This window comes from Meleagris gallopavo, chromosome 28, assembly GCF_905368555.1.
Source record: "Meleagris gallopavo chromosome 28, MGAL_WU_HG_1.1, whole genome shotgun sequence".
NCBI lineage: Eukaryota > Metazoa > Chordata > Aves > Galliformes > Phasianidae > Meleagris > Meleagris gallopavo.
This window is the reverse complement of record NC_139431.1, coordinates 3,039,419-3,096,296: the sequence shown is the minus strand read 5'-3', so window position 1 is coordinate 3,096,296 and position 56,878 is coordinate 3,039,419. Positions and strand designations below refer to the sequence as shown.

The following is a 56,878-nucleotide window of genomic DNA, read 5'->3' as shown; positions in this document are numbered from 1 at the left end:
AAAACACAGCTCGCCATTAAAGGCAAATCCACATCAAACCGCCCCACTGATTCAAAAGCAGTGCTGTAACTCGGCGCTCCTCGACGAACCACTTGCAAGATAACATTTATCAATATGAACATTTTGGATTCCTATGGTAGTTCTGAAGTGAAAATGCCAGGCGGCAGCTTTCTATGAATTGCTCAGGATCACACGCGGGGCATCGGACCAACAGCCCGACGCTCGTAGGTCCTCCGGGATCCTCCCTCCCATTCCGAGCCACCATTCATTCAAAAAACACAGCCAGGTCAGCCAGCACACCACCTGCTCTGCTGCACGGATCCGCCAGGGAATGGTTATGAAGAAATAAGATTTCGCTTACCCAAGTCAGCAGGAACAAAGCCAGTCGGACCCTGGCGCTGCCGCTCTGCTCCACAGCTCTGGGGGGGATTAGGGCTGCTGGTGGCAGCAGGCAGAGGCTGCGGGAGGAGAAGAGATGGCTCCGCCGTGCCGGTAGCTAGGCAGCACTTACAGGGAGTCAATTGACACGAGAATAAGCAGCTTGTGGGTGTGCATGTGTGCACACGTCGCCGTGCATCGCAGCCGTGGTACCTGGTGCGGGGAGCGGGATGGAGCGCGCTGCCCGGCTGGACGGCCGGGTGCTGGGCTGCTCCACTGCCCTCCAGCAGCCGGCGTGGAATTGAAACAGTGCTGGGGGGGGGAATGCAAATGCGATTAGCTTTCATCAAACGGATGACTTCTCGGGATTAAAAATATCCCGTTTGCTTCTCGTGATGCTGAAGGGCTGCAGGGCTGGGCAGGGCGCACTGTGAGCAGTTCCAACTGAGCGAGTTGGGGTGCTGCTCTCCACCATCCTTATATGGCACAAAACCCCAGAGAAAAATGACACTCGTTAATCTAATTAATCTCCATCAACAGCGTTTTAGGCTATTTCGAACCAATCATTGCCTCTGCACTGACTTCCAGAACCTGTCTGCCACCTTCCTAAGAAGTGCAGCACACGAGTACAGGAAATATTCGCTACTCTTCAAATCTTTCCCATCGTGTGGAATTTTTAGGGAGGACAAAACCAACTTTGCTGACTGCACTCTGTTGATTCACACTGTCATCTAAAATGATGCACAATAGATGTCTATGTTGTCAAGTTCAGTTTGTTATCAGGAACAATCAGCTTTCGGGCAACATTAGATCACATTACTTTTCTTAAGATTTGATTGTTTCATTAGCTTAATTACAAAGAGAAGGCAATTTGGAACTCTCTTTGCTGGTCAGACTCCATCAGTGTGAAGTCCAGAGTCAGGATTGGGTCAGAACTTCAGGGTGTGGAGTAGCGCCTGAATGTTTCCTTCAGCTCCAGGTTTTGGAGGAATTTGCATTGTTCTGATCTTGAAATCCTCATAAAGCTTCACCTATTCATGCTCTTAATGTCTGTCACACAGGACAGCTGGGGATGGCACTGCTGTGAATCGATGCTTGTGCTGTGCTGGGATTACGTGACCTGTCGTCCTTTTAATGTTGGTGAGATGAAGGCAAAAAATGGCAAAAAGAAGGAGAAAAATACCATGGGTTGGCTCCTCCTCTAGGAAGGCCAAAGCTCCTTACTGTGTGCTGAGGATGACAGTGGAAGGCAAGGGCAGAGCTGAGAGCAATGGACAACTGATGCAACTGCACCTGAGGACATAGCAAGGTGGTGGGTGGACACAAACAGAGGAGGAAAGCAGCACATCCCTTGCTGCAATCACTCTGTTAAGGCCATAATTCAGGATAAAGTGCCCGTACTGAGGATGAATCACCGTCTGTGCATAAGCATCCATTTCCCCTGGGGTGCTGGGGTTCCTGCCCCATCCCTGGGCTGTTTGCTGGGTGATGTGAGTGCAATGGGCACCGCACAGCTGGTCACAGTGTGATGAAGGGGAAGTGAAATTAAAGGCGACGTTATGCAGCATAATGAGATTGCCTCGAGAGAAGTTTAAGGCAGAGATAATGAGAACAAAAGGGAAGCATTTACTGCACTCCAGTCGATGGAGTTTGGGTGCTGCTATGAGCTGTACTGAAATGAGACAGCTGTGATAAACCCACTTGGAGTGGGTGAGGACTCCTTGTTCTGCTCCTGCAGCACTTGCTGCCAATGTCTTCCAGATCCTACAGAAGGAGGACAACCATAGCAGGACAATGCCAGGAGCAGTCAAAGTAGGAAGAAACTTGCCTGAGAAAATGGAAAGCAGAGCAGTGGGTGCACTGCAAAGTCAGCACTCAGGGTTTGGCCTTCAGAACCACTGAGAAAAACACCAACAACCAGAGGGAGGGAGAGGGAACACGTCCCTGTGTGTGCTCTGCAAAGAAATCCATTGAGATGGTGAATCCTGACCTTGCCTGGTGGAAATCTGGGACACAAATCGGGGCCTCGTGCTGAGCTCTCCGTGGGCTCGTGTTAAAATAGCAGTTATTAACCAAAGATGCTCCGGCTCAGCACCAATCTTGGGTTTAATGGCGTGAATCAGAAATTAGGAGGTGGAATGCAGCAGTGCAATGTGGCAGGAGGGGTTGGGAGGGCATCGTCAGCCCCAGCCCTGCACTGAGCACAGGCAGCGCATGGAGGGGCCAGGAGGAACAGCGGGATCCTGGGCAGGGCATCACATCCGCTGTGATTTCAGTGCTGGGCTGTTCATTGGGTGCTGTCACAGAGGTTTGGCTCGGGAAAAATGAGCTGGTGGGGCCCGGCTCAGGTGTCCTCCGCTGGTATCTGTGAAGAAGTGAGAAAATGAATGTCTCAGAATATTGTCATCGAGAGGGCAAACAGGAGGCATCAGCACAGTGGTTTTCAGACAGAGAGACAGACGGAGACGTGACACCCTAATGGTAAATACAAGCTCAGAAAGCAAATACAGCTCAGCTGTGACATGGCAGGAAATCCCCGGCTGGTGCCAGCAGAGAGCACTGCAGCACAGCCAATGATTTGGAGCAAAAACACAGAAACAGTTGTGCAAACAACGCAGCCAGGACTCCCCGGCAGCGGTCAGGGAGAGCTGTTATTCCATACGAGCTCCTTGCAGCACTGCACAAACCAATTCTGTGCTCCTCGCAAGTGGCATCCGCGAGCGTTATTTGCTTTCTTTTACAGCTTTACGAGTAAAGCACAGCGCTGGCCGTGCAGCAGGGAGGTTCATTCACTTCCAGGTGGCTGGGAACGAGCAGGGCAGCAACTTGGTGCTGCTTTCATCTGCACTGGCTCAGTTGGAAGGAGCTGATTTTTTTTCTACGGATGGTTCGGTTGGTGGCGGCTTTTCTTTTTGCTTTTTGTAAACGAAGCGGTTAAATTATTAGCTGAAATACCCAGAGAATTTAGCAGCAGGTTTTGCACTTTCTTCTTGCTTGCTAATTGAGGTCCTGTGAACTCACCATTCGTTTTGAAATGGTAGAGAATCACGTGACGTGCTGTTAATTAAGCTCTTCAGCGCGAATGAACCGCCCCCACATTTGCAGCAAAGCCGTGACCTGCAGATCCAGCGCGGCGGGTTTGGGTTGGTGGCTGAATACTTTCGTGTTAGGAATGGATGCTTTCCAACCCAAAGCAGTTGGTATCGCATTGCTACGATCCCCATTGGATGCCCATCGCTGTGCTCCCAGCGCCCGTCCTGCCCGTGTGCTTTTAGGTATTTCCCAGCCGCGCAGATCCTGTGATAAGGTGGCTGTTGATAACTCGGGCTGAGAGCTGACTAAAAGTGCTTTCCGTTAACTTTTTCAAAAGATAAAGCACTCGTGACGCAGGTTTGAAGAGCTAATTACTGGGGGTGGTTAATTACTCAGGGAACGGCGGCTCCGCGGAGTAGCGCCAGCTCTGAGCGCCCCCTGGCGGTCACCGCCGGAACTGCAGCGGCGGTCCGCGCCCGGAACTCCGGCCGTGTAACCGCGTGGGGACGTTCCTGTTTCCGTGGTCGCAGGAAAAAAAAATCGATAGGATCGATTCCAGCAAAAATCTTTTTTTTTTTTTTTCCTCTGTTTTTGTTGCTGCTGTTGTTGCTGTTTTGTTTTATTTTATTTTTTACTTCTAAGATGCTGAAGTCTGGCCGAAGGGCTTCACCATGAGCAATTTTTCCTTGTCTGCTTGCTGTTGTGTGTGGTAAATAATCAAGAAGATAACAGTATTGAAGAATTTAGCTTAAGAAGGAGTCTAATTCGAATGCTTTGGGACTTTTCCCCCCTGGGATTTCTGCTTAGCTTTCTTTCCTGTCCTGGGCCAGAGAGCAGCTTCACATCACTTTCTCTGTTTTATCTACAATTGTAAGCACGGGAAAAGAAGGAAAACCCCACAGTGCTGCCCCTCTGCAGCAACTCCCAGCAGCCTTCATTCTGCTTTCCTGACCCAGAGCTTGAGGTCAGCTCCACGTGCTCACACAGTATCCTAATGGGAGGAACTCAATCCCAGTGCCTCGGGGTCACTCCTTGAAGGCATTGTGCACAAAGTGGTTCTTTATGACCTCCTGGGTCACTTTTCTCTCTCAGGTGCAGCGTGGTTCCGTGTGAGCTGGCTTTTAAATGGGGAATGTCATCACATCACTACCACGTGCTTTCCTTGGCTGGCTGTTGCTGCCCCATAATGTGATGCTGGGGCACCAGCAAAGCATCCCAGCACGGAGTGGGACACAGCAGGGGCTGCTTCCTGCACTGTTTGTTTTGGTTGCTGAGTGATGACAAGCGAGCAAACAAGATCTGCGTTTCACATCTGCTCCCAAGACTCCTCTTACTCTCTGTAAGTAGCCAAAACATATCAGGAGCTGGTAAGACAACATGCCTGATGGATTTATGCTTTTTTTTTTTCATCAGCTTGCTGATAAGTTGAAGCTAGATGACAAAACATTTCATAAGCAATCACAGAGTCCATCCCTCGGTGTGTGGGAGTGCTGATCTGAGCAGCTCTGCTCATGGGGAGCTGCTCCCTGCCTTGAGCTGCTGCTCTGCAACCTGTCCCCGTGCCCCTGGCAGTGCCTTTGCTTTTCTCACCTATATATAAACTGACCATAGACACACATCAGTGTATTTTCTCAAGTCTTTCCCTTGCTTCTTGTGATGTTTGGAGAAGTGTTTGTCTTCCCAGCTCCTGCTAGATGTAATTACTCAGAATATCTGTTTTCTGGCCACTTGGTAATAGCTCTGGGATGCCTGTTGGCAGCTAACAAGGTCTGCTGTGACACAGGGAATACGTCCAAGCCTATTTAAATACTCCTTTCTCTGTTGTGTTTGAGTAGATGGCACTTATCCTTACGGGCACACAGACTGCCCTGAAGGTACTCTGTCATCTTCAGACAAACAAAGCTCCTCAGTAGCACCAAATGCTTTCCCACGAGCTCCCATCACAGCTGGCAGTGTGCAGGACAGGTGACAGCAGAGCAGCCTCTGAGCTGGGAATTGAGGCAGTGACATATAATCATGTAACATTCTTTTTTTTCTTTTTTTTCTTCCTTTTTTCTTTTTTTCCTCTGTGATTTCTTTAAGCAGAAACAGCTGATTCCATGCATATCTGTGCATTTGCTGAATTTTCTTTAGCAAAACAGGCAGCATCCGAGCTGTTCCCCCCAGTGGCGCAGTATGGCTCAGGGAACAGCAGTGAACACAAAGAAGTTGGGGTGGTACAAGTTGGTCTTTAAAGCAGTCCTTTGCTGAAGGCTTTTCCTCTAAGAGCAGAATCACAACAGTGCTTTACAGTGCTTTACTGAAAAGTGCCACAACTCCTAAGCAGCTGAGATTTACATTGATGGGTTTTATTCCAGAGCCACCTCCCTCCTCATAAAGCTGCACATCGGTTTTGAGATGCCTGACAAGAGACCACCTGCCTTTCTCCTGATTTATTACTGGAGTCATCTGGTGCCATTTGATTTCCTCCCAGTGTGAAACCATTCATTATTTATACTGCCAACTACCAGAAATAGCTGTCAGGTGTCCATTCTCAGGTTGGCAACCGCAGGGAGGAAAGCAGAGCGTTGTGAGCATCCCTACCCGAGAGCAAGGGGTAAAATACAAACTGCCCGTGGGGCTGCCTTGGAAGGAGCAAAACCAGAGTGAAGTGCTGTTTCTAAGAAGCAGCTCCAGTCCCCCAGGGCTGCGTGCAGAGAAGCAGTTTGCTGTGGGAATGGCAGAACCCTGCCCGTCTGCTCACCAGCAGCCCCAGGAGCTCTCTTGGTGCTTGAATTCAACTCAAACCTGTCTGTGCGTTCAGGGCTCCGCTGATCTCTGTCTGTCAGGCTCTCCTGTCTTTAAACAGCTGGTTTATTTTGCTTCCCAAATATGTTTCTTGGCCGTGATCCTCCTTTTGCATCTTAAAGCTTCAGTCTTCTGGTTTGTAATGAGCTCACAGGTTGAGATGCAGGCGCTCAGCATCTCTTGTGAGGCCACTTGTGAACATTACCAAAAAGAGGTGGTGGCAGCAAACGAGCTAATTCTGCACAAAGGAGAGGGAGATTTAATAGGAAAACTTCACAGTCGCAGGGTCAGATTGCCTGTTTCTTGTGTGCACCTGTGTGCTTCGATCAGTGCTGCCTTCTGCATAAAACCAGGTTTGGAGAAGAGGAAAGGCAAAAGGCCAGAGCTGCAGGAGGTGCAGGGATCAGGGCCAGGAAAGCTGAGCGTGTAAGGAAAGGTGGTCCTTATGGCAGAGGAAGGCCTGCAGAGATGCAAATGAGGCCCTGAAACCATTCCCACGTGGTGTTTTTCTGAATTAAAATGCTAATATTTTCTCTGGATAGCTGAAAAAATGACGCCTGCACTTTATCGGATGCTTCTTTTTAATTTTCTTTTCCATTGTCTTCCTCCTCTGGCTAAAAATAATAGTAGTAGATGGGATGATGGGTGATAGGTTGGTGCAGATGGCTGCCAGCACCAAGAGCTGAGCGGGTATCCTGCAGGAGCTGATGGCAGCAGAACGTGCCAGGGGGAGACCACTGCCAGAACCCACTTCTGAGTTTGCAGACATATCCCCAAATGCTCCGTCCGGGCATCTCCCTGCTATGAGAGGTATTTATTCATCGTGGCTTTGCTTCAGCACAAAGACCAGCCCACCTACTGTACTGGCTGCAGGAGGGCAGTTTTGAGCAGCAGCCAGCAGCACCAAATCCTCTCCTCTCTCTGTGCATTAAGCATTTTTACGTTCCAGAAGCGTTCATTATTTGTCACCCATCATTTGTCTGCTCTTCATAAAACTACGGCCAGCAGTGCAGGCTCCCACTGCCTCTCCCATGGAAGAGGACTTTCACAAGCACTGTGTGTTCTGCTGCAGCAATGCTGTGCACTGCAGCCCGTTGGCATGCTGTCAGTTTGCAAAATACTCCTCGAGCAAAGGTTTTCCCTTGGAAAGGCTTTTGCTGTCAGGAGATGGAGGATGGTGTCATGGGGTGCTGTGCTGCTCGCTGGGAGCAGGCTGGGCTGGCACTGCTTGGATCAGCCCATGCTTCCCATCCTGCCCATGAAACTGTTTATCAGCTGTGGTTCATTCCAACATTATTAAACACGGAGGTTCAATATTTGTTTGCTTCCCTTCCAGTGCTGCAGCAGCCCGTGCTCAGTGCTCACTTCTCTCCCTTAGGAAAAATAAATTAAAAAAAAAAACTTTTTTTGTGCAAAGGAAGGAAGAGAAAATCAGACTCTTTTCCCGAGGCCACAGAATTTCTCAGATATCCATTTCAAGGTGTTTATTGCAGCCTTTCATCCCGTCCCCTGACTGCTAAGACTTAAATTCCCTGCCTGGCAACAGATGGGATGCCAGTGTATTTTTAGCAGTTTGTTTGCTTTGATTGAACTCTTAAACACCATCCTGCTTTTAAGTCCTTCAGTTGCCCTGGGGGCTGACGAGAGAGGCTGAACTGCGCACAAAGACATGCAGGAGCAAAGCTGCCTGTGCAGAGCAGCTCTCCCAGCATTGCACTGCTCTGCAAGGAGACCTGTGGTGTGCTGTAGCCATCAGCTGGCATGCTGAGCAATGAGTTCCTCCTGCTTTGGCAGAAAGAAAGCATCGAGTCCACACCTCTGCCACACGAAGGGCTGGGTGAGTGTGTCAGCTTTCCTTCAGCCTTCGTTCCCAGTGGCTCTGACAAAGGACACATGGATGGGCTGGCACTGGGACACGCACACTGCCTAGCACCTGTGCTTTTATTCCAGGAGAGCTGCAGTTATGTTACAAATGTCTTTTCTTCTGTCTGAAGCAGGACTCGCCAAGAACTTCCTTGCAATTTATAAGGGAAATAAAAGAGAGGGATAAATGAATCCATCCTGCTCACATCCCTGTGCCTGCGTGCTGCCACAAGCAAAGCCCCTTTCTGTGGAGATGCAGCCACTGAAATACAATCTTGCATTAAAATTAGAATATCTCACTGTGTGGGAATCTATTACGTATTTGGAGCAATTTACTCCTGTTCAACATACATCAGAATAAAGCAAGATTGTTCTCTGCTGCTTGGGAAGTTGTGAAAAGCTGCAGCAGAGGAGCACACAGAGCTGTGCATACAACACCAGAGCTCTGCACTGGGGTCTGGCTGAGAAATGAACCACTTCTATTAAAATTTTTTTAATTCTGTCCTCCTTCCATCCACTTGTTCAGCTCTTTGCTTAAGTTTACCTTTGAGTCACAGAGACTTCTTTCAGACCCCTCATTTATGCTTTTTCCCCCCTTAAATTGCTTTTAATAAGCGTAATGGGGAAGCTTTAATTGGATTCCTCACTCAGAGGGTTAATTAGGTATATCTAAATAAGTTACAGAATGCATTCCTTTGGTCTCCAGTCCATTTCCTCCCTCCAAACTAAAATGTTCTGCTCTCCGGAGAGTTCTTGTTTGAGAATTGACTGAAGGTAATTATTGCAGATAATTAAGATCACTAAGCAAAGTAATTTAATTTTCTTCTCCACCTCTTCTTCCCTCCAAGAAATGTAAATGTCCATGTAACATTTATCAATAAGAAGCCTTTTAGGAGGCAGTGTTGGCCAAGCATGCTACGAAGCTAGAAGAACTGAGTGCAACCAAATAGAAACACTTTGAAAAGTAATGACTTGTTGCACTGAATGAAGAGTCCCTTGTTCCCAGATGTTGGTTTTGAATTTTGTTGCTCTTTAATTCTGCTTCCACTATAAGGGCAGATCATGGACAGCAAGGACAAAGGTACAGCCCAATTAGCTGAAGTGCAATCAGCTGTGCTGGGCAGGACACAGCTGAAGGCCCTGAAATGATGAGCTTCCATCAGTGCCACCTGTGGAAGCTCTGCTTAACAAAGGTGGTGTGGAGAAGGAAGGCTGAAACAGTTCAGAGCCTTGGAGGGCTGGAAGAGCTGAACAAGAGAAGGTATTGTGGGTTTTTGCTTTGTTTTCCTCCTTTGTTGCTGTGATTTTTGCGTCTCTGGGTGTTTGTGTGCTGCGTAGGAGGTAGAAAAGCCTGAAAGAAAGCTGTTCTGACTCTTGTTGGAGTGGGTAGTCAAAGATTAAGAGAGCACTACTGCTCTGTATATCACAGTGTTTTTCATGTCTGCTCGCTGTTCTGTTTAAAGCTGGAGAAGGGATGGAGCCAGAAATCCTTTGGTGTTTGGTCTGGAAGCTGTGGGACAGGAGCCTGCCTATCAAACTTCATTTATGTAACCAAAGGAACTGCAAAGCAAGGGGATTTCTATTTGTTCAGTGAGGCCCTGAGTTACTCCAGCTCCCCTCAGTCAGATTTTGCTGCTGTTGTTCCTTTGCCTTCATTGCAAACCTTTCTTCTCCTGCTGGCTGTATCCTCTGCCTCTGGGGCAGGTTATGGAGAGCCTTGCTGCTGCTTGTACAGAAAGCATCTTCTGTAGTTCCTGTTCTGTGTCCCCTGTTACATCTCAAACTGTGAGTTCAGGGAACGCTTGGTCTCCTCCATACAGAACGAGTGGGTACAGAGAAGTGGAAAAACAGCAGTGCTGTGACTTAAGAAGCTTTAATTCAATCCTACATCTGGGGCTTTAAGCTCCAGCTGAGTCGGAGCCCACTGGTTGCTGTGCTGCCTGGATTCTGAGTCCTTATCTTTAGGTGGGAGCTGGGCACTGCAGCACGGGGGGATCCCTGGCTGGGATGGAGGAATCCTTCATTGCTGGGAAACAAACTAGGCACTAAAAACACGTCGGGAGGCATATGTGCATCTTTTGTACTGCCCCAAATCACTTTAGCTCAGAGGATGTGGATTTGGTCCTCACGTTTACCTTCAGCTGCTTTGACTTCTCTTCTGGGAGTCTCCTGGGAGATGTTGCTGCTTGTAAGGTCCCTGATGACATCAGGGATGTCCTGGGGAAGTGAAAGGTCTGGGACCAGTTCAACGTTCTTTTGTAGGTAGGACAGAGTGCTCAGATCTCAGAGGAGCAGGGGCTGCTTTCCAGAGCAGGGAGCATCCCGCCTGCTCACTCCCACATCCTAGCAAGGGCTTTTCTGTTGTCTTTTTTTTCCTTTGGTTTTAGCCATTTTTATAATGACTGCATGCTTCTTCATTAGAGCTTCCTGTGGAGTGCTCATTATAACTTCTGTTTTACAAGGGCCACTCACTGAAATGCACAAACACTTCAGCAACCTGTCAGTGCTCGGCTTTGAAGCTGATGCAGAGCTGAATACCATAGATCTGCTATCTTAATTAGTACAAGAGGTTACCAAGATGTTAATACCTGATCTTGCAAGGCTGACAGCGTGGATTAAAGGTTGTGGAAGCAGATAATGTGTATGACAGAAGGGTTGTGGGCACTGTTGTTCCTACTCAGCTCAAGGCAGTAGGTTGGGGTGTGTGTGCTTGTTGGCACTGGTGTGAGCTTGTGGCTTTGGGAACAGGCAGGATGGTAACCTGTAACTTGATGGTGTCAAATTGTCCTGAAATACTTGAAATGACACCTAAACCTCGTGGCTGTGAAATAGGAGCTTTCAATGGGGTTGTTTCCTTAGTGGCCCTGCTGCTGTGGGTGCAGGTGTGTGGCATGCATCTGTACCTCTTCCTGCAGGCTTGCCAGGATGGGAGCACTGCCCCAGCACCTGTGCAAGGCTCACCAGATAGCAAGCAGAAATACGCTTCTCCCTTTGCTTTGGGACAGCTAGAAACACATGTTTTTGTAGTACTGATGCTCTGAGCAGCTTGGATGGACAAGATGTGCTTTTACAGACCTGTTCTCCCTGACTTTGCTTGATCTATTCTTGTAGTTCATGTGATGGAATTCCTGAGATGTGAGCAGTCCTCTGTAACAGCTGGAAGCCTTGCCTCAAGTCCCAAAGCAGACACTGTGTGGACATGGGATAACAGCTTTTGTGTGGCTCTCAGGCTTCTGGTTGCAGTACGGCACTTGAGCCCTTTGCCCACATTGCTCCTATGAATGGTCAGTCCCTACACTGAATGTTCACACTTCAGACCCTGATTTTGCAGTAAGGTGGGGTTTTAGCTGAGTCTCTCAAGGTGTCTGAATGTGCTGAGTGATGCTCAGCTTGTCTAAAGGGGTAAAAATCTGGCAGTAATTAACTTAGTGTATTTTATGGTGTTTTGTGTGTATTCCCTGGCATGTAGTGGAGGATCTCGGGTCTTTGATCCAGAGGTGGTGATTTATTGGGCAATTGCTTATCTACACACCATCAGTCATGCTGGGAAGAAGCACTGTGATCTCATCAGTCTGGGAGAATGAGACATGGAAGGACTTCTATCAGATGAAGAGGGGCTGATAGATGGAGAAGTCATGGAGGTATTGATTCAAGCCAATAAATTATCTTTTACATTAATATTGTGCAGACAGTGGCAAATAGAGACTCTGCACTAGTGTTAGTATTCTCTTCCCATGATGAAGAATTGCCCTTCTGTGAAGTTCCATTTCAGTGAGGAATGGAGTTCTGGGATATGAAGTGATTTCATATGGAAATGTTAGTCCTTCCATTACACAAAGAACCAGATAAAAGTGCACAACTGGTAACGGAGGAAATGGTGAGAGGTGATGACTTAACAATTTGCATGTCCTGGGGTGGGTATGGAGCTACCAGAGTCCATCACAACTTGTCCCCTGTGACAGAGGTTTCTCCCCTGCTGCTATTTCTTTTTAATTTGAAGGTTGTTCCTCTGTTGAGAGCTGCTCTCCATTACACCTCGGGTATATTAATGTGTTAGTAGAATTGTTCTCCTGTTTGTTAGGCCCAGGTGGTGAGGAGAAGAGCTCTGCTTGCAGTGTTACCTTCTCTTTCCCCCTTGACTCCCCACCAGGGCAAGGCAGGGATGGGGCTGATCTTAGACCAGAAGCATTTCTGTTGATGTCTGCCTCCAAGAGTCATGAGCGAGACAGCCAAATAACGAGGCTAATGGAAGAGACCTTGATTTGTGTTGACAGAGGAGAGTGGACCACCGTGAAGCTTTCCTGTTTTTCTTGGGACCGGGCAGCTCTGTACAGAGTAAGGCACAGCCTTAATGTGACAGCTGCTGATGGAGGCAATCTCTGTTCTGTAGACCACAAACTGGCATTGAAAAACCCATTCCCACTGAACGAGCTTGAGGGGTTGGTGTGCTTTTGTGGCCACCTCATGGCTCGCGTTTGCTGATATACTCAAAGCTTGGGGGGGGGAGAGACTGCAGTGACAGAACCCATGTGCACGAGCATTCCAAACACCTGGGATATCTGAGAATAGCTCTGGTGCTGCGCTCTGCTCGTGCATCCGAGTGCAAATGTCGCTGCTGGAGGCTGTGGGAGTGCATTTCTGCTGTGCAGAGCAGAAATTGTATTTTCCTCCGGTGCCCACTGGAGGTCACTGGAACATTGTTTACCATTGTCTGTCAGAACAAAGGAATTGCAAATCTGATCTTCCAGGAAATTAATGTTTTTTTTTATAAAAATGCATAGATTTTTCATATGCAAAATTGATAAAAATAAATCTCCAAATTACTCATAATCCCTGTGTATAACATATTTTAGAAATACTTCTCGTGTCCCAAGGAGATTTGGTCCCATTCTTTATTTTACAACATTGTGAATTAACTGATAGGAAGCCAAAGGCGGGCTCCTGCGATGAGCCCTGTGCTTCATCATCACCTGATGGATGTGTCCAAAATGCAAAAACAAAGCTGGTGAGGCAGTCAGTATTCACCAGCAAGAAACCCAAACATTGCAATTTGCCAATCACTTCATTGCATGTATGTTGTTATGTGTGCAGGAGAGATGAGGAGCAAATCAGTGTTGTGCAAGGGTCATCTAATTAAACTCTGCTCCTTCTGGGGAGGTGAGGAGCAGCTGATTCCTTCTGGAACCCACACAGTTTTGTGCTGCTTGCTCCAATAGTGCCCTGCCCTGGCTGTAGTGCACAGAACATCCCCTGCACTCCCTGCTGGAAGGAAAGCAGATGCTAGGCTAACAGGACCTAATTATCAGTAATAAGAAAAGTTTGGCAACTAGGCACAGAATGGGCAATAAAATAAAGCTTCTCAACCCATCCATCCAAGTGTGTGTGGTTGCTGTTATTATTCAGCCTGACGTTTACTATTACCAGTAAGCATCCTTGTATGCTTCTTTTTGGGGTACCCAAAGCCAAGAAATACAGACTGACATCTGGGTGAGGTCCAGATTTGAGACAGCGTAGGGATTTATATTCTAGTGTTTGTATGGGAAGTGTATTTGTGGAATTGATTAGCTTAGGGCAAGCTGCATGCTGTCTGGAGCAATGTGAGCAGTGCTTGGTCAGCTCAGGGTCCTGCAGTGCCCACGGGGGTCTCTCCTGTTACACTAACTTCAGAGAAGTGACGCTTGATTGTGTTTAGTGAGTAATTTTCTGGACCTAAATAATAGGTTCATCTTGAATTGATGATGAATGCAGGGAGTTCAGGCCTGGAACAGGGAGGTTTGATTAATGCATTAAAATGATGAGGTACCCTCTCGGGATGAGAATGTATTTCCCTATCAGCTCTCAGTAATGTCTTGTTTGGGAGATCTGTGCTGAGTTTTTGCCAGTGCAGCTTCTCTTGTGGGTTCAGTTGGGCCAGGTTTGCTGCTGGGCCTGGAAGTGGGGGTTTCACCCACGTTAAGCAGAGCCATGTTGGGTGCTGCCAGGCTCAGCTCTGGCCTTGCACTTATTCTGCAGGAGATGGACTGCAGCAGAAGGAGGTTTTTCCCCCAGAGGGTGGTGATGCACTGGAACAGGTTGCCCAAGGAGGTTGTAGATGCCTCATCTCTGGAGGTATTCAAAGCCAGGATGTGGCTCTGGGCAGCCTGGGCTGCTGGTTAGGGACCCTGCACATAGCAGGGGGTTGGAACTGGATGAGCATTGTGGTCCTTTGCAACCCAGGCTGTTCTAGGATTATATGGTAAAAGCAGGGACAGTGTGATTTGGCCCTATTAGAGGAATCTAGGTTGTTTGTTTGTAACATTTATCAGCACTAAGATGTTCAGAGTGGCCCAGTGGGATGTATGGTATCCAGGCAAGTCACACATTCACACTACAGCACCCGAATCTGAACCTATGCTGCTCCAGAACCAGCAATTCTGCCTTTGCTTTGTTGAAAAGCTATCTTTAAATGCTTGCTTGAAAACCCTAGAGCCACATAACTCGACTGTTTTCCCAGGAAAGCAATTAAGAATCTGTGTTAATAAGAAAAAAAAGTTGTTTGCAAATTTTAATGGTTTAAAAGATGCCCTGGGGAAATCACCAACAAATGGGACACTATGATACGGCCCTTTGCTAGTCAAGCAGCTCTACCTGTTACAGATGTGATCAATTAAAAACTACCAGGAGGAAAGAACATACTCTTTTAAAGTAATGTGCATAGCCAGAAGGATTTTCTGACATGATTGGAGACTGGAAGTAGCGTGTCCTTTATCCCCTCTGTGCTGCAGGAAAGGAGGAAACATTCTGCCTTGCTCTGCTTTGCAACATGAGAAGCAAATGAAGGTGCACAGGGGTGGAGGGAGTTGCACGAATGTGGCATTTAATGAGCCAAAAATGAGTCTGGATGTGCTGGTGACCAAACAGTGCAAACTGCACTCGCTTGGCTGTCAGGATGTGTCTGTAGTGTGTGTTTGTAAAATATTTACTGGTAGCCTGACAGCACCTCAAACACTGATGGAAAACATCCAAGATGAGATGAATCAAGTGGACATCAGCAGTGATTGAAGTCTGTGCTAGGTTCTCTCTGCAGCCAAAGGAGAGACTGATGTCTCCAGCAGGGCAGCAGATGTAAGTTTTAAAACATAATGAATTGTTCTCTGGAGGTGCTGCTTTTTGTCCATTGATTTCTCCTCCCTGATTGTTTTCGACAGACAGTTGACATCTCCTTGCAGGTGAGGTTAACCCACACAGAGCTTCGCTTTGGGAAACTTGTTATTGCATGAGCTGGTCAGGGTGCTGTGCTGGGTTTGTGTGTCCTCGTGCTGCTTTATGAGCTGAAGCAATGGAGCGTTGTCTCTCTTGTGCTGCTGGCACACTGCAGGGAGCTGGGATGGTGTGGTTCTGTAGCGCTGTGCATTTGTGCACAGGGTCTGCTTGGCTTTATGCCTCTGTTCCAGGTAGGGTTTGCTCCTGCGGTAGTTCATGTCTGCTCTTCCTGATGCTGGTGTACTGAAAGGTGGCACAGGGTAGTTCTGCATCTATGGCAAACATGAAGTGAATATGTTTAGAAGGAAAAAAAAAAAAAAAGCTTTAAAACATAGCTTATTTCTAGCTTCAATTCCATGATTGCACAGACAGCTCATTGTTGCAAGCCTCAACTTATGCTTTAAATAACCTAAGGGTTGGCACCTCCACTTCTACTGTGGCTTGGGAATAATGCAGTGAAGAAGTCCTCTTAATTACTGAAGGTGCTAATGTCTGACATATGCAACGAGCAAGAGCTGAAGTTTTCATACTGCCAAGGAAAATATTAATGTGACAGGAAAAAAACAAGCAGAAGGTTGTGTCTGAGGCAGGTAGAAAAAGGAGAACTGATGAAGTGCCATCAGTGTTCACTGTAATCCATAAATGCAGTGGGTATGTGGTCTCCATAGGGCTGGGTTCTTGTAGTCTATAAGAAATTCATGGACCTATGCTTAGTTTTCTGTAATGTATGTCTACATATACATGATAATCAACAGAATATTTCATTGCTGCTGTGACAGGTTCTGTCCAACTTGTTTGCTCCTGTGATTATTGCAGTTTGTTTCTCCTGGAGTCTCTATAAGGCATGACAAGGCACCAAAGTTAGGGTGAGTTACACAAAGGGCTCCTTTGCATATTAAAGACTTTGCATTGTCACTTGACTAAATTTGGGACAGCATCTACCACTGGGAATGTCATCAGGGAGATGAATTCTGCTGCTCATTACTGGGGTGCTGTGACAAATTGGTGGAGGAAGGACTCTGAAGCGGTGGTGTGCTTTTTTTTTTTTCCCCCAAGCCTTGTCGATGCTCATTTTACTCCCCTCCATCCCTAGCAGCCTCAATCCCTTGATAATAAATGCAGCTCGCATGCAAGCAACCCCCCAGACTGATTTCTATCCACTGGAAGGAGTGATTTAAAAGAACAAGAAAAGACATTGAATGTGTTCATTATTGATAATCTTAAAGATTTACTGCGGGCTTTCAGAAAAGCTCCAGCTTTAAAGCAAGCTGCTTTTATCTCCTTTTTTTGTTTGTCTAGTTGGCTTTTGTGGGTTTTGTGGCTGTTTTTTTTTTTTTTTTTTTTTCTTCCCCACTCAGTAGCTCATGTAGGTTGGGGCTTGAATTATTTTCTTTCTGAGGGAAATCTGTATGACTCTGCTATCAGTAGGGACTTGCAGGAGGAAAGGTTTAGCTGGTGTAGCAGTGCACGGGGTGTCAGAGCCACGAGCTGTGGGAAGGGGCTGTGATTGTGCCTATTGGGCATGGGCGACTTCACAGCATCCTGAATTGTAGATATTTGTACCAAAAACCCTGGGGGGAAAAAATGGTGGGGACTGAAACTGTTTCCAGTTGGTCCTTCTGAGCACACTTGGTGATGCGTGGTCGTGGAATTGGGAGTAGTTTGGAAGGGACTTTTGAGATCATGTAGTCCCAACCCCCTGCCATAGGCAGGGACGTTTCCATAGCCCAGGTTGCTCACAGCCCCGTCCAGCCTGGTCTTCCATGGAGGGAACATCCGCATCCTCACTGGGCAACCTGTTCCAGTGTCTCATCACCCTCACAGCAAAGAGTTCTTATTAATATCTAGTCTAAATCTTCTCTCTTCCAGTTTAAAACAATTTTCCCTCATCCTATTGCTACCTGCTCTAATAAAAAGTCCCTCCCCAGCCTTCTTGTAGGCCCCTTCAGATCCTGGAATGCCACTATAAGGTCCCCCCCCAGAGCCTTCTCTTTTTTCAAGCCCCAACTCTTGCAATGATCTCCTACTTGCTTGCATTTCCCAATGCTATTTCAGAGCATCTGTTTTGGTCTTAGGGTTTAAAATGGTCTTCATGTGGCACATGATTGTGTTGGTGTGCAAGTACTCAAAAGAAGGATCAGTTCAGTCCCAATGAATCCCTGACTGATGCTCAGGCTAACTGAGCTCAAGATGTTGGCAAGGTAATGATCACAGTGATTTGTTTTGTCGCTCCCAGCTTTGAGGGAGCAGAAGCAGTTGGAGTGGTGCAGGAGATGCAGATGGCAGTCAGGTGCTTGGTGACTAAACCAGAAGGTAGAAAACCAGGGGAATGGGAATCTGTACCAGCCAGAGAACAATGGATGTCTCCATTGGGTTCTGTCCTTTCTCAGCCTGCATCAAAGCGCAGCGTTAGTCACCCTGTGCTCAGAGCTGTTAGATGTTAGAGATGTTAAAGTACGAGATACCAAGCCGGGAGGCACAGACCAGATGTGCTCATTCACCTCTACGCCCTTCAGCCTTCAGAAGATCCAGAATTCCTAATTAAACCTGAAAAGAGGCGCTCAGGGAGGAGCAGATGGCATTAGAAATCAGGAGATGTGAATGAGCTGCCACTGGGATGTGAACTTTTCACCCACGTAACCTCTTGATGGGTGCAGGGAGACCTTAGTGCTGTCCTGAAACCAAAGCCTTCTAGGAAGGTTGGGAGGTGCTGGGGGTTATCATGGGATGGCAAGTGGGTCACAAGTCCAGGCTCCATTCTGTGCTAAGCATGCTTATTATTTTGGACTAATCAGCTCTCCTATATGGATGACTGTCAGGAAGCAGACTGCACTGACCCAGGGATGTGTGCAATTGCAGAAGCAGCAGATGCTCAATATCCTGGGGAATCGGGACCTCCAGTGGGAGTTTCTTCATCCACTCCCCTCTGTCTGGGCAAGAGCACTTCTCGAGAGTTTGTGCACAACCACAAAAAGAGAACCTTCCCTTTTTGTGCACTGGGGAAGGAACATAACGTGATAACAGCTGCCAATGGATACTGCAGAAACTGAACAGGGAGAATCTGGCCCTAATGTTTAGAGTAAGGATGTAACTTTGTTCTTCTGACGCAGCCCAGAGCAAGTCACCTTTCTGCTGTTTTATGTTCTACACTTGCAGTGTGCTTTCCTTTGTAAGAGGCATGGGTGAAGTGCCATGTAAGAGTGTGTTTTTTTTTTTCTTGGCACTAAGTGTAGTTTGATTTAAATTTGCAGATGTGGAGTTCTGGTGGTTGAAAAGGTGTTCCTGAGCTTAAAATTAAGAGAAGGGCCACAGAGTTGGATGATGCTTAACCTGAATGCTAATCAGAAATAGAGGACTTGGTGCATCTGAGGATCAGATTCAGCACGGTGCATCTCTGTAACCGAGTTCCTCTGCTTTAAGGTTTTCCACTTACACACGATGGAAAATCCATCAGGCAAACATAAATTCAGTGACACATTGGAGGGAAAAGGAACTGGATGAACTTTGGTTTTGTTTATTTCTAAGTAGCTGGAGTGACAGAGGTAATTTGTGTGGAATCTGGGCAGTTGTGTGCTCTCATTCACTCTCCTGCAGTACCTCTGCCTTCCACAATGTGATTTTTTGCTTCTGAAGCAAAAGATATTTCCCAAAGGTCTCTGAGCATGTGTAGCTATATTTCATCCCTGTAGTTAACTCAACAAAGGATGTTGGAACACAGAGTATCAGAAAACATTTTCTGCGTTCGGAAAGCAAAACCATGTGCTCAAACCCCATCATCAGTTCACAGGCATTTTAATAACCTCATACTTCACCAATCAGAATAATTAAATAGGCTCATTATTTAAAATATTCATTGTGTCCGGATTCCATGTTTGGCTTTCTTGGTCAATTTGGTTCTTGCTAATCTGAGGGAAGGAAAGAATGTTCTCTAGTGCTTAATTTGCATTAAAAACACTATAATTTGTAAGTAAATTGGAAAGCTTTTAAGTGGAGAGGGAACATCAGTGACTTGACAGTCAAAGCTCTCCTTTGTTTTTCAAGCATAATGTTCCAGAAAGATGCTCTTCCTTTCTTGGAATTATACGGCAATAAGAATGAAGCCTTGTAATTGTTCATTAATCTACGGTTATTAAGAGCCTGGTAGAAAGCACCAGAAAAACAACAAAAAAAAAACACCAACCTGAAGTGGGTGCAAACTTGCTTATGATACCTTTATTAGAAAATGGGTTGTTGATGGCTTGCTCTATGTAAGGGGTTGTTGTCAGCAGGGGCAGGGATGGGGGATTCCTCTTCCTGATGACCCAAGGGATGTTCCCACAAGGATTCAGCATCCAAACTTGGCTGAAAGAGAGAGAAAGATATAAAAACATTTCACTGTTGCTAAAGAAGAACCTCTTGCTGCAGGCAAAATGTTGTTTTCCATTGTGGCCAAGCAAATAACTTATTGGTTTGACTCAAAAGAATGACCTGACTAGCAGATGGACTCTAATTTTCTTCCTTCATTATTTTTTTAGGCGTATCTGATTGCATGGATATTCTTGGGGAACAAATCTTTGTTGTATTAAAGACGTTGCTTTCTTTGTTGCTTCCTCATCTTTATTTAGGAGGAGGATAGAGGAGTGAGAAATGCAGTGGAGAAGCTTATTTCAATGCAAATCTATTGTTGATAATTGCAGTTTTAAAATCTTCTCAACCCCCAGCTGAACAAAGATAAAGGAATAATGGCTGTGAATTATTAGCTGCTCCACTTACCTTCAAAACAGTTCTTACATTGTTGTGATACTTGGATGTATTTATTTTTGCACATCTTTTGTTTTTAGTACGTGTGTGGTTCCTGTGGTTTTGGTGTAGTTTTTAGGACCCCTATGGTAATTCTTCTTCTGTCTTTCTGCTATGGGTGTGTAGGGCTAAAATCAGTGGATTCTCTGTTTTATCTGCTTCTAAAGTGAACGGATCATTTTTTTCCCCCCGTTATTCTATTTCCAGGCCAGGATAATGCAGCAAATAAGCAACTGCAGGTTGTGGCTCGGAGGGAACTCGACCAAATGGTTTCTGGTCTGGGTGAATGTGTTGCAATCTGGATCAACCCGTGGTGCATGGGTGCTTGTTGAACTGGATTTTTTTATTTCATTTTTTTTCTAACGTTTGGAGTTTAATGGGTAGCCACGACCATTTCTCAGAAGTAAAGGGAGAGAAAAATTGTGAATGGGTGTAAATAAAGGAAAACCTAAGGCTCCTAATAAATATTCCTAGAACCACCAAGTCCTGCTTGTAGCAGGCAGGTGCTATAACTGATGGCTATGTTTATCTGCCAGGGTAAAAGAATGGCAAATCAAGATGGATGTGTTTCCACCTGTCTGAACTAACAATTTATCACCCTAATTCCTAATGGATCAAGCACTTGCTAAAGCAGAGTAATTGTCTGGATGTGGAGGTTGGCTTTCTGACATAAGGGATTTATGATGTGTCAGGATGCGGACAGCAAGTCTAATATTGTTGTATACTAATTTTTATGCTCGTGCACATTATATGGCAGTGCAAGACCATGTGGCTATCCAACATGCAAGTGTCTATAATGGGAATGCACACTGCAAGTTTATAGGGTGCGTATCACATAAAGTCAGGCCTATGGGAGGCATACTATCTTAGAGCAGAACTACGTCTAGTTATGGGTTGCTGTTAAGACCGGAGAGAAGAAAAGCTGGTGTGTGTGCTCAGGAGGCAGCATGAGGCTTGTGCTTCTGTGCCTTACTGCTGCAGGTTTGCTGGAGAACCTGATGGAAGATGCTGGAGGAGAAACTTCACCAGAACTGTGTGTTTTTAAAGGGGAAGTTTTTTGATCCCGGTGACTCGCTGAGAACAAAAGTAGTAACATACAGCCTCAGTAAAATGGCTTTCACAGCTGCCAAGGGAAGATGTCTACCCCAGTCAGTGAGGTAGGACCAGGTTGCTAACACATGAGGAGGAAAGTAAATCACCGATGTACAGGGCTGGATCATCTTCTGAAACCCTATAGCTCTTGGCACCTTTTAATTGGCCTAATGGGTCGGATGGGCTGGGTTTGGAGAGCAAGAAAAGCCTGTGTTGTGATGGAGGATACTTCCCCCATGGAGTTCTTGCACCTTTGATTTGAAGCTGCTGCTGGCATATGTTATCCATGGAGGCTGAACGCTCACGATCCAGCAGACAGAGCTGTGAAAGACTTGATTGCTTTTCTCACCTGCCCGAGTGTCAGACCCTATTGTATCTGGCAGTGCACTTCAATTAGGTCTTAAAAATAAATGTGGTAGTACATCCTTGGAGAAGCTGTGGTGGGTTCCTTGGAGAATGGAGCAGCTTGATTTAGGCTTAAGGACGATGCTTCTGCACAAGGGAGCCACCAGTCACAATAATTACATCGCTGTCTTCTCATAATATGATTTATTTAGATGTTGCTGTATGAATTAATTCCCTCTAATTGCTGCTCTTCTCACTGTAAATCAAGGCTTCTTGCTTTCTGGAGAGTAGTGAACATGATCCTACACTGAAGTAATTAGTCCAATTAGTAAGGAAAGCAGATGTGGAAAACCAATTACTTTCAGGAATGTCTGCTCCCGTGTAGCCCAAATGCTGTTCAATCAAAATGTAACAGTAATTTAATAAAACATTGTTTTATTCATCAACTCCATTCAGCACGGGGGCTCCTCCTGGCTGCTTTGGAGAAGGCAGTTTCTGAGCTTTGTGGCTGCAGAGATGGGAAAGGAAAAACAGCTGCCAGTGGTGTTGCAGGAGTTGGAACACTCCTCAATCTAAGGGGAGAGGGATTGGAACAGAGCTTGAAAAAGCGTTAGGAGTGAGGAAGGGGGAAGCAGAAATCCTAGTGTGTGTGCAGATCTGAATACGTGAGCCATTCCTGGTGCTCTTCATCCACGCTGCTGTGGGTGTGGGGTCCTGGGGTTGGGCACAGCACTCTGTCAGACCTGACTCTGTCTCTCATGCTCTCATCTTACATCTGAGATCTGTGACATGTGTACCAGCAGGGATGTTTTGAATGTACATCGCTTTGGGAGAGGCTGGGCAGCATGTAACTTCTCATCCCTGACTAAATGATGCTTTTACTTGGAAGGACCCTGAGCAGGGTGCCCTGTTCAGTGCAGATGCCTGCCCAAAAGCAGCATATGGAGTTACTTGCTTGTTTCTGAGAGGAAAGTAACCAGGCTGCAGCCAATGGTCACAACGGCGTTGCACAGAGCAGTTCTGCAAAGCATTAGGCTCAATGTCTGTTAGATAGCCAGGAGCTCATGTAGTTGGATAGAAGTGGTGCTTTCCTATTCTGATGCCCACTGTGCTGCCTCTGTATGGAAACAGGTTGTGTTCTACCTAGAAGGCCCTTTGTTTAGCATATGGAAGTCATCGATAAAGCATCATCGAGGGAAAAGCACTGAGCACTTTCTTCCCTGTAATTAATTGTACAGGGGGTCCCAGGAGCAGCTCTCAGTGGCACAGGCACAGCCAGAGGCACTGTGTCTGCCTGCAGTGAGCAGGGGAACCAGTGTTCTCATTGGGGTTTGTTTTTTAAGCTCTTTAACAAAACACACACAGAGGATTTTGCTGCTGAAGTTCACCCATCTATTTTCTTCTATCTACCTCACGGAAGACAAGTGTTCTCATAATTGGGCCATTAAAGGAGGTGTTGAAATGTTGCTAATTGTCAAAGGCAATTAAGTGTAGCAACATGTCACAGGTAAATTAACGAGGCTCCAGGTGTTATGAGCAAATTGCATTTCTGTGGGTATCAAACAACTCCTGTCCTTTCTGCTAGCTGTCTGTACAGCTCTGGTGCGGTGCTCTTTTAGTGATGCCCTCATGTCTGGGCTGCCTGTACGTATGGGATCTCTCCAATACGCAGGCAGTTCTGCAGTAAGTTTGTAATAAAACATCAACAATGCTGTTATTTGGTGTGTTCCATGCCTTGCTGTTTTCAGGAAGACCTGCAGTAACCCAGAAGCACTGCTGAGAATATTTAGCGTTTTAACCTTAGAATAAATAGCATGGAGGGTTTATTTCTGGTGGTTTAACGTGCAAAATCTGGAGCTTCTCTTTGAGTGGCCAGCAGCTGTATTGCTCCTGCCAAAACCCATGGCATAACACACTCCCCCTGCAGCTCACAGAGCCACGGATATTAGGGGAGCCCACAGAAGGGTGGGACTGCTGCATTGCCCTATAATTATCCCTCTTTGTTCCTTTTCTCTTCCTGATGCATTAGATGCCCTCCCTGCAAACAGACTTGTGATTATGTGTGTTTGCAAGCGTGTGCTCGAGGCTGGGTGAAACCTAATTGTATATTATTAAAATATTATGATTTTTTTTCCCATTCCAAGCTGTAGGCGACGTGGCACCTCCCTGGTGCCTGGTGCAGCTGGTGTTGACTGGCACTTGTAAGGTTGTCCTCCAGGTGCTGCATCAGAAATCTTTTGACACAGTGTCAGTAATTAAGTGTACAATTAAGAGAATGTCTGCAATTAAGTTCAATCAGTCAGTCAATCAAATCTACATTTGGAAAGGGTTTCTAAAGGGCCTCTTATCCAAACCTCCCCTCCGCTTCAGAGCGCTGCGAAGTTGACACCAGACACAAGGCAGTGCCTATGGGAGGGGGTGTAAAAGGGCTGTAGGGTCAGTAGTGCAGACAGCAGAGGGTATCCGAGGCTCAGCTCTGCTGAATGGAACTAATTTTAGGTAGGGAGTTCAGATTCATCACTAAAATAACTACTAAATGGGTTGGCAACTTAGCAGACCCTCGCTGTCTGTCTCCCTGGGTATCCAGCTCAGCTCAGTTGTGTTATTGCCCATCTTTGTCCCTATGGAAAGAAAGAAAGAAAAAAAAAAAAAAGGACAGGAATTTTGACAAGATAAGCTCTCTTGGCTTCATGGCATTCTGAGCATCTTTCAGTTCATGCCAGCTTTTGACAGGGAGGGTCTTTTATGTTCTTGCTGCATCTGAGGCTGACCCATGACATGTCCTGCCCACTAAATGAAGCTGGAGGGGAAGCACTGCCTGCTCTGCTGTGCTTCTTTGATGCATCTTCCTCAACTGTACCACTCATGGCCTGTACCACGCTTGAATTTCTCTTCAGCTACTCAGAAGGGTAACTTGAGAGATTTTCTTGTCTGTGGTGCAACATCAACTTGAGCAATGAGCCATGGTCTCTTTGATAACGAGCTTGCATTTACAGAGGACCTGTCATCTCTTAAAGGAGTTGTGCTAAGTGCATGCTGTATTGACAAAGGTTTGTCCATAGCAATGTGCAGTTTGTCTGCTGTCTTCTCTATTCATTGCTTTAATGCTTGGAAAGCTGTCAGCTAAAATGTCCTTCATCAGCTGGAAGAAAGAACAACTGGCTAGGTGCTATATTACTGTCAGTGCTGTAAATATATCTCAGTGTATCACTGATACCCAGCTGTATTTCTGTTATTTCTGTCCTTGTAGAGCTCCCTACAAAGGCCCGTTGCACCTGAGAAGCTGAAGGCACCCAAGAGGGGTTGGTTGAGAGGTGCTGGGGATCTCAAACAGAGCATGGGATGTCCCAGTGCTGGGTGCTGCTCCCTGACCCTGCTGCAGCAAAAATAAGCAGACTTGTGCATTTCTCACGTCCTTATGTTTGGCACACAGCATTAATGTTTACACTTAAATGGCTTTAATAGAAAGATAAGGAGTGCAGGTGTAGGGAGGAATCTGTTGCTGTTCCCATTAAAGCCACCCGATGGCTACAACCAGGACTAAGAAAGGTTTGTTAAGTCTCTGTTCTCAGGTACCCTGAAGGAAAATAATTCAGGGAAAAATATGAAGATCAATTTCTGGTCATATATTTGAAAATAACTCTGGAGAACGAATGCTATGTGGATAAGAGTGCATTAGGAACTGCAGTAGTAAGTGGTTGTCTTGATCCTGGTCTGAAAGTGTGCTGCAGATCCTGTTGTTACAATGATCTGATTTGGAGTTGGGTCAACTTCAATAACTGGGATTATGCAGGAGGATCACTTTTGGTACCGTGTCTGAGACACACTGTGTGGGTTATGCTTAAGAATGAGCCTGGAAATAAATGTCAGAAGCACTGGAAGCTTTGGTTGCTGACTCGGAGAACGCAGTGTCCCTCTGTGGGAGCTGCTTGTTGGCTTCCAAGGGGGAGGAATGGACACAGCACTATGCCTATCAAAGCAAATAACACTTCCTGGTGGCAGAAGTATTTTGCTTTAAATTTGCTGGATCTAATTTTTTGGGCCACTAATCCCAGGGATATGAGGACCTCGAAAAGGCAATTACAATTGGCAGATGATTGGTGTTAGATGTGACATTTCTGTGCATCAAATACGTTTAAGTGCATTAAACTCTGAGGAATTAACGCTGACACCTTAAGAGAACAGTCTTGTGCTCAACCTGAAGAATCTCAATTCTCCCTTGACTTGAATCTTATTTACATATGTTTTATTACAAAATAAACGGGCCTACAGTTGTAATGGCATTTTGCCATGCTCTGAAGATACAGCAGCAGGGATGCTGGAGGAGGCAAGGGTGGATGCTTAGAGGAGGATCCCTAAGGAAATGCACTCTGTTTGTGCCCTGAGACAGTTCCATTCTGGTTCCTGCTCTTGGCTCCACAATCCTAGAGGAAGATGACTAAAAGCAATGGTTACACATCTTATTTATCCACGTTAGCATTTAATGTCCTGCTAAGAAGGTATTTAAGTCTCCAGGAAACCAGCTTGTGGTCTTTGTAGACTTCTTTTTATCTCTACCTACGATGCAGAAAGTACGTAAGCTTTCAAAACGGGCTCTTACTGGTGATTCTGAAGAAATATTCAACTTATTAAAGTGCTCGGTGTGCCGTTCCTGTGCTTGCCAGCATGCTTGGCCTCTGTTTGGATGCCTGGTGCATCAGTGTCCATGCCGTTTCCTTTCTCTGCCATTGGGAAGCAGATCCTCTCATTGCTGATTCATCTCCATGCCTCTTGTGCTTCACTCCACTGAAATCTGGTTGGGTACGAGACAGACTCCGGTGGAATGAAGGACAACAGAACCCATGGATTGTCCTTATTTCTGCTGGAAAATGCAGGCGTGCTCACTGTGTCTCACAGTACATTTTAGGGATGTGCAGCTGGTATATCTGTGGTGCTCAAGTCATATACAGGAGGTGTGAAACTCTACAGTCAGTGCTGATGGGAATCCTCTAGGCTGAAACTTCTGTTCACCAATACATTTCCCCCCCCCTTCTGTTTTCATTCATTTTTATTTTAGCCTATACTGTAGCAACCAGGGAATCTGAATCTACAAAACCAAAAGAACGCAGATAGGCACAGTGAAGAACTGCCTTGGTCTTATTTGCAAGAATGAGAATACATGAAACAACTGCTTTCTTTCAGCCTAGGTAGGGCAGAAAGAATATTGTGTGTAGCCCAAAACATGGTGCATAACTGAAGTCTGATGCCAGAGCAGGAAAACACAGCCAACAAGGCACTGCCAGCAAGATGGCCAAATGGAGTTAATTACATCATGGGGGAGATCTGAGACCCTGAGCTGTCCAAACCTTCTAGATTTCTATCCTCTTCCAAGGGGCTTCTCGTCTATGAGGCAAAGGAAAGGGAAAGACTGTTAAACATTGATCCTTCATCTCTCCTAGTATTCTGGGGAAGGAATGTGATCATAAACAGACATTTTACGGTACAGACATTACATTTTACTACCATGCAGGTGCAAACAGAACAAAGATTAATACCAAAGTTTGGATGTAATGCATATGCTTTGGACTTGAATGTTGCTTCTCATCTAAAGAACTGGAAATGCTAAAAGTCCACCTGGAAATCCTCAAATCTCCCGAATTAAATGAAGCCTGAATGTGTCTCTGCAAGGAACGGCAAACATTGTTGAAAGCCAGACACAACTGGGGGCTTTGCTTCTCGGGGCCTTGAAGCCAAGTAAGGAATCCAGGTCCCAGTTCCCACATCCTTGGTGCCTGGGTAAACTGGGAGCACTGGAATGCCAAGTTCTGCTCTGACCACAAATGGGCTTTGGCTGCTGCCTGGTGCTCAGAGAACTTGGGGATGTCAGATGGAATTTGCTTGAACTCTGCAGGCTAGGAGAAGGTTGGTTAGGAGGCGAAGCTTTGGAGGTGAACAGCAATGCTTAGCAGTGCTTCCAGGAGAGAAAACCAAATCATGCTATGGAGGTGCTGATGGAGGGTTTAAAGCAAATAGCTTTGGGTGTTTCTTGCTTTTCCTTTTAAATCTAAACCTGTCTGCTGCTGCTGCATTGATGCCCCTCCCTTTGCTTTGTCAGGACATGTTGAGAGCTTTTGGGTAAGTCCTGAGAACCAGCAGCCCAGGCAGGAGCTCATCAACTGAAATTCCTGGTGCAATCCTGGTTGAAACATCTTTTATTAGGCAAGTTGCAACAGGCTTTAGTGCCTGAACACTTAATGCACAGCTTCCAGCTATTAACCACTCCATGGCTGGAACTGCCAGTGGAGGAAAAAGGATCTGCAAGGCTGGCGTTGGCTTGCTTCAGGAGCAGCTCAGGCTATCAAGTACAACCACGTACCAACAAAATCTTACATAAAAACAATGGTAATAACTTAAAATACAAGCTCTAGAGACCTGCACCCAAAAGCTAACCACCCCTCCATCTTGAAAAAACAACTTGAAGCGCGTTAAAGGTTAACAATATCGTTTTTGTTCTGCCTTCTAATGAGATGCCACTGGGTCTTTGCTTCTCGCTGGGGTGAAGACTTGGGAGTTGGGCTGCAGTCTTTGTGCATCCACCTGAGCTGCAGCACAGATCCACTGCTTCCCCCAGCGTGGCAGACCTTTAGCTAAAGGTCAGGTACAATTGTACTGGACTTCTCTGAACTTTAATGTGAGCCAGTGTTTCTATATTCTTGTCTGTAGGGAAACGAGGAGATCAAGTTGGATGCTCTGACCAAAGCTCCTAGCACTTGTGCTATATTAAAAGCACTCTGCATTAGGTCCAGCGATTACAAACCTTTGAAATTTTCTGAAAAGTGCCTGAAAATGGTACTCTGTCCAGAAAAGTATAAAACAACTGATTTCATTACAACAAACTTGCATTCGAAATCAATATTTCCTGAATGCAAGGCCTGGAACTGAGCACAAGTTCCCAGAGTAACACACATCTGCAGCCTGTATCTGATGGAGCTGTTAGGTCTGGCAATGACCCTTCTATGGGCCTTTCCTAGGAAATGTGCTCAGAGTGTATTCTGCTCATTCATGGCTTTCCATTTTTCTGCCTCATCTCCACAGCTGGCTCTCCAGCTTGTAATATGCTGCAAGGTTGAGTTCCTCCATGCTTTCCCAAAGCTCTTCTTTGAAATTAACCGTTTGTTTTTAAAGGTAATAGAGCTTTATTCTCTTAAATTCAAGCCGATTTTGCAAGTTGAATCTGTGGTCAGCTCTTAGAGAGGAACCTGTTTCTACAGCAGTAGCTGAAGTCTCTTACAAAGCTCACTGTTAGGGCTTGAGAAGGCCTTCAGGCTCTCCTGCCACTGCATAACAGGCAGAGGAAAGGAGATGTGCTCAGCAGGGGAGACAAGCAGGCTCCATGCACTGTCTGCTCTGACCCCAGGACTGAGTGCTGTTAGCCTGGATCTTCAGCATCCATAACCCTCCAGAGCAGTGCATGACTTCAGGACTTCAAAGAACTTTGCAAAGACTGACCTTGTATTTGATTACATGTTTTCTACAGGCTACTGAGCTAAACCTTTACGTATGGCAGCTCAAGCCTGGTATTCGTTGCACTGGTGTAAAGCCAGAGCATCCCCATGGCTTTTAGCTAAATTACAGTGCTCTTATTCTCACCAGTCCAGGAAGTGTTTTTTAAGGGATCCCTCCATTATCAACTGATGCTTCGAAAGACTTAGCCATTACTTAACAACAAGCAATGTTTGCAGTCTTCCCTTTTAAAACCTGTCTCCTGGCCTTGCTTTCCAAACCACAAAGGGCAGGTATTGGAGCATTCCCACCAAACAAGACAGTGCTGATACAACTTAGTGCAGCTCTGCAGCCTCCTGTGAACCCACCTGCATGCGATGCCTCCCAGCCACATCCCCTCCCCCAGAGCCCACAAGTTCTCAGTCCACGAGCTGTGCACTCACCTCTGTTAATTAGGTACAACTCCTGTCTTGCAACTGTTTTACTTAACTTTAAGCCAAAAAAAAAAAAAAAAAAAAAGGGAGGGGGGGTTATGGAGATGGGAACTGAACCCAGCTGGTAATTAAGTTGTTCAAGGCCTGTGTTCTCTTCTTGTTCTTCTTTCCGTTGACCAGAATTCCAGAGCAAGTGGAACAGCAGCAGCGTTCCTGCAGTGGGGTTGTACAGCACGCTTGGTCATCGTGCCCCACCAGCAAGGGAGAAGGAAAGGTGTGTTATAAGGAAGGAGGAGAGCAGGGAATGGAGCAGAGCCCTCTGAGGAGGTGCACATCACCCACCAAAAAAAAAAAAAAAAAAAAAGCGAGAGGAGGAAGGAAAAAAAAAAAAAGTTTAAAAAGTTCTGGAGCAGGAGAGGCAAGTTCTGCCCACTTTAAGGTGGTGGCCCCAGGTGCAGTCTTTATTTGCGCGCCTGCTCAGGCGGCTCCGCGCACCCGCGGGCGCAGCCAATGGAGAGAGCACGGCCGGGCGCTCCGCCCCGCGCTGCGCTGCGCGTCCCCTGCGCTCCTCCTCCGCCCGCGTGGCTGTGCGCAGGGATGCGCCTGCAGGGAGGGGATGCGTGGCTCGTGGGGCTGCAGAGAGGATGTCCGAGCAGCGCTTGCTTCAAAGCACGCTAAGGCTACAAGGGGCCAGAGCGAAGCATTTGTATTATTCTTAGGTTGAGTCGCCTAATTCTTGGTTTGATTTCTCAGCATGGGGGAAGTTTAGCTGTGCTGTGGCGCAGCTTGCAAAGGAAATGGAAAAGCTGTTTTGAGTGCTGGCTCTGGAGTGTGCAGTGCAGCACCAGGTTGGGTTGTGATGCGCTCCCTGCGAGCTGTTGGTCACAGCACTGAGCTGCACTGGATGTGTTGGGAAGGTTTGGCTGTAGGACCTTTGTCATCCCTGCATGTGCCATTGGAAGTGCTTCCATGTATTCATCTCAATTCCAGCGCTAAAGGAAATTGGTGTAAAATAACTCAAGTTCCCTTGAGTTCCATGCGTGCTTTATGCAAATCCCCTGAGTCCCTTATTTATACATACCTCTTAATGTCTTTTTGTAGTGCTAACAATGCTGCTCTTCCATGCTGTTTCCCAAATAAGGAATGCAAATGAATCCTCCTTGCTTGTTCACCTAGGCTGGAGATCCAAAGTGGAGCTGCTTTGGTTATGACACAGATCATGAGGTTGGCGTGTTACGTTCTGATTGTGCTGAGTTGCACTTAGCAGCAGTGTGCATCGTGACTTCCCACAGTCCCAAGTAAAAAGTTTGGATTTTTTTTTTTTTTGCCACGCGTTTAAAATAGAGAGTTGAAAATATCAGCCTATAAATGCATCTGTTAGAGTAATCCTAGAGAAAAGGAAGTCGAGGTTTTCCACGTGTGAAATATGCACTGCAGGTTATCACTACTGGGGTTATAATCATGTTTATTGTACCTATTGCTTGCTTTTATTTTAGTGCTATGTGAACAGGAAGCCAAACTCTTCAGTTCTGTGCTGCTGCGGGGTTTGAAGGTAGGGCAGTAGTTCTGCTAGATCTAAATCAGCTCTTTATTTGCTACTGTAAAACAAGAAATAGCTTTACTATTTACAGCTCTTTCTGTTGAGGATGGATACGGTGGGGCTGTCTGCAGGGTGGACGGCTGGGTAAGAAAGTCATGCTGTTCCATTATGCCCACTCACTTCAAGCATCAGTTGCCTTAAGCTTTCAACACGTGCCCGTTAGGTGGAAAAGCTGTCGGCACATCATAAAGCTGCTGCCAGCTCCCAGGCCCTGCTGATGGAAAGGTGTCAGGGGATGGAGGCTCTTCTCTGCGGTGTGTGATGGGCACATTCCGCTGCTTGGCTTCCCAGGAGGAGCCCTGGGTGGTCTGAAGGCTTGTCAGCTTTGACCTCTAAATTTGTCCACTGAATGGAATCGGATTATTCACTCGGTCTGCAAGTTTGAGACATGAAACACAGCAGAGGAAAACTCAGGGCCGCCTCTCTTGGAATTGCCTGCTGTAAATTCAGTCCACAAGCAGATAGAAAATAATTTGATGTTTTTCTTCCTTTGCCTCCGAAGTTTATTTATGATTGGTGGAAAAAGCGCTTTGTAAAGCAAACTGCCTGCCTAGGAGTGAGGAATAAATACAGCCATCAGACTTTGCGGTCCCGATATTTCCTATCACAGAAACGAACCCCGGGGTATCGCTGTTTCACTTTTATTACACATCATTTCTATGGTGGCGTGCAGTGAAACCTGCCTCCCTGCACCCTTCCTCTCTGCAGCTCACTCTCCCATGTGCACGAGGGATGCAGTCCTGTAACTTTTCCTGAGTGCAGCCCTTTCATTGCAGGGAGTCGTTTTCCCTGCTCAGTTCTGGCTTTAGCACTGCAGTTACTGTTCTTTCTTAAAGTCAGCTTTGCCTGCATTTCTGCTGCCAGCCCTTCACAGATGCGTGTTCTCATTAGCACTGCAGCAGAAAGGTGAACGTGCAGTGTTTCCTGCTCTTCACACAACCCCTGCTCTGTGCTGACAGCTGGGTATCTCTGCAGTGGCACAGATCAGTTGTAGCCCCTCTGAGGCTGCACGGACCTGGTGACTTCAGCTGCGCTCCTTGTTTAACACGATACCCCTGCAGAGGTCAAACAGCACATGTCAGTTCCACTAACTTTTATTTTAAATATTCTCAACTGTAAGGACTTCTTTGCAATTTGCAGAGGAAAGAAAACTGATTGCACCAGTCTCTCCTGTCGTCCTCACCCCATCCCCAGGCTCCACACGAGTTTACATTCTCCCTTTCACTTCCAAATTTAAAAGAAAACACTGCCTCTGTTCTCTTCCCATTCCCCCTTTGGCAATGGGAGTTGGCTTTTGGTTACGCACCTGGTTCTGCAGCTTAGTTAAATATCTGGCTCTTCCACATTAACCCATCTGGCTTTTTTTCTTCCTTTAGAGGCATTGATTTGACTGTGGGATGTACCCTTGGCAATCCTGTGCATCTTTCCTTCGAGTCTGGCAGCAGTGACTGCCTGGGGAGCAGGGCTGCTGTGTGCTCCAGCCATCACAGGGTGATACAGCAAAGCACAATGTTAAGGTTTTCAAATCCTTTGGTCTGGTTTTGCTATTTTGTTCTTGCGCTGCTCTTTTAGCCTTAAGAAATGAAACAAAGCGTAAGGAGAAAAAGGATGGTGAAGGGTTTAATTCTGTCTTTGCGGCAGGGAACGTTTCCATGAAAGCATTTTCTTCTTTAAGAAAGAGATAATTGTACTGTTTTGTTCTCGTTCAGCTTGCTTTAGTTGCTTCAGGAGTTATCATATGCTCCAGACCCAATGAGAACAGCCACAGCTGTACATTGCCCTCTTGGTGCTGATCCCAGGGGCTGCATCCGTGTGGGCACCTTCATGCTGCTGGGCTTCTCTCACTCTATCATGTCCTGGTGCCCGTTTATTCCCATGCAGGAGCAGTGCTGCAGCACGGTGTTGGCTCATGCTTCCCTCAGCAATGCTGGGGGAGGTTTTGGGGCACCCAGCTGCTGCCCCGTTGGCTTTCTAAGCTTATCAGTGTCTCTCATCCTCTGTTTGCTTTGGGACGTTGCTATCCAGCCAGTGTCTAGGAGGAACCCTAAAAGCCAAATGCCTTTATGTGCAGTGTGACAGACCGGTAGGTGAGATCTATAATGAGCCATGCTTTGGTTATCAGTCAGCCCAACAGATGATTTAAAGTAGAGTTTTGGCTGAGATTTGGTTGGGCTCGGTGGCTTTGAGCTGTGAAGTCCATCTCAAATCTCACCCAGTGCAGTTATTTGGACCAAGTCCTGGGTTCCAGACCAGTCAGCTTCTCAACTGCTATGCAGAGCAGGCACTGTGCTCACGGATTGCTTCAGAATGGAAACTCTTGGTGTGCACGTGGATCTGCGGCTTCATCTGACAGCAAAAAGGCAGGTTGTATTGTCCTCCTGACAAGATGAAGGCAAGAGTAATTTAGAAATAAGCGTTGTAAGCTGATGTATGTGGCCACTGCTGGGGAGTGCACTTCTCAGCTTTATGCTGGGGGAGAAGGGAGGCAAGGAAGAGAAGCCTTAGCATCTGCCCTTACACAGAATGGACTTTAGGTGGCAAAGATGATATTCCTAAGTTGCCTGTGTATTTGGATAACTTGGTGCTGCCTTGCTAGGAGCATCTGGCGTTGCTTTAGCCATCATTTTACAAAGGGCTCTACTTCTCTGCACACAGCTGTGCTGTAGGAACCCCGTTTGCCTGTTCCCAGGCTGGAGCCCTGCTGCTGTGTGCCACTGATGGAATGAGAACTGATGGCAGAAGCTCAGGGCTAAGGAGGGGACGTAGCAGGAAGCTGGTAGAACTGAATCATACATGAAGATATACGTCTGTAGAGAGCTGTGTTGTTTATACTATAAAGATGTACAGAGGAACATAGTGCAGAATGGAAAACTAAATTACAGAGAAACCTATTACCTGGAAAATATGGAGGTAACATTCCTCCCACTGTTCTGTTGTTTAGAGCAACACTAAAAAGTTGCCTTGCACTGTAACAGACCTTCTGAAGAATCTGATAACTCTTGTGGGTGGGAGGGAGAGCGTCCAGGGAGCCTATGGACTACAGGAACAGTGTATTTGTTTTTTACTATATATTAAGAAAGCCACGAACAGTAGGCTGAGCCTCTTTGAAAATGTTATGGGCACACATCTGTCCCTACCATGATAGCAAATCAAAGCATGGATGAGGAAGGTAAATGAATTGCACTGCTTTAAGCCTGACATAATAGGAGATCCAGGCTCCTAAATCACATCAAGTCCCAGCCTTAGGAAGGCACTGATGCTGTTGTCCCTCCATCTAGAGGAAGCACACTGCCTGCACTCCTAAAAGACTTTTCCTAAAAGTTGTTGCATTTGTTTCCTTGCCTCTACCTGACTTGGACCGCCTGTGCAAAGCTTCACACGGTGTGCAAATAGAAGAGAATATTAGATCTCATGTCTAGGCAAACAAAGCAAAATGAAGGCAGTTCTGCAGCTGGCAGACTGCTGCTTGAGCATGACTGCACATCAGTATGCAGCGTGCTGCAGTGCGTGGGGGTTCAGAAGCAGCTGGGTCTGACTTCTCCTACGTTCATATTTAGGGCACGGACGGGAGCACTGCTGACAGCTCTGGCAGTATTTGCAGATGGAGCTCTCTCCTAGTTCTTTCAATTAATCTATTTATGATTTCGTGCAGGTTGGGTTTCATTTCCTGCAGTGACACTTTTGTTGCCTTTAGCGTGTGCCAGCACGTTCCCTTCAAACAGACGTGCTTCTTCATTATCCCTTGCAGCAGCAGCAGCTCCTCTTCCTGCAGCAAACCTCGAGCCTCCCAAAATGGAGAGATGCAGGGAAGCTGCATGGGGAGGCTTTGCATGGGGGAACACCAACAGGAGTGTTTGCAGTGTTGGTATGGGTGGGTGTTGTGGCCAGACAGCAGAGCACTCCTGCCTCCTCGCTGGGGGCATTGCTTGGTGTTTCTCCCCCAAAGAAAGCAGAGTTGATCACAGAGCTCAGTGGTGGCTTTGCCCTTTCAGTGCCAGTTTCTACGTCATGGATTTAGGCACAGACATTTCCTTGTGCAATCGCATGCACTGCTGGGATGGAGCAATCGCTGTTTATGAGTATGTTTGTGTCTCCGTGCTGCGAACAGCACTGGTGGTTCCGACTGTCATCCTTATGAAACGACAAGTGCTGACAAAGCTGAGTGTTAAAACGTGGTCATGAAAAATATGAGTTAACTTTGGATAAGTACCGTTGGCTTACGGAGGGTTTTCATTGTATTCTAGCTTTTACTAACTCCCTTTACTGGCGGTGTTAAGCCAGGGTGTGGCAGAAGTGGATTTGTATGGCTTGAGCAAAACCAAAAAAACTCCACAAGATGTGTTTTCTGGGCTCTTCTTAGTAGTTACAGAGAGGAGAAGTAGGGAACAGCTTTATACAAGATGCAGCAACTACTCGTGGCTCTGTGCTGGGTGGAGAGCATCTCCCAAGCATGTGGCACGTGCAATTAGGAGAATAGCTTTAAAGTGAAGAGTTGGGGGCTCACATAACATCCCTGCTCCTGGCTCAACCCGCTCCCCTCCACATGGGCATGGAGCTGTTCCCTCTGCATCTCTATGACCTGAGATGCCTGTCTCCAGCACCAGTGCAGCACTGAGCTCCTTCCATGGGACGCACTTTGATTTTTGGAGGTCAATGGCAGCCAGATCCTCCTCCCAGCCCGCTCCTCCGATCTGTTCCAGCACGCTGAGCTGCAAAGCTTTGTCAACTAATTCTTGGCCTTTTGTCTGCAGCTTGTGAGTAACATGAGCCCTTCCCTTAGGGATGTGCAGTTACATGCTGGCTTATCGAGCAGTGATCCCAGCCGGGGACACGCCTTTGGGAACGTTCCTTTCTTCAGCATTATTCAGCTCCGTGTTGTCTTGACTTGTTCTGTGCTGCTCTCCATCATAGCTATGTGCAGTGAGCAAACCGTCTGTGCCAGCTTCCAGTGCATGATAGAGCCCACTGAAATCCAGGGAAAAACGACCTTTGGCTGTAAGCATGTTGGTTTAGTGTGCTGTGGATGTGGGCTCCTGCAAAGCTGGGAAAATGCTGCCTAGATTGTGAATTCATATCTATAGGTCCTGGCTTTATTTGGGTGTGTTTTGTTAACATCTGGATTCTTCTATACGGCATCTCAATTGATAACTTGAGGTTTCATTCTTCTGACCATCTCTGGTACTGGCAGCTGTGGAACACAGCCTGAAATCTGAAGCATGCTGTGCTGAAGGGGAAAAACAATCACTTCCATTTCTAGTGCATCTGTAAGCAGTGTTTCCAAAGGCAAAGTCACCTTATGGACAGCCTGTGAAGTTTGCCTTACAAACCCTGCATCGTGTCCTGCCTGGAAATGAATGGAATAGGATCAGGAATCCCAGCACTGGGATGGGGTTGGGCTCAGGTTTGGGGTGGCAGAGGTGCCCCCCCCCCCCAGCCCTCTGCATCCTGCAATGTGTGGGAGCTGCTGCAGCAGTTCAGAGCTGTCTGTTAAGATGCAAAATGGGCGATTCTAATCGTTCTGCATCATGGCTGATGTTGTTTGTGTAGATCAGGAGAACGGGGGAGTGTTTGGGTATGTGTGGCTTTCATTGAGCAGGAGATAAGAGTTCAGAGAAATATTTAATGCCTGCCTCTTTGTTGGAAGTCAGTGGGACTGAGGCCTAGCCAACATAATGTTACTAATTGACTTATTTTGGTTAGAAGCGTGTTTTTACATTTATTTACAGGCATCCCCACGGGTGGCAAGCTGTGAGATGGCTGCACCCCAGTGGAGATGACTCCTCCAGGTTTACCAAAACAGCACGTTGGTAAATAGCATCAGTGTAACCCTGCAAGCACACAGCACGGACTTCCTTGCCTTCAGACTGGGGTAGCTGGAGCCTAAAAGCTCTGTGGGCAGCATCTGAAGCGTGTGCTGTAAGTTGCATCTTCTTGCAGTGCTTTGCAGAGCTGGGACCCGGGCCTGCATGTGTTTGCAGTGCTGGCTGCCTCCTCTGCAGGGAAAGGGGCTTCTGCTTCAGCCTTTCCCACTATGGGATGCATAGCTTCAGGGTTTGCTCATGAGCAATGGCTACTGAAGTAACTTTGCCCACACCTGTGGGGAAAAAAATAATAAAGAACTGCAGGATTCCTTGCAAGTGATGTGCTGTTATTACCTTCCAGCATTATGCAAGCAAAAGACAAAATAAATAAATACTGTGAGCTGTCTGCTTCTTTTGCGTTACTTACTGTTGCATATCCTCACGCTCTTCTAAGCTGATTTTTGATGGCGAGAGTTATAATGAGATAAAGAGAGGCAGCTCAAGTGTGATTGGGATCCCTTTTGCCTTTTTAAAAATTGAAGGTTTCTAACTCTCAGCTAAATCCCAACCATGTGAAGCCATGTTTTACATTCTGCCTTTTTGCAAAACGTGTTCTGTAGGGGGCATTTGCAGGATTCCAGTGTGCCATTCTTCTATTAATGATTTAGAAAAATGTGTTAGATTGCCTTTCTTGATGTTACCTGATATTTTCATGTTCTGAGAGAGCGTTTTTGGACGTGTGAGAAACCGGTGTTACATGTAGATGTCCCTGGTGACTGGAAAAATGGAAACATTGCTCCTATTTACAAGAAAGGGTGGAAGGACGACCTGGGGAACTACAGGCTGGTATGCCTCACCTCTGTGCCTGGGAAGCTCATGGAACAGACTGAACAGTTCCTCCTGGAGGACTTGTTAAGGCACGTGAGGGATGAGTGGGTGAGCTGAGACAGCCAGCATGGCTTCACCAAGGGAAGGTTGTGCCTGACCAACCCGGTGGCCATCTGTGATGGAGTGATGGCACGAGTGGACAAAGGGAAGCAGCACAACTGAGTGCCTGGGCTTCTGCAAGGCCTTTGACGTGGCCCCCTACCACATCCTTATCTTTAACTTGGAGCTTTGCCTCTTTGACAAAAGTGATTTGACGAAAATTCTTCCTTTGCCCCTGCAAAGCAGAGCCAGAGCAACAGCTGAGCTCATAACTAATCAAGAGAATTCACACCAAAACAGTGCTCCCTCCCTTCAAACTCCTTTATCTGGGGATGGCTGCGTTCAGCGTGCAGAAGTTATTGCAGATCTCCACCAGAACAAGGAAACAAAAGATTGAGCTGAAATGTGGCAAGTCTTTCCGTGCCCTCCCTGTGCCCGAGGCCCTTTGTGGCACTGCTGGGCTGTTCTGACATGAGACCTGCAGCTGGAACTGGGGGCAGCTGGGGTCCTTAGTGCCCATATGGGTGCCTTGTGCCCATGTACCAGGCTGTCTGTCAGCTGCTTCCAGCACAAAATGGACTGCAGAAGCCCTGCTGCATGCATGTCTTTGAATCACAGAATGGCCTGGGTTGGAAGGAACCTCAAGGATCACGAAGCTCCAACCCCCTGCCACGTGCAGGGCCACCAACCTCCCCATTTCATACCAGCCCAGCTGCCCAGAGCCCCATCCAGCCTGGCCTTGAACGCCTCCAGGGATGGGGCATCGTTGGCTGGTCCTTCATTAAGGGAAGTTTTGGGGCATCTGCCACAAATTTTACAATAATTCCCTCTTTGGAACAAGTCTGAATACAAGCAGTGCTGGTCAATGACTTGCACTTAGCAGCAACTGTCCTTCAGTATCATCCAGCAGCACTCAATAGCACAGCTAAGCTCTCATCCTCATTGAGTTAATTTCTGTCTGGGCAGCAGACATGAAGCAACTCGCTCCATCAATGTATTGCTCAGGAATTACTGCAGCAGAGGCATCGGGCAGCCAGGGAAGTCTGACAGCAGGCACTGTCTTGCAGGTGGATGCAGTTTCTCAATCACATGCGGATTGTTCATTGTCTGCACTTGGCAAAACCTCACAAAGCCAGTGGATCTGAGCAGCTAGCTTTTGCTCCCACTGCAAAGCAGAGATGAATTCGACCCATTGGGTTCCATAGCTGTGTTTTTTGTTTGTTTTTTTCTTTGTGCAGTGCTGTGTCTGCCCATGGGTATGCAGTGAGCTGGTGCTTTCCAAGCTCACCCAGCTGGCAGCATCCCCTGTGTGCACAAGGTGCCCAAGAAGGTTTGCCAGGAGCTGCCTGGGCTCTGCTTTGTGATGCACAGGGGAGCACAGTGCACGCTGGCCATACATTCAGATCTCCCTGATGCTGCAGCAGAGGCTGTATGTGATGTATAGAGGATGTATGGACATGCAGTATCCATAGGGGATGGTTTCTGCTCTCTGGTGACTCACTTAGACGTGTTAGGTATGTTGTGGAGGAGTGGTGGTATGATCTCACCTTTGCTCTGCGTCTGCTTTGAGCAGCCTGGTGAGGGACCAAGAGATATCAGTATTCGTGTTCCTGCTGCTCATGTATTCTGCTGCTGGTGTGTTGAAGTGTGGATTACAGTGTACAGAACCACTAAGTATATGCAGAAGTTCTAGGAGGCAGCGGGCAGCGGAGCAGTTCCTGCTGCTGAGAGCAGTGCAGAGCTGAGGGCAAGCAATCACTTTCTCATTTTGCTTATATATAAGCACATAAATAAAACATGGGTCCAGTAGGTATTGGTGGAGGAATAAAGATCAGTACTTAAAACCTAACTGGAAAAAAAAAAATAAAACTATGACCTATTTTCAGGTATTTTCAGGTTTATAAATGTATAATAAAAATAAAATAACCTTGGTAGAAATCATAGTTCGTTACCTTAGGGAGAACGCAGGATGCTTTGAGGCGGGCTGGGAGTTCTGCTTTTCCATCCAAGTTCTGTGAATGCAGAATATCTTTCTAAGGGGTTCAAACTCATTTGTATTTTAAAACTTCTTATTCAGAAGTGCAGGACCAGAGGCTACCCTTCAGCTGGCATCAATCTGCCTGCATGGAGATAAACTGATTTATGCTGGCTGAAGATGTGGCCCTGGATATAAGAGATGGAAGCAGGTGGATGTAATTTCTCTAAATTTCTACTCAAGCTGCACATGCCTGGAGCACCAGAAATTGAACAGCACTTTCCCTAAGAGTAAAAAAGTTATTAGCTTCATATTTGTGTTAGTGCTTCACTGCCCTCCCTCTTGACTTGATCATCACATGTAGCCACAGGCTGTCTCTGGCAATGACTCTGTCTCCCCAATAAAATTAAAAATCACTTTTGTTTCATATCTTTTTAATAAGATGTGTCCTTTTTAATAAAGGACTCTGCTCTTTAGCGGGTGATGCGCCGATGAGCAGCAGGCTCAGAGATTATTGCCTTTCCCTGATTTGAATTTCTCTTTCTGCATTTCAGCTGTAACAATAAAGCAAAATAAGAATCCCCAAAGGCTGTGCGTGCAGCACTAACGTGGTTCTGCTGCCACTGTGGGTTGAAATGGATGCCTGGTGTAAGTGGGTGCGTGGCTGTTGTGTGCTTGGGTGTAAGGAATAGATTTTGATGCTGAATGTATAGCGTAGGAATGAAGAGAGGCACAGGTTTGGGAATGCGTGTATGGGTCAGCTCTGCAACTTTCAGTGAAGTTAATGGTGCTCTGCAAGCTGAGGATCAGCCCTGTCGCACACAGTTAGTGCCTTCAGGCTGAGTGCTCGTAAAAGAAATAGGGACAAGGTGCAGTAATGTGCAGGAAAGAAATGTGTGCACAGTGGGGAGATTTATTTACTTCTTGAGACAAACAGGGCAGATGCTGGTCTTGTCAGGATCTGTCTGGGTGTAGGTCACTGCTTTGCTTTCCTTGTTAGTGGGCACAGTATGAGATAGCTGTGTAGTGTGGTCCCAGAGCTTCCCCTGTTTGTGTGCATGCTCCTGTCACCCCGTCTTCTTCCAGCTGGGAAGGAATGAAGGCACGCACGTGCCGCAGTGGAAGGATGTCTGTTGATTTTTTTAATTCTTTATTCCTGTAAATGAGACACGATTTTCTTTAAACTATCCTGAATTTGCTACAAACAGAGACCTGGATGGAATCTGAGTGCATCACTGCCCTTCCATGGTGCAGCCCGGTGCTGGGATGTCAAATCCCCCCTGAGATGTGGGCTCAGTGTGCCTCCACTCTCCAAGCCCAGAGCAATTTGAGAGTGTTAAAACTTCCTTTAATTAAACCTGAATAAATCTTGCTGCCGCTCGTGTGCTGTGGTTTCTGGGGTTTTCCAGCACAGAAAAGCATATCTGTGGGCTATGTTTTCCAGGATGGCAGAGGGAAGGTGATACAGTTGCAGCTGCTTTGCATGCTTCTGATCCTCAGGCTCTTCTGCGTCAGTTCATTCCAGTGGCACAAGTTAGGACAGCACTGCTCTGTGCTGGGAGCTGCGGGGTTTGGGATGCTGCTCCTGCCCTCCTGCTGCTCTGCTGTCTCCCTTTGCAGGTATGCAGCAAGCAAAGTCCCAAATGGAAAACAGCCAAAAATCTCAGCAGGTTTGCTTTTGCTTATTGGTGACCTATGGCAAATTTGGTGTAAAACTAATCGTGGCATTGCTTTGACACTTAATTAAGACATGAGAAGGTGCAGTTAATGTTGAGCTATCCCTCGTTGTAGGATATCTTACATAAATGCCCATCCTGCACCCAAATAAATCAGACAAGATCTCTATGGCCGCACTGTCCTTGAAGCTTTGCAGCACTCCTTCGTTTCGGCAGTGTACCACAAGTGTGTGTTAGTGGATGGAGCACCTGAGCTTGTCTGAAAACCAAAGCTGAGAGCACAGAGATGTGGCAATTCCTGTGCAGTGAGAGTGCACGGCTCTCACTGACTGCAAAGTGATCCTCAGCAGCCCCAGCATTTACAAGACTGATTCAAAGCATGTTTAGATTGTAGTGCCAGTCTTCCTAGGGGCATTGTGAGCAAGTGCAAGGTCACTTTACCACTTCTGTTGTCTGGCTGCAATCTGTGCCATCTTGCATAGGAACGATGGACAGGCGTGGGATGAAGGCAGAGCTGCAGTGCCCTGAAATGCTCTGCAGCTCTCCACCAAGGGCACTTGCAACAGGGGCAAATGCTCACTTGTGCACTGCATGCAGATTGCTGCCAGCTTATCTCACCTACTGCCACCATTTCTGGGTGACAGTGAAGCTCTGCAGGTGTTTAGAAGGAGAAGTGAAGGAACAATGAAGGAACGTTTTGAATTTTATTTTATTTGTACTTGGGCAGGTAAATAGGAAGACAAGTTAACGTTCGTTTCTAAACTTTCGTTTAAGGCGTTATAGGTGTTCGTCTTTTGGAGCAGTGCATTCTTTCTGTCGTGGCTCTTCATCTCCTTCCTCCCACTGCTTTTCTGTGGCTGAGCAGTGATGGAGAGGAGTGGATTCCAGGTGTGTGAGCCATGAAACGTTTACTGGTCGAGGTTCAGAAATTCCTACCCTGAGGTGAAGGGGGAAGTCGGAGGGAGGAGAAGAAAAAGAAGAGAAATGAGAAAATAAAGTAGGCTCCAGCACCTGCCATGTAATGATCAGTTGTGTAGATAAGGCGGTTTTAAGGCGCATTCCAGACATCTGGGTCCTGCCCAGGCACAGCACAAAAGAAAAGGGAGACTTAAAACAACAGCCAGCTCCTCCTAGCCCTGATCCGGAGCGCACACAGGAGAGCAGTTAACCCCAATGGAAACCTTTCTCCTGGCCCGTGTTTTCCTTCCAGGTTTAACTCTACCCCGGCTCTGAGCACACACAGCCTCTCTGATCACGTTGATGTCTGTCACTGAGGGTTCAAGGTGCAGGACATGAAGGGCTGGGGCTGCCCTGGAGGAGCTGGAAGCTCTGTATGGGGTCGGGTGAATGCCACATCCTCGTCAGACACCCCTACATTGGTACTCATTCATTAAAAAAAATCAATTAGAAGCAATTAGACGTTTCTCCCTTGGAAAGATTCCCTGTAGTTATCCCTTGTGTATGTGCCTCAGAATTAAAGGAGGATGAGAGCTGGACGCTGTGCTCTGAGCAGCACTTAGCATTGCACAGGACCTGATTCTGCTCCCCAGAGCGTGGTGAGAAGGCAGGATGCTCCTCAGCCTCTGTGCTGGCTTTTCCCCTCTTGTTTTTATGCTCCTGAAACAGATTTGCTCCCACGGGAGCTAAGGATGAGGCCTTTATGTGTTCTGGGGATGCTGCTGTAAATTTACATCTCGGAGGTGCGTGGCACATGTCTTTGGGTGACAAGGGGGATATAAAGTTGCTAATTCACTGGGATTTGCCCAGGTGAGAACAGCAGGAGGAACAATGGGTAATTGTAGCAGCATCTTAGGAAAATGCTGCTGCGATAAAAGCGGAATCACCCAGTAAAAATGTGTCATAAAGCTCCTAAATTTCAGCTTCACTTGTCATGCTGTCGCCAAGCAAATTTGTTCTCTGTTGGACTGTAAAGAATCAAGTGGTGAACACTGGCATTTGGTGCCGGAATGGGAACGTATCTCTGCAGGACACAAATCTTATCTGGGAACGCAGAGGAGACGTTTGCTTCTTTGGGGAAGATGGGTGTCTTTAGGAAGTAAGAGAATCACTGCTTTGATTGCTTTTAGAATTCCCTAAAAATAATATTGGTGTGTGTTTGAGTAAGCATGAAGGTAACAAGACCATTCACTGTGCTTGTGTACATGGTAGAGCAAATAGAAGGATTTAAGTAGTCACCATTGCCCCAGCTCTGCTTCTTTCTGCAGTTATGGCACTGTGCTCCAGTTAATCACAGCAACAATATTTAATTTATATAAAATCAAATAACAGTTTTGCTCCTGAGGACCTTCCTGAGGTTTCCTATGCCTGTGTGTAGGGCTGTAAGTGAACAGAGGATGCAGGTCGGGGCGATGATCCGAGCAGCAGAGGTGGCACGCAGCTCCCACAGGGCTCTGCTGCATTGCTGCCTGCTGCAAGGGCAGCACATCCCATGTGCTTTTACTGCATCTGCACCTTGCGTGTGTGCTGGTTCCTCACCTGGGGTTGTAGCTGCACCTCGCTCTTAGTCACCTGGGACAACACAAAGGGGAAAAATAGCACTTAATAGCACCTTTTTCTTTTTTCCCCTCCTTGCTATCCCTTTCTTCCACGTAAACTCATGGGAGATGGACAGAACCCTGTCTGTGCGTGGCTTCAGGAAAGCAGTGGCACCAGCAGTGAGTCACTCAGAGATGGGATGGATGGTCCTCCATGCAGCTCCTCCATTTCTTCAAATAAGGATCAAAAAACCTTTTTTTTTTTTTTTTTTTTTTTTTTTTGGAAATGAAGATTTGACAAGCTGTGATAAATGTGTGTGTGAACTGCTGGAGGCAGCTCTCTTCCTAACTACAGGTGATGACTTTTCCTTGCATTTCTCCCATCTCCCCAGAGCCTGTTGGAAGTGGGAGCATCTCACCTCATCGGTGGAGCCGTATTCCTGTAGTTGATTTGGCCAACGGTGGAGATGTTGGAATTTTGTTAGAAATGAATGTGAAATTCAAATTAATGTCAACATGGAAAATATGTCAATACTTGAAATAGCTGAGCTGAGGGCTGTTGCTTCCCCCTTGGGTGCACAAAGGTATGTATGTATCATGGCACTCTTGAGCAGGCAGTTTTAAACAGCCTTTAAAATACGTATTCAAATCAATTTAAAGCAGGCTAAAGCCCACGGAAAGGTTAAAATATCTTTTGAGCCATTTCCCAAATTTTAGCTCCCTTATCTTAATGCACTGTATTGCTTCCTGCCCATTTAGTCCATTTCTATTCAACTCATGGAAGTTTCCTTATAATTACTTGGCCCCATCTGATTCCCTAAGGTTCCGAAATGCAAAACAATTCTTCACAAGACAGAGATTGCTTTTTACAAGCTTTAATGGGAAGTAAAAAAAAAAAAAAAAGAAAAAAAAGAAGGAAAAAAGGCATTAAAATGATGTGATCTAAGGTAGAGATTCAGCGCTGAACCGTTTTCTATATATTTCTATATATTTTCTATACAGCTGCATTTAGCAGAGAACAGATATTATGTGGTTTCTTGAAAGAGGGGGGCTGAGTCTGCTCTTGCTCACCCTGGTAACAAATTACCTTTGACACGAGCAGAGCAAACTCTTAAGAGTGTGCAGAGTGACATCTTTTCACTGCATTCAACATAATCTATGCAGTCTGAGGATTATGCTAAGAATGATATCCTGATGTAAATGAGAACATTGACATCCATCACATTGATAAAGCTATCAGACCCAGCGGGTTCTGAAGGTGTGGGGGATAAGAAAGGGCATTTGTGTTTTCTCTGTTGAAACATTCCTTCATGTGATGTAATTTTCCACCCATATATCTGTCATTAGAGGCAGAAATTGCGTTCATTTTCACCAGTCAAAAAGCTGATGTTGAGTACTGGCCCTCCTTTGCTTCTCTTGCTTTATCTATCAAATTGATGATGGGCTTTTCCAGGTGCAAAACTCCTGAAGTTTCAGGTGTGAGAGACAAGGAGGAAACTTACAGCTGCTGTAGCAATCTGTGCTGATGGCATGGCACAGCTTGTAGAACTCAGTGGCTTTATCTCATACGCTGCGATGCAGCAGTGAAGTTAAGGGTGACATTAGCAGAACTGCACTGTCTGGCGTAGCACTTTCATTCACACAGGCAAGTCGCTTTGCAGACACGATGCCAGACTGCGAGGTGTCTGCAGGCTCTGGGAGGGCTGAAGGGGATTTGCCATCGTTGTTTAGGATTTGTTTGCACTGACATGCTTCATGCCCGAGCAGGGCTGTGCTCTGTGCAAAGCAGCACTGAAATGGGAGCAGCAGATGGAGTGAGCTGAGAAAAACAGATGTAGTCAGTGGAGAGGCAGAGGTGCAAAGCTCCTTGCATGGGTCAGAGTCCCAAAGCAGCATCAGCTCTGCTGCTGCCCATGGGCAGCTGTGGGCTTCCTGCAGCTCTGGCCTGAGCAGGGCAGGGCACTGAGACACGGAGCTCTGTCTGGTGCAAAGCTATTGGGTGTGTGGGTTTGCTGGTGCTCCTGACAGCCTGGGGAGGATGATATATGAGCAGTGCGTCTGCCCAGCGTGTGAGAAATAGGATGAGAGACAGTGAAAAGTTGCAAGGGAGCTGTTAGCCTAGAGATGCACATTGTGAGCAGAGATGAGGAGCGAGGTTTGTGGTCCCTCAGAGCTCTGCGCTGTGCATGGAAGAGCACTCTGCAAGCTCCTCTTTCCCTGGAGCACTCATGGCTTCGAGGAAGATGTGAGGGTATTAATGCTGTGACCAGGCCAGGATCAAGAGGTGGAAGGAAAAGGATATTTGCTGGGGAACTTGGAGCGTGCTCATCTTCTGAACCAGTTTTGAGGATCTGTGCTCCCAAAAGGAGCTTCCATGCACGGTGATGCTGCAGTGCAGGTGTACCATGCTGTCTCACTCACATGATGTACAATCGGGCTCTTTGCCTGCTCCTCCCATCCCCTGGGATTATGGGAACCACAACTTGTCACTGCAGAAAGGAGCTTCAATATTTTATGGGAAAAAAAGCGTTTTAACACATGGCTTTGGTGAATATCAGCTTAATATAACTGTGATGTAAAAGAGCCTTTCATTGCCTTTTATATTATGCCTCTCTATCACCTGCCCTATGGGTTTCCTTGCTTTCCATCTCACAAATCCCATTACTTATTAATTTCCCCATAATGCATAATAGAGGTAGAAAAGCATATAGCATCCCATTCAGCAATGATTTACAAGTCTCTTAGTTCTGAAGCAACATGAGAAAGAGCAGACGTTTTATGAGTTTCCTCTGGATGTTTTCCTTGGAAAAATACATAAAGCATTGCATATGAACTTCAGGCTTCTTTGGGCATGATCTCATGACTACAGCTATTGCAGCTCTGCTGAAGATGCAATCTGATGAAGTTTACAGAAGCACAGTCGGGGCAGAATTAGCAAGATGGTGAGCAAGATATACCTCATGCTCATTATGATAATGGCTGTAATATCCATGGAAATGCTGATGGGCTTTGCTTTGAGAGGAAGAACTGCAGGCAAAGAACAAACACACAAAAGAGCATTATTTACCCACATTCTCAATCAGGCTTTTGCTAACACGTTAATCTCTCTACAGAGGGCCCATGAGAAACTTTGGTTCCCTCGGCGCTTGGAGAAAATGGCGAGCACGTTCCATGAATCAGAGGGGCTCATTTAGGAACGAAGACACTATTACTCATCCTGCTCTGGCATGAGTGAGCATCTGGCAGCCTGGTCTGAAATTCTGTGAAGACAACAGGAGGCAAAAGAAAAAAAGCTCTAACTCCAGTATACCTCTTGTCAGCTCAGCAGGCAGCATATGAGAATTGGGAGGAGGCAGCACAAAGACAGATCTGCTGAGCTGAGCCTTTATGTGCTTTGCTTTCTGTTCCCATCTATCTGCTCTTTCCAGCTTTTTTTTTAGTAGAAGCTCGGGATCACAATACAATGAACAAAGACAGATTCTCTGGGTTTCTTCTGCTCTGGGAGCTGAGTTGCAAAAAGGTGAGCAGCCCCAAGCAGGCTGAGCCTGCATAGCGCGTGGATGTGGGTTTGGTCAGATCTGCTTCTGTGTACATCAACCCCGGATGGTTGATAATATGCAGGAGTTTACCGTACTGTGCTCCATTAGGGTCTGAGCAAAGTATCTCGATTAGGAAATCAAGGCTGATTTTTAATTTTAATGCTAGCATTCCACGTTCATTTACAGCGTTCAGCGTTGTGTCCTCTGTCCTTTATCCATGCACAGCGGTGAAGCTTAGGCAGAGCAACCCAGTGCACGTGCACGTTGTTTGTTCTCCTACAAACAAATACCTGAAGTCGCTGTCAGCTGGGGGAAGCTCGAGGTGTTGGAGCACCGTCCCACCTCGCTGTCCTGGAACAGCCCCAGGCTTCTCCTCCACCTGTGCTGCTGCTGATCAGAGGATGCTGCCTCGCTACTCGAGGATTTCTAAGCAGGCCCAGCGAAGCACAAAGCAACATCTTAGCAGCACTTGTGTCATTTCCTTCTTTTTCCAAGCAGCTGAGGTGGGAGCGGGCAGGAAGGCGGGCGGTGGAATGTTCCCTGCACAGACTTGCAGCCGCCGCAGGAATGCACGCAAGACGCAACACGCTGCCCTGATTGTCTGCCTTCATTCCCCTCCAGGTGTAGGCAGCTGCTGGTGCTGCTCTTAAAGTTTAATATGACATTTTTCTAATTAATAGTGTTTCTCACTGCCTTTCTTTTGTCTTTTTTTTTTTTTTCTTTTTTTTTTTTTTCCCCCCTCTCCTTCTTTCCCTGCCATTTTCCTATGGCCGCTTGCTTTTATCAGGCTTCCTGAGGTGGGCATTCCTACAGGCATAACTACATTGTCGAAACAATCTCATTGTTGTATTTGCTCATTTCCTCATCGTGGCAAAACCTTCTTGTACAAAAAAAGTCATTTTCTCCTGCTCCTTTCCCCTAGATATTCTGAATTGATTCCTCCTCTTATATTACAGATGAAATATTCCAAGAACAATTGAACTAATATTAGTTCTGTCAAGCTTAATCTGGGTGCATTAATCTAGGATATAGGAGGGGATCAGATCCAGAGAACCCAGTCTTCCTTCTGTATGAGAGAACTGGTGAATAGAAGGGCGATGAGCGTTGACTGAATTTTGAGCAACTGAGAACAGGAAAAGAGTTTTCATTCAGTATTTGGGATACGGCATCTTTTAGCTGAGATTGCAAAGGCTACAAGCAAATGGGAAGGAAAGAATGTTCTTTTCATTTTTCAGGAGCAAACAAACAAGTTTTTGTTCTTTCTTTTTTAAGGCTGTCTTAGTCGATGTATTTTTCCTGGGCTGGTGAGGCCAGGGGTGTCCATAGAGCTCCATGGGACCGGTAGCTGCTGTTTTCCTCAGTCTGAGATGAAGCATGCCTTGCAGTGCTGCTTCCTTTTTTTAATCTGGCAGAGCCTGAGGTGGCCAGTTTAGGTCCCGACATTTCAGCAGATGAATCACATCCTGGAGGCCACAGTGAAAATAATGAAGATTTGCAAGCCTAGGCTCAAATCTTCCCAGTCACCTTGAATAATCATAGAATCGTAGAATGGCCTGGGTTGAAAGGGAGCACAATTCTCATCCAGTTCCAACCCCCTGCTATGTGCAGGGTCCCCAACCAGCAGCCCAGGCTGCCCAGAGCCACATCCAGCCTGGCCTTGGATGCCTGCAGGGATGGGGCATCCAAACCTCCTTGGGCAACCTGTTCCAGTGCCTCACCACCCTCTGGCTGAAAAACTTCCTCCTCATATCCAACCTAAACCTCCCCTGTCTCAGTTTAAAACCATTCCCCCTTGTCCTATCTGAAGAGAATGATCAGCTGCCTTCACATCATTTCATGCTTTAGTGGTAGAGAATAGCGAGATATAAATTTTCTCCCAGAACAAAACCACCTTTTTATTATTTTTGCTGAGACATAATAGGTGAAGCAGTTCTTTTTGGTTTGCATTTCCTTTAGCTGATCTCTTCTAAATAAGCATCATTTACCTCTGTGTGTATTCTGCAGAGTTTCTCGTGCCTTTCTCTCAGTAGAAGTTTCAAAGGGATTACCAAATCAGCCTTGCTTTCAAACCATCTGGTTTCTATACTTCAAGTCAAGGTTTCCAAACTGTGTTGCTATGTCCCAAGCCTTCAAGGCCTTCTTTTAAGCTCTTCTGTCCTTTGAAATGCGTATGTCCAAGTGTGAAGTCCCCCAGAAAAATCTCCCTGTAGAAGAAGGTAATGTAATGATGGTAGGCAGTTCCATTTTTCCAAGAGAGCAGCTCATGTCAGTCGCCCCATGGGAGCTAAAATCTGCAGTGATGTATGCTGCCTTCTTCCTCTTCCCATCTTAAAAGCATTTCACGATGGTGACAAAATGACAGATCATTTAAAAACAAGGTAAGGAGATTAGAAAACAAGGGCATGGAAAATGATGCTTTGTGAACTGGTCAGGATTGATGCAGTGCTTCTTGTTTCCTCTTTGTTTATTTCTTTGCCTGACTTCTGTTACTGAATCACCCTGTAAATGCTTTGGGATCTCTCTGGGCGAGGACCATCCATTGAATTTCAGTACAGTGTTTGGCACAGAAGGATCTGGCTCTTCGGTTGAGTCCTGCCATAGCAGTGTTAATATTATTAGAAGCAACATATCTTCTTTCGTGCATCCCCTTTGCAGAGAGGTATTAACCAAATATCGACTTCAAAGGACAAATCTTTGTTCTAAATATAATGCTCAGAAGCATGTTATAGCCAATTATTTGCAATTAGAATTAAGGGAGAAACCCCCTTCCCCAAACTACCTGTAATTACAGCTGTTCCTTTCATGAAGTATGAATCCAGTAATTAAGTCATTTCAAAAGTTTTAATTCACTGGGTGATTAAGATGAAGTCTGCTGGGTGTTGCCTCTGTGCGTTTTGGGTCTCATGTTATCAATGCAGCTCTTAGCAGCAAGATTTTTCTATTGCTTCTCATGATGTGGAGGGGTGCTCCTGTAGCTTGCATTCGTTATTTGTGATGAACATTTAACTAAAAAAGCCTTGATTTTGGTAGCTGGAACTAAAAAAGGTTGATTTTGGTAGCTGGAACTGCTGGTGATGTTTCAGTTCGTCTCAATGAAGACGAGATCAGAAAGAAATGTGTTATTTTAAAGACTTTTGAAGACAATCTGTATTCCTCAAGATGATCTCTTGGCTGTAAAACAGTTTAAAGTTTGAGTGAAATGGATGGCTGAATGCTGAGAAGGCAGAGGTTGATACGCCGCATTGCTTTCCATCCCACTGGACAAAAGTGAGCAGAGGTGGTGGAAGCATTGGGGTGAGGGGACTTTAAGTAGTCCGTAGGAATGTTTTGGTTGTGCTCTTCATGTCAGGGAGCAGACTGTGTGTTTTTAACACTGGAGAAGGCAAAAGAGAAAACAGATTTGACAGATTGAAGATCAATAACGATAACACCAAATACACAGCTGTCAAATGCCAATGAAGTCTTGGACAAGTTTATCTGGCTGTAGATAGCAAGAGATGTCAGCACATTGGGTAGCTCAAATGTGTAAAGCATTAATTAAAAGCATTAAAAGAAAGGAAGGCATGGCAAGAGTGTAGGGATGTCTGTTGGCTCTGGCAGAGGTTGTGCAGCTGCTGGAAATGGGCTGCTGTACTGCGCTGTTAGAAAGCAGCGTTTTAAAGGAAAACAAAAATGCAACAGCTTCTTAAAAATAAAGTACTGAGATCAATTCTGAGCTGAGTAATAAAGAAATAATTGATGGTGATGATCTGATAGGGAAATGAGGGACATCAGTGGACAGCCATGTAAAATAAATAGTACAAGTGTTAGAGCTGTAGGCTTGCAAAGAATTTATATTTTCAATAGGAACTGTACTTGAATACAACCAAACCAGTGTGTGTGCAATAGAATAAGATGAGGAAGTAATTAATTCTTCTGGGAACAACAGTAGTTGCATAATGTTTCCGCGTTTTCCAATATATTATCATTATATAGAAGTATAATGGAAATGAAAGCATCGTATGTAACTTTGTAAATTATCATAGAATCACAGAATGGCCTGGGTTGAAAAGGACCACAGTGATCATCCAGTTCCAACCCCCTGCTATGTGCAGGTCACCAACTACCAGACCAGGCTGCCCAGAGCCACATGCAGCCTGGCCTTGAATGCCTCCAGGGATGGGGTATCCACAGCCTCCTTGGGCAACCTGTTCCAGTGCCTCACCACCTTCTGGGTGAAAAACTTCCTCCTGAGCTGAATTACTGAGGTAGGATATCCCAAGCATAATATCTATGATGTTACCAAGAGACACTTTCTGTCCCTCTTCTTCCCCTTTTTCTATTAAGTGATTGAGGTCTGTAATCCAGGCTGCCAGGAGATGCTCTGCCCATGTCTGGACACATCATTAGGATGGAGTCAGAATGGAAACCTCTCTCCCCAGCTTGTGAAGTTAGGAGGAGGAACAGAATTGATATTTTGAAATTGGGACTTACATTTATTGAGTTCATTGCACGAAGCAGACCTGTGTCTTCCTAGATATCGTTTGGTCTTCGATAAGAGGTTATATGTGAAATCTCTTGGCGACTGCATTAAGAGAAAGTGTGAGGTAGTTCCTTAAGCTCCTCAGATATTTTCCCATTACAATGTAGTTAGTGTTTTGTTAGGTTTCGTGATTCACAGTCCTACCTGAAGCATCCTCTGCAATCTGCTGTGTTGCCTATGCTGTACCATGCCTGCGTTCCTGGCTCTGTGGGAAGCAGAGGTGCCATCCATGAGGGGCAAACAAGGAGGTTCAGCTCGTGTTGGCGTTGGGGCTGTAGAAAATGTTTGTCTGGAAAAGTGTGTGAGTGAAGGGAGAAAGATCAGGGCTGCGTGTTTGTGTTTTACCACCTGATAGCAGCACTTACCTTTGAGTTTTTGTTTGGTTCAGTTGCAGATCAGGACTGATAAGCAAAATTTAAGGATACTCAGGTGTGTGGCCGTGAAGGAGGAGCCGTAATTTTTCTCCTCTGAGGTCACACTCATACACCTTTGTGCATACCCAGCAAGCAGTGAAAGGAGCAGATGCTTTTTCTTGCTATTTCATTGATGCTCAAGAGATTATTTTTAGATGCACCTTCAGCCAGAAAGAATCCTATAGTGGATAAATACAGTTAAAGACTTTTTTTTTTTTCCCTCCAGACTGGGAAATATCTGTCTGCCACCCTCCTCCAGCTGTGAGGACAGCATGAAAATCACCTGCAATCTTATTTTCAGGGGGATTGAACAGTCTGAGCTTCCAGTGGCTGCAAATGGAGCCGCACATTCCCAGTATATCTGAAGATGGGGCACTGCTCTGTGCCCCACTGCTCTGAGCGTCAGTGTCTGCTGCTTCCTGACTGCCTTTGAGGGCTTTGCTTCAGGTGTGAGCCGGATTTGGAGGAAAGTCTGATGTCTTGCAGGGCACTGGGGAAGCTTTGTGCTAGAAGTGGTTGAACGATCCGAGCCCCTTAAGGTCTTTCCACTTTTTCCTTATTCGGTCATACAGGTTTCTCTGCACTTTTTCCACCCTCCCCCCATTGCCTCTCCCTTTCCCCAGCGTAGGTAGCCACACATTTTGATTGAGGTTTAATCTCCTTTCTTCCTTCCTTTGCAAACCCACCTCCTCCCGCGCCCGGGGCGATCTGTCAGCTCAAATGCATCACAAATCAACTTGACAGAGGAGATCTCCCCTGGAGCCACAGCACTGCCAGTTGCTCCTGCAGATCCGCAGATAGAGAGGGTGGGGTGCATTTTCCACATAAAACCCGGGAGCATCTAAATGGAAGTAAATTTCCATTCCACTCTTGCCTTTGTTTCCAACTCCTGCTTTCTGCAAAGCGAATCCCAAGCCAGGGGAGGATGCAGAGGATCACAATTTGGGAGGAGCGCGATGGCCGTCCTCATGCGTGCAATTGCTGCTGCGTTCTGCAGTGCTGTTGAGGATCTTGGGCTGCTTCAAAAAGTTGAACCAACTTCACGTGCTGGCTGTTACTAGAGCAATGTGTAGAGTCGTGTGTTTTCTTTTTGACTTCTTTCTTGGTGTTAGCAGTATGGGAAGGTCTCTCGGACACAGCTGAGCTGTCACTAACACAAACCAGTGGCTGTTGGACCTGAATCAGCAGCTGCACTGACCTTAGGCAAAGGGCAGATCCCTTTTTGAGGAAAAGGACCAGGTCTCTCTTGTTTTTATCTCTATATTGTTACTATTGCAGGAAAAAAAGCTAGAAACTAGCCTTGGCTGTGCTGCTTTTTCAGGACTTATTCCGGGTGGCAGCAGAGCCTGCTTATGCATTCTCATGAGAACAGACCAGATATGCCATGCAAATGTAAGCATCTCCTTCCTCTCCTTAAAAGCCCGACTTCCATCTGTGAGTTGATTAGAGTGCTTGCAGGAACATTTGCTCACTCAGTTAAAGTCAGCAAAATGCTCCTATGACATACACGAGGACCCCTGCATGACTTTTATTCCAAAAGTTTATCACCACTGTGGCATCAGAAGAAGCTGCTCCTGTCTGTATCAACAAAATAATTCGGTTGGAGCAAGACAGAAGAAACAGAAGGAAAAGAGGCCCCCTCTGGCCATCTTGTCATGGCAAACTCCTTTGTGTGAATCTCTGAGTGTCAAACAGCATGACCAGACTGCTAAATCTGCTGCGGATACAAAAACTTTTGGAGGCAGAGTTCTTCCAAGTGCATAACCTTTCCTGCGATCCAGGGAAGTGAAACTGTTCCTATTATCCAGATTCAGCCAGAAGTCGAACGCTTACCATGTTTGATTTATTGGTTTTGTGAAATGCAGAGTCTTTAATGTTCAGCGCTCGGAGCGCACTGTAATTCTAGCTACATTATTACAGTCATGACCAATGTATGAATTATCTTCAAAGGCTTTGAGTTCCTCTTAGCAAGCTTTCCCAGTCCAGCTACCAAGTCAAAGGAAGCTGGGAGGTCTGTTCTTTCAAGGAAAGGAGCAAAGTGTCATAGGTCAAATGCATAGGAATGGCCTGGAAACACAGTGTAGAGAAAGCACAGGAATTACTTGTTAGCTCAGGAGCACTACTATTCACAGTACATAATTTTAATGTCTGGTGAACGGCTTCTTAGAAATGAGTTAAGAGTCCCAAAATCCCAGAATAGAAGTGGCTGCGTTAAAATTATCCTCCCGGCTCACTGCTTTGCTAAATGCATGGAATCCTGTAGGCCAAACTTGGACGTGAATGCAAGCATCTCTCCGAGCCGTGTTGGAATCAGCAGCACTGCAGAGGGTGTCTGTGCTCCATGTCCCTGCACAGCCTCTGCTCAGAGCTCTCTGCCTTCAGGAACTGTCACAACAGGAGCTATTCCCACCAGAATGAAATGCATTCAAAGTCATTTTTGGAAATGGTCTGGGCACAGCCTACTGTGAAAATGAGATGGCACAGAACTGATTAAATAATATTTATGCAAATACAAGTGTTGTCAGGGCGTTGTTTTCTTCAAGATCCAGCTTGTCAAAGACTTTTTTGGCTAAGTGTGAAGTTCATTGAGCTTGACTGAGCTAGCAGGAGCTTGGTGTAGGGGCCAAGTGCCAGAACCCCACAGTAACTTTCCTCTGGTGCATCTCCTTCCCATCTCCCACCCATAGATCTTGCTGCTGACTTCTCAGTGCTCCGATAACATCCTGGATTTCCACTTTTCACCTCCTCTTGTGCCTTAGAAGTCCCACCTTGCTCAGTCTGCTATAAAGCAGCAGCTGCCCTGTTTTGTGATTTTTTTTTTTTTTTTTAACCTTTTGGTCCACCTGTGGGTTGTAGAGGAATGTTGGTGTTGCTGAAGGCGTGATGTTAGGAAATTATTAACAGGTGCTGAGACAGATGTTTGCAACAGCCTTGGGATATGCAGATCCCTGCACAAAGAGGGGTTCAGGGGCTTTGAAATGATTTGGGCAACAGTTTGAGGAATAGTTTTCAAAGGCATTGAAGAGACTCTATCAGGACTCCTGTCTCACACTCAGTGATCTGAGCTCCACAGTCCACACGGCACATTCTAGACAGTGAGACTGATGGCTTCCCATGTTCACAAATAGCAGGGAAAGTCCTTGGTGTCGTTACTCACCGGAGGAAATATTTGCATAACTGCTCAGAACTGAGCATGTATTTGCCTGTGTTTCTTACCACGCTTTGTCTGAGTACTCTTTTAAACAACAGTTCATTTGTGCAAGTGCTCCAGCAGAGTGTACAAGAGACGTTATGACTCGTGGGGACTATTGAAACGAATTCCAAGCCTTGATTTGAACAAATGTTTGCAAATTCTTTTGCACAGTATTTACACAGTTCTGATCTAAGCTTCATTAGCTCAGCAGATTCATTTCTCTGCTCCAATACCTCGCTGGCCAGCTGGAGCCACGGAGTATTTTCTTGTGGCATTTTCAAGGGGATCCCTGGGGAGCTCCTTGCTGATAAGAAATGAAGGAGTGATAAAGCAGACATCCCTCAGTGTTGTCCTCTGCTGCTGAGCCCTGTCTGGAAGGACCACTCCTCATGGTACTTTTGCCAAAACCGTTTTGTAACCTTCTTAAATACTGCTTAAAATTAAAAAATAAGTCAACTTTTGGAGGCACGTACAGTTTTCATTCTGCATTCTGTCTACTGCCAGTAGCGTGACCATCTTGGAGCCACAGCAGTGTGTTGAAGGAGACACAGACGATGTCAAAATGAAAACTGCTTTTTCTCTGCAACTTGGAAAGAGAGAAAGCAGCTCCTCCACGGAAACAGGCCATCAGCATGCAGCCTATGAACCCAATTTAGATGGCAATGAGTCCTTCTCCCTGCATTGTGTATATATCAGATTTAGTTATTTCTAAAACTAGCTGGAACACATGGGGCATAGTCCATGTAGATTTTTTTGGTTTGGTTGGTTTTTTTGCCATTTTAAAGTGGTTTTAGGTGCTTGTCTGAAATAGTCACTACAACACGGTGTGGGCTTGGAGCTGATCTCACCACGGTTGCACTGGCAACTGTCCACTGTTTTCTGTAGTGTTAATATTGGTTTGGTTCTGTAGGTGAACATTTGGTTTGGCGAGAACCTGGTAAATCAGAAAGGTGGAGTGTAGTATTAATTGTCATTTGTCTTTTTTTCCTGAGTATGTATGGTCTTGGGCAAACAGAAATACATCTCTGTGAAAACCCACGTTCAGGGGTTTTCCTTTGTTATTTTGTCCATTCTCATTAGGAATTATAGAACGTAGTTACAAACCTGAATCCCAGCTGCCTGCATTTGAATCTAAGTCTTCTCTTCCCACTAAATACTCAATTGGTTCAGATTTAAGCTTCAGGCTTTGGCCCTTCTCTGCCTTCTAAAAGCATGCTTTAATCTCCTGAAAACCACGAGCCCGATAGCTCCTGGGTGCTTTAATTAAGTGAAATGAAAGATGTTAATTTCCATAAATAGAAG

General features: G+C 46.2%; 1 long non-coding RNA gene across 1 annotated transcript; it reads right to left on the bottom strand.

Moving 5' to 3' along the window:
* Nucleotides 1–12,944: 12,944 nt before the first annotated feature.
* On the bottom strand, nt 12,945–30,030 carry LOC146542629 (uncharacterized). Its single transcript, XR_014879924.1, has 3 exons — nt 29,445–30,030; nt 19,484–26,901; nt 12,945–15,575 (listed from the first exon to the last, which is right to left on the bottom strand). It is a non-coding gene; the product is annotated as an uncharacterized LOC146542629 (long non-coding RNA).
* Nucleotides 30,031–56,878: the final 26,848 nt, after the last annotated feature.